This window comes from Haliotis cracherodii, unplaced genomic scaffold (genome assembly GCF_022045235.1).
Source record: "Haliotis cracherodii isolate W230 unplaced genomic scaffold, xgHalCrac1.p SCAF_5, whole genome shotgun sequence".
Lineage (NCBI taxonomy): Eukaryota > Metazoa > Mollusca > Gastropoda > Lepetellida > Haliotidae > Haliotis > Haliotis cracherodii.
Window position 1 is genome coordinate 38735308 of NW_027266308.1, and position 68257 is coordinate 38803564.

Genomic DNA, 68257 nt, shown 5'->3' on the forward strand with positions numbered 1-68257 from the left:
CCCACAATCATAGGTTTCTGGCGTGCCCAAGGGACGCAACTCTGCACAGCGAATCGCGGCGCCTTAGACGACTGGGCCACCCGTGTCCCCCATATTTTTATGAACCCCGGTATGTTGGCCCTAGTAGATAATAATATCATTTATTACCTGCGAGGGTAAACATATCGGGGCTCTCGCTCGGGAAATACCGGAATTTAGACACTCGTTGCACAAACATAGTATGACATGAACACTCATTTATCATCCATTTATCATCACTGTGGAAATCGCTGCAATGAAAGTGCATCACAATGCTTTGCAGACCATCGTGACGTCATTGGTTACCATACGTCACAATCAAATGACATCACTAATGGCTCTGCTACTGAAGCTGTTAGCAGTACTTTTTACACTTAAGACACTGCTTATTACTGTCTACACATTTAAAAAGTTGGGAAAATGATGTTGGATGATAAATAAAATCTCACCCTCTTGTCTTTTGATATCAAATATATCAACACTTGTTGATATATTTGATATCAAAAGACACTCGGGTGATATGCAATATATAATATCCTCTCTTTAATACCCACGGGGATATAAATATCATAATTCATAAAAATGCTATCTGCACTCGTGCAACTATCACTTCTCACGCCCCAATGCATTGTATCCGTCATCCGGGGGCATTGTTGGCGTCATTCGAATCTTACTGTGACGTAAGAACTGAATGACGTCACACTAGAAACGACGTCATAGCTGAAGATTTTGACGTCGTTCGACCATGTGTGGTTTTCTAGGACAGCGGTGGTGATCAGTGCATATTTTGTAAATGGGAGCTCAAAGGGATTAAGACATAATGGGTAATAAAGAAATTACGAGCATGCGTGTCATACTGATTTTACGAAGTTCGTGTAAGAATTCATGTATTACCCTCGCTCTCGTTCGGAAAATACAAGGGTCCTGGCACTCATTTCGTAAAACCAGCATGACACATCCTCGTAATATAATCTCATTAATATCATTATGTTATTATTGCTCAAGCTAATCTATATCTATGATTTTGTAGACACTTTGTGTCTAAATCATGTAGCCTCTCACCGTTCTTATGCCTATTGTACTTTGGCTCAATGGCCTCCAAGTACCGAAATAAAGCATCATGTCTCTCATGTCATGTTTCTCCGGAAACAGGTCTTCAGTTGAATAGGTCTTCAGCAACCCATGCTTGCCGTAAAAGGCGACTATGCTTGTCGTAAGAGGCGACTAACGGGATCGGGTGGTCAGGCTCGCTGACTTGGTTGATGCATGTCATCGTATCCCAATTGCGTGGATCGACGCTCATGATTTCAATCACTGGATTATCTGGTCCTGACTCTAATATTTACAGACCGCCGTCATATAGCTGGTATTAAACAACAACAACAACAACAACAACACAACAAAAAACAATCATGTCTCTCACTTTCCCTGATATGTTTTTGATGGTCATGGTTGGATGGTAAATAGTAAAACCACTTTCCTTCTCGTTGTTTATAGTCGTAGTCGGGTGGTCTACAGCTTTACAGTAAAACAGGTATTCCCTCTGTCACCGGGACAACTCACACTCACACTCACACTCACCTTTCCCCTTGAAGATTTTGTCGATGATGTAGATCCAGTTGGGTCTGTTGATGACGTAGCTGCCCTTGTTCACCAGAGTGTCGCGTACCAGACTGGGGCCGCACACCACCACCGTCGTCATCGGCCCTATCTTCAGCCTGAACACGTCGCCGTAACGTAATCGTAGCTTCATCATGAAGCGATAGACGTCCTTGATACCGGCCATCTGCGGCATGTTGCCCACGACGGGGAACGCAAAAGGCCCGGGTGGCCGTTTCTTCCCATCCCTTCTCAGGAGCAGATAGCCTAGGAGCAGGGTGGACGAGAAGACGAGGACAGTGCGGATTGAGACATCCGGGGGTAGAAACGACTGCACACGTTCCGACGCAGGGGTCAGGTACTCCCTGACCGTGGACAGTGCTGAGCCCATAATTAGTATTGAAGAGGTATTGTGTCTGTATATTTCAAATTCTCAGACCACACAGATCATGTCCTGCTGTCTGTGACAGTTCGCTGCCTGTTCGTACCACCACTGACTTGTATAACTATCTGTTGCGTTTCCTATCCAGGTTATATAGGTCCGTAGTACCACACAGTCGTGTTTACGTGGAGTGCGGGACTGTCCCAGATTCTACCGCAGGGCTGACTTCGGATTACTATTCTGCGCACAAAACCTACTGCCCTCACGCGGAGCCAGGGCGAGCGTCCTATATTTTGACCTACATGTGGTGTACCTGTAGGTCAAAATATAGGACGCTCGACCTGGCGAAGTGAAGCAACGCGAACGTTGTCTGTGAACTGTTGATCTACATTGTATACAAAGACGGGTATAAGCGCCCTGCTACAGACGTTGCCCAACTATGCAGTCATGAATCAATGCTGACTGATTTCAACTCAGCAGGATATTGTCGCTATGTCCACTTGGAGATCTTTTTCTCTATAGTCACTCACTCACTTATAATGGATAATACCTGACCTCGTCGATCGTTTGATCTTAACTAAATCAGTACTCGCCAAGGATTGGGTTGTATGGCTTGTATTGTATCACTGACGCTCCGGGGGGGAGGGGGGGGGGGGGGGGGGGGGGGGGAGAATGCAAAGGTAAATGCATCAGGATGTACATGATAATTTTATATATTTTAATATTGTGGCGTTGAATGTATTAACATGTTTGCAACGTATACATGATGTTGTACAAGTATAATTTTGTACCTCATAGAAAGAATGAATCATCATCCTTCATATTACTGGACTACTTCTGGGCACCTAAATTAACAGTGCCAGATGGTGATACGGCCTAATGCTATAATCCCTTATATTACTATATCCAAAATCAAAGGAAGGCACAGTTGGGGTGAACCACCATATACAATCAGCATCGTTGACTTGAACCTGTCTTCAAACAAAGTGACACTATAAACCACTTGTTGTGGAGAATTACATGATAAGGAGGAAGACAGACACATGACAGACAGATACATACTCTAGGTAGAGAACCAGTCATTGGTGTCATTCTCTACAGTCAATAGAAGCTGCTTGAACCAATACAGATCACAGTGAGATACCATGCCACAGTTCAACATGATACCCCACTCCAACCAATGACTCCAACCTGACCAGTCCTTGTGTTATCCCCTTAATGCTGAGCGCCAGGCAGGGTAACAACAAGCACCACCTTTAATGTCTTTTGGTGTGACCAATCTTCCGCTCTCCAGTTAGATGGTCTATCCACTACACCACAGAGGTGCTCTCAGATTGTAGGAGTAGATAAGCAAGTATATTACAATATTAATTCCGCAATCGACATAATCTTAATACAGTCGAACCTTGCTTATCCAGACAGTTGCGTTTTCTCAAATAATGTCTGGATAAACAAATTTCCTGATACCCGAATCCCTTGTCATTTACAGAATGCAAAAAAGTCTATTATATAATGCAAGATATTACTTGAATATTATGCACAGTAAAAAATATTTCGTATCCCTTCAGCGAATTCAGGTGAACGAAAGGTGATAACAAACTTGGTCAATAGAAATGTGAAATTTGAGATAAAACATCATTAGACATGAAGATTTACCTTTTAAATTGTATTTCCTGTTCTGCTGCTAGATTTTACTGCAGTCTTTTTATTATGTTTGCATATAATTCTCAGGCTACAACAAATATGACTTTTAACGAGTCAAAGTATGGCATGTATGATATATGTATCCATTGTCAGTCAACTACCTTTCGTTACAAGTTCGTGGCTGGTGTAACTAACCATGAGTTGGTGCAATCACTCACAGTTTTGCCGGAATGAATGTAAGCAATATTGAATGAAATTTGAATATATTTAATAAAATGGATTACAAACATAAGTCCAGATATACAATGAACACTTTTTATAACCAGTATGTGTAATAACAAGATTAAATTAACACTGTTATCACATACAAACCCCTTTGATGTCAGATGCCAGGTGTTGAATTGAAAAAACAAACATCATCAAGCGAATTCTAAGCATAAAAATGAGAATTTCTTGTTCTAATAACACTAATGGTAAAACTCATGAACCATCTGCTAATTATCATTTTTACACATTTTGTTTTTGATAATCCAGAAAGAACATTGTGAAGGTCACCTTAAGTTACAGGTTGAATGAAAAGGAAATATATGAAACTACACACATGATAAAGAGTTAGCACCTGACTATCAACTGATAGAGATTGGGAATCACAATTGTTTACAACTACGGAATAAAAATCTTTCATTAAATAAAATTCCAATCAAATTTTATCAATAAGGCAAAAGACCTAATATTTGATTATATAATCCCACCAACTGCTCAATGAGTGAGTGACTGAGTGAGCATAGTTTACTTCACTTTTAGCAATATTCAAGCTATATCATGTCAGGGACACCAAAAATTGACTCTCACACATCATAGCCACATGGGAATTGAACATGGGCCTTCGTTGTGATGAACGAACACTTTAACCACTGGGCTATCCAACCGCTAACTGCTCAGTGAAGCACGAGATGCATAATGAAGAGGAAGCATGCCACTCAAAGAAGTCGAAGAACACCCTTATTTTTTATATGACTATAGTTAGTCTGTCATGACAGATGCGTTCTTTAACATGTGTACATTTGACCATTTGAATGGCATTGTGTTCATATTCTTTTGTTGCTGAGTGCAGCATGAAACAACACCCAACCATCTTACTCTGTTGAGTAGTATATAAATCATCGTCCCGAGGCATGAGAGTTAACTGACTATAAAAGTCCAGTTTCCACCCTTGCCGAACTAGGCTCGTATTATGGAGTTACATTTTAGCTGGACTAACGAGTCTATGCCTAGTCCAATCAAAATCGCGCACTGAAATCAAAATCCGGTTCTTACACTGTCGTACAGATTTCGGTTGATTACAGGATTTGCAAAGCATGTTCACCGCCAACTCGTCAGCAGATATTTTCCAAATCCTTTCATGTTTTTAATCAAGGTGCTCACGTGATTTGATGCATTTCGCGATGTAAGACCCGTTTTATCAGAATATAGATCTTGATTGTAGATCAGATCTAACTGACCGGGCGCTACCATTTTGTGTGAAGCAAACGCAAGTGATACGAGAGGCGGAATCTGATTGGTGCATTGGAGAGGCTTAGAAGGGACATGACTGGTAATAGCCACTGGTGGCGCTAAGATCAAGCCCAGTAATTCCAGCCTAGTTCGGCAAGGGTGGAAACTGGACTTTTAAAGTCAGTTAACTCTCTTGCCTCCGGAAGATTGATATAAATCTATGTTGAGACCTGCATGAATAAAGGCATGCAGTGTGTACAGATTCCACCATCCCCAGGAAGACAACATTTGTTACACTTCAACATTAGGATCAGATCCGTGGCCAAATTTTCTGTTCAACCTGTCTTCATTCTTGAGTTTGGGCGTCTCAGTTCTAGTGTGCCAAACCAGCACCTGTGTTGAAAAGATACAGCATTAATATCAGCAGACTGACACTTGACAGAAGATGCTAACATCAGCATGATCAGTAGACTGACGATCATCGTCCGAAGGCAAGGTAGTTAACTGACTGTAAAAGTCCAGTTTCCACCCTTGCCAAACTAGGCTGGAATTCCAGAGTTACATTTTGGCTGGACTAATGAGTCTTATCATAGTCCAATCACAATCATGCAACAAACAAGACATCCGGTTCGTAAACAACATGGAATTCAATGTGCCGATTTCGATCGAATGCAGGATTTACAAAGCATGTGTACCATCAACTTGGCATCAACAGATATTATCCAAACCTTTTCATGTTTTTAATCAAGGTGCTCAAATGATCTGATGCACTTCGCAATGTAAGACCCATTTGTATTACAATATAGATCTTGATAGTTAATCTTGACTTGACTGGGTGCCGCCATTTTGTTAAGAGTGAGTGAGTATCGTTTTACGCCGCTTTAAGCAATATTCCAGCAATATCACGGCGGGGGACACCAGAAATGGGCTTCACACACTGTACCCATGTCGGGAATTGAACCCGGGTCTTTGGCGTGACGAGCGAACGCTTTAACCACTAGGCTACCCGACCGCCCCCATTTTGTTAAGAAGCAAATACAAGTGATATGAGAGGTAGACAGTAGAGTGACACTAGACTGAATAAATTGAGATCAGTAGTCAACAAAACTGAATATAATAACATCAATAGCTGTAACACCAGTCATAACTTTTTCAATGCCTATGACTAGATCTCAAGCAACTGAATAAAATCCATTTTTATGGCTATCAAGAAAGAGTCCTTGTGTGGCAGAAAGCAATAGTGAGTGAGGGAGTGAGTATGGTTTTACGCCGCTTTTAGCAATATTCCAGCAATATCACGGTGGGGGGCACCAGAAATGGGCTTCACACATTGTACCCATGTCGGGAATTGAACCCGGGTCTTCAGCGTGACGAGCAAACGCTTTAACCACTAGGCTACCCGACCGCCACCAGGAAGCAATAGTCTACACTAATGTTTTGTGAGGCTGCCTGGTTTAACAGTAACCCACCTTTGTGCAGTGGTCAGCGAGGGGCTCCAGGTCGTCCAGGGTTATCTTCATGCCAGAGAGGATGGTGGATTCCTGGTACCCTCTCTTCACATAGTTGGAGAACTCCACCTCAGGATACTGGAAGAAAAGTTGGAGGTTGACAGCAAACCCTGCCATGTCCATAGCAAATGGTCGATCTGGCTTCCAGTATGTGAACCAGCCAGTCACCTGCAACACACAAATTAGAAGCATCAGAGTTTGTTTGATGTAAACTCAACTATTTCCATGTACTTTACGTCTGTAATAATCCATGAAGATCCGGGTAAGAATTTGTCTTCAGAAACCCATGTTTGTCATAAGACTTAAGGGATTACTTGACAAGGTTGTCAAGAACGAAGATGCATCATTAATGGTTGATCCACTCGTGTTAGCAAACTGTGACCTGACATGGTACCTCCCTCGTGAAGATCCGGGTAAGAACTGGTCTTCAGCAACCCTTGCTTGTCGTAAGAGGCGACTTACAGGATCGGGAGGTCAGGATCACTGACTTGGTTGATGCATGTCATCGTATCCCAATTGCGTGGATCGATGCTCAAGAAATCAATCACAGTATTGTCTGGTCCCTACTCAAGATTATTTACAGACCGCCTTCATATAGCTGTAATATGTCTGAGTGCAGTGTTAAACAACAAACAAACTTCTGTAATCACCAATAAGTATCAACAGACATTGGTTATACAAGAATTGCATCCCTATGGAATCATGGTTGTCATTTACTGAGCCAAGAAAAGTGAATTGCCAGCACATTTCAACAGAGCCCTGATCCATTCAATAAATAAGAATGATCGCTGCTATGTATTGTCCATATCGGCACATCAGAATTCAGAGTAACCTCCCCTTGGTCTGTACATTATGTACTAGCCATGTTATGTTCTACATGTTCTAGGGAAGGGTGGGATTTGGGGAAAGAAAATCATTTCTTCCAGGATATAATGGAAACAAAATAAACTGCTTCATGTTTTACTTGAAAAAGTCCATCATTCACTAGATGTCTAGTAGGGCATGGACAGAAAACTCCGGTATTCGGGTAGGATGGGTCCAGAGTAGGACCCGGGTACCCACAGGACTACCCAGACCCGTGGTTAGTCACATAATATATTGTTTAATGACAAAAACTCACTGTAGCTCAGTGGTTACTAGAGAACATTGTACTATACGGCGCCCCTATGTTATCGACGGTCCCCTGTACCAGTGCACATGCGCAATCGGAACCGGAACCAGATATAATTATAAACACGCCCGTGTTTCAACCTGTTCGATACTTGTTTAGTTATTGTCATTTCATGCTGATTTTCTCAAGTAAACTGATCGAACAAATGGAACTCTGTTCTTATTTAGTTACACTACAAGTCGCTAATGTTCGCATTTCTTTCTGACGATACACACATTCCTTTTGACTTGTATATGTCTGAGTAAAGATAAAGCTTCAGTCAACTTCAGAGTACATATGATCTGATCGTTTGATACATGCATCAAAATAGTTTTAGCCAGGGCTGCGGCAAAACTATTCCCAATCAGACATTTTGTTCCCAACTCTTGAGACCTACAGCCGGTAGGTTGGACCTAAGGGGTAGGGTACTGGGGTAGTAAATTTGCCCTAATGTCCTGAGAAAATAATGACAGCCATGTTTAAAGTCATACTGAAATTCTGTTTGCAAAATATTTATACAAATTGTAAGCTTGACAATCCTTGTAGTTTCCATAGGAAGGTCCAGGGGAATAGCTGAGATCATGCAGACAAAGTTACAGCTCTGTAACTGTGTAGTTTTAGAGGAGATGTCATAAAAATATAAGTTAGCAAAAACCTGGACGACAATGTCCATAATAAGCTCTCTTGACTTTCAGTCAGGTGAGCTGAAAATGTATTGTGGGCCTAGAAAAGGTTTGGCTTTATGTCTAGAAGCAGCGACAGAGAAATATTTCTGCCTCTAACAAAGACATAAAAACAGCAACACACCATTATTCGGAAGCATGACATGCCCAAGAATCCCGTCTAAATCTAAAATGCTAAATCTGATCGACGAATGAGCAACAATCCAATCAAGTATTACCACCCTGTTGTCGTTTGAATCATGGCACCTACCTTTCCATTTTTGACAACAGGACTTTCATATCTTAGACTTCCTACAAGACCAACTGGCCACACGGAGACCTTTTGTGTCTGTCGCATCTGGAACACAAATTAACATCCATCGGTCATCGTTACACATATTGTAGGAGCATGGAAAAATTAATATGCATTTGGGGGATGTAATACATATAAACCCCAACCCACACCCCACCTCCCACCCCCACCTATAATAGATGACAAGTCCCTAACCCTGTAGACTTTGACCGTATTGACATATATAATTTTATTAACTTGTTAGACCTGCTTTCAGAGTTGATCCACAAAGCATTTTGAACAAAAACAATACTTGTTTGAAGTAACACCACTAGGATGCGAACAATGTGCAACTGTAATCTTTACTGTCCTACAACAGGATGCGAACAATGAGCAACTGTAAGCTTTACTGTCCTACAACAGGATACGAACAATGAGCAACTGTAAGCTTTACTGTCCTACAACAGGATGCGAACAATGAGCAACTGAATCTTTACTGTCCTACAACAGGATACGAACAATGAGCAACTGTAATCTTTACTGTCCTACAACAGGATGCGAACAATGTGCAACTGTAAGCTTTACTGTCCTACAACAGGATGCGAACAATGAGCAACTGTAATCTTTACTGTCCCACAACAGGATACGAACAATGAGCAACTGTAATCTTTACTGTCCTACAACAGGATGCGAACAATGAGCAACTGTAATCTTTACTGTCCTACAACAGGATGCGAACAATGTGCAACTGTAAGCTTTACTGTCCTACAACAGGATACGAACAATGTGCAACTGTAAGCTTTACTGTCCTACAACAGGATGCGAACAATGAGCAACTGTAATCTTTACTGTCCTACAACAGGATGCGAACAATGAGCAACTGTAAGCTTTACTGTCCTACAACAGGATACGAACAATGAGCAACTGTAAGCTTTACTGTCCTACAACAGGATGCGAACAATGAGCAACTGAATCTTTACTGTCCTACAACAGGATGCCAACAATAAGCAACTGTAATCTTTACTGTCCTACAACAGGATGTGAACAATAAGCAACTGTAATCTTTACTGTCCTACAACAGGATGCCAACAATGTGCAACTGTAATCTTTACTGTCCTACAACAGGATACGAACAATGTGCAACTGTAATCTTTACTGTCCTACAACAGGATGCGAACAATGAGCAACTGTAATCTTTACTGTCCTACAACAGGATGCGAACAATGAGCAACTGTAAGCTTTACTGTCCTACAACAGGATACGAACAATGAGCAACTGTAATCTTTACTGTCCTACAACAGGATGCGAACAATAAGCAACTGTAATCTTTACTGTCCTACAACAGGATACGAACAATGAGCAACTGTAAGCTTTACTGTCCTACAACAGGATGCGAACAATGAGCAACTGTAAGCTTTACTGTCCTACAACAGGATGCGAACAATGAGCAACTGTAAGCTTTACTGTCCTACAACAGGATACGAACAATGAGCAACTGTAAGCTTTACTGTCCTACAACAGGATGCGAACAATGAGCAACTGAATCTTTACTGTCCTACAACAGGATGCCAACAATAAGCAACTGTAATATTTACTGTCCTACAACAGGATGCGAACAATAAGCAACTGTAATCTTTACTGTCCTACAACAGGATGCCAACAATGTGCAACTGTAATCTTTACTGTCCTACAACAGGATACGAACAATGTGCAACTGTAATCTTTACTGTCCTACAACAGGATGCGAACAATGAGCAACTGTAATCTTTACTGTCCTACAACAGGATGCGAACAATGAGCAACTGTAAGCTTTACTGTCCTACAACAGGATACGAACAATGAGCAACTGTAAGCTTTACTGTCCTACAACAGGATGCGAACAATGAGCAACTGAATCTTTACTGTCCTACAACAGGATGCCAACAATAAGCAACTGTAATCTTTACTGTCCTACAACAGGATGCCAACAATAAGCAACTGTAATCTTTACTGTCCTACAACAGGATACGAACAATGAGCAACTGTAAGCTTTACTGTCCTACAACAGGATGCGAACAATGTGCAACTGTAATCTTTACTGTCCTACAACAGGATACGAACAATGAGCAACTGTAAGCTTTACTGTCCTACAACAGGATACGAACAATGAGCAACTGTAAGCTTTACTGTCCTACAACAGGATGCGAACAATGAGCAACTGTAAGCTTTACTGTCCTACAACAGGATGCGAACAATGTGCAACTGTAATCTTTACTGTCCTACAACAGGATGCGAACAATGAGCAACTGTAATCTTTACTGTCCTACAACAGGATGCGAACAATGAGCAACTGTAAGCTTTACTGTCCTACAACAGGATGCGAACAATGAGCAACTGTAAGCTTTACTGTCCTACAACAGGATGCGAACAATGAGCAACTGTAATCTTTACTGTCCTACAACAGGATGCGAACAATGTGCAACTGTAATCTTTACTGTCCTACAACAGGATGCCAACAATGTGCAACTGTAATCTTTACTGTCCTACAACAGGATGCCAACAATAAGCAACTGTAAGCTTTACTGTCCTACAACAGCCTGAGCATATTCACATATAGAAACCGGATCCACAAGGAGTCTAAAATCAAAGTACACAATTAATGCTGAAGGGGGCACAGGTGGACCAGTCGTCTCAGGCACCACAATTCGCTGTGCTGAGTGGCATCCTTTAAGCACGCCAGAAACCTGTGATTGTGAGATCGAATCCAGGTTCTCCCTGATAATGTTTCTAGGTTTTTCAGCACCAAACCCATGTTTGTCGCTTTCACCAAAGTGGTAAACGTCTAAGACCTGCATTACCTCGGGCTTTCCTCCAAAATTAACCTGACACGCTTTGATTTAACAGGAATGCGGTTCAAAATGGCATTAAACCCAACTCACTCATTCACACACATAATCCAGATATACATACCTCTGCAAATATCTTTAGATCATATGTATTGTCATCGTCGGCAAAATACACAACACCAGGCTGTTTTTCAGGATTCAGGTTTTTTCGTAACCATGACAACCCCATATTCCTCTGTAAAACACCTCTTGGTTTTAACCAGTTAGGATCATCCAATTTTAATTTAACTTCTTTTGGTGTGAGAATGTTTAAATGTGTGTAAGATAAGCCACACAGATTCAAGAAGTTGGTGACTAGTTTAGTTCTTAATGCTGAATCTTCTATCACTATCCAATGAAAATTTGGCAGGTGAAGAAAAGTCTGTGACAGCCTGGTCAATTCAGCTTTCTGCTCACTTCGATTGTAAGTGGGCGTAATGGCATAAATAACAGGCATTGACTGATCAAAAACTCGACTGTTCTTCCCCCGAACTTCCAGATTTAAGATGAGGTCTTGTATTTTCTTTTGTGATGTTCTCAATTTGTCACCGGCTTCACTAACTTCTTTGTCTTTTTCTTTTATTTGGTCTCTATATCTGGCCAACAAATTTTCAATTTTTTGTTCATTTTCATTCGGACACCATACACCTGAAACAAAGATGCATCAGTTTAAGACACTGCAAATGCACACAAGAGCATTGTCTGCTCAGTTATTCCCAACCTAGTTCCTTCTATGACCAACACGACCCAAGAGTATGTACGCCAGTAACAAGAAACCTTGTATTCCATGCAGGACAACAAAGATATCATAAATAGTAGGAATGGGTATTGGAGTTTAAAGTGTCTCACAATATTTAGCGATGCACAAGACCGTATTGCAATATGTATCACAATATATTGTATAATCCTAAATTTTGAATTCAGAAGCAATCTGATACATTAAGCAATGAATAATTGAAGTTCATAAACGGAACAAAACAAGATGCTGGTACAACATGATGTTTATTCAATCAATAAATACGCAGACATCTTGGGGCCCCGGATGCATGCTGCGGGGCACCGAAGGCATTTGGCAAGAAAATAACATTAAACACATGATACAAATTGCTATTTGACATCACCCAATATATCGAGCATGATAAAAGGATATTGTGATATGTACCGTGGAAAGTGAGTGAGTGAGTGAGTGAGTGAGTTGAGTTTAACGCCACTTTTAACAGTATTCCAGTTATATCATGGCGCGTCAGCTTAATGTGGGAGGAAAGCCCAAAGTGATGGAGGTCTCAGACGTTTACCACTTCGGTGAAACCCACGAGCACGGGTATGGTGCTGACAAACCTAGAAACATAATCGGGGCGAACCGGGATTCGAACCCACAATCATAGGTTTCTGGCGTGCCTCAGGGAGGCAACCCTGCACAGCGAATCGCGGCGCCTTAGACGACTGGGCCACCCGTGCCCCTACCGTGGAAAGAATGAACCTCCATTTACCAAGGTACTGATAACACAGCACATCCTCAATAAATAGATATGAGAAGTACCTATCAAGTTTTGCAAAGAAAAGATAACATCCTGAAATTTGCAGGGTACTGAGGTCTATTCTGCTTTAGAATAACATGGTTGCAGTGATCAAGTCATTGACCTTAATCAGTACTGAGTGAGTGAGTGAGTGATTGAGTTTTTACATTGCTTTTAGCAATATTCCAGCAACATTCCAGCAATATCACAGAAGGGTGCCCCAGAAATGGGCTTCACATATTGTGCCCATGTCGGAAATCAAACCTGGGTCTTCGGCATGACAAGTGAACGATTTAACCACTAGGCTACCCGACCGCCCCCATAATCAATACTGACTAAAATGATCACCTATTGACAGTGCCAGGTGTCCTCATTGATTATTAGTGAAAAGTGTTACTTTATATGCATAATTCTCATCAAATTCTCAACCAGTGAGCAAATCGATGAATAATTTAAGCCATTTAACAGTCATTTTCCATTACAAAAACACAGTATTTAAGCACTGTTAAAAACACTTCAATATGTATATGAACAAAACCTCTGTAACCAACAATGATAAGAGTATCTTCGATCATGCCGATACAGATGTGTCAACACCATCCTATTTATTCTGTCCTTCCATGTAAAATCAACTTACCAAAATTGACCATAAAACACATGAAGACCATCAGAATAACTCCAAAATAAAGGTACCAAATTCTTGCAGACCTCATGAGATACATTGCTGACTGTTGCCGCTCCACCAGTGTAGAGATCACATACAGCAATGATTGGCGTATCTGAAATAGAAGGCATCACACATAGGTCACACATGTCAAAAGATTTCACTTATAAATAATCACATGCTATACAACCGATAATTCTCTTTAACGTTTCAATATGACAACTAAGATCAATTAACCAGGGTGTCGTTGTACAAAGCGATCTTAGCGCTATAGTGATCGTAACTCCCATACCTTAACATAGACTTATGACAGTCGTAGCCCTAAGGGTGTTTTGTACAACAGCACCCAGGATCCTGACACAAGTGGAAATCTGAAAGGTCACTTAATTATTTTCTTCCAAAATACACTTGTTTGTTTTTAACCACAAGTTCAATATGAGTTGTGGACTAGTTGGATTTAACTCATGGTTTCTATCTTAGTTACAGTTATTTGGTTGAAACATTGCTAACAGTTATGAGGCAGGGTGCAATTTTGGGGGTGCTCATGTAGCGGCCATAAAATTTCCGAGTCCCGTGATGGGATTCGAACCACAGACCTTCTGACCGAGGTCGGACGCCTTGTCCACATGACCAAAGAGGTTAACCCTGTCAGCAAGCTGACAAGGTAGGATGTCATCTGTGGGACGACTCCATGCCCTGCTACATACTCCCTCGTCAACAGAGTAGGGTACTGAGGCTTATTTTTCTCAAACTTATTAATATGAACATGCTCAACCCCACGTTGTGCGCCAATGTAGCGGCCACAAAATTTCCGAGTCTGTAATGCAAGCTGACAAGGTAAGGATGTCATCTGTGGGACGACTCCACGCCCTGCTACACTTACATATGTTAAATATGTTGGCAGCTGTTTTGTTTCAAGGATCCAAAGGCTAAGGCAGAATGGGGATAATCTACACTAAACCCAAACACAACTGACCCATATCATCAAAGGGGTATACATAAAAATGTATTTACCAATACTAAATACCAAGCGCGGGTGGTGAACAGATTCCATAATCTCACCGGAAACAAACATATTATAGAAACAATAATAATCACCTAAATACATGTTTATGTCAAGAATCCCAGTTTAAATGTGTGATTGACTGCCTTGTCCGAAATAAGAACAATAATTGATGAGTAATAAATGTTTAAAATTTAAAGAATTAAAGTTATGAACATTCATTCGAAGTTTTATGAGAATCTATTTTCATTGCTGTTGGTGTATTTGGTGTTGGCTAAAATCAGTGGTCACCTAACTCGGCAGTTGTATCAGCTATATGATATGAACATGTCTCTGCATTGGTGGTGTTTGAGGAACTGATATATCCTTAGGGCCACAATGCACTGGTAAGCTACCAATCACATAAAGCTGAGCGTTTAACTAATATCAACTCTCCCGGTCTCTGTTCTTAGCCAGACAGTGGCAAATAGCAACCCGTACTTTTATTATACGTCGTTGAAATCTAATTCGGCATCTTGACGTGTTTACCTGTATTGCAGTATGGCTGACTTCCACGTCCTTACGTTTACACCCATCGTGTCCGCAGAGGCTTCGCACTTCGACATCAGGCAGCCCGATACCTGTTCTCTGAAGTTTGAAGGAAGGGAGGTAACTCTCGCGTACCTATCAGCAAGACAAGCTTTCCTCGCGGGTCGTCACCAACCACGGTCTCAGAAATATGTGTAATTGCCATTTTATTTCGTTTTGGCCCCTCCGTTTTTAAAGACGATCGTTAATTAAAAATTAAAAATAAATGATACATTCTTATATTTCAATGAAAGAGATCAGTTATATAGTTATATATCTGTAAGTACCTTTAGAGCGCAATAAGCAAATAAACTCATGCATATCATGTATGAGACCGGAATAAGCTTCTCCTTGCTAATAATAGCAGCAAAACGGGGAAAATAACTAAAATGGAAAAAATAATTCTGTATCGATTTTAACATTTGCCACAAAAAAAGTAAGAAATGTTTTATTCTTTATAAAAACCTCAATTAGGGATTTGCGAAAAATACAACTAATAGATCTAGGTACTTTAGAATAGCCTTATGCGAGAATAGTTTACAGCATACAAGCATATAAGGTACTCTCGTATACTTTTTCAAATGTTTGGATCCACAACAATTTCTAGTTTACGGGTCCTAAATGAAAGATACGCAGACTTGTGTTGAATTACAATACGTGATTATCAAACCTCAGTAGCAGGCTTGCGAATATGGGAAGAACGAAAACTTTTTCTTGTTCTATAAGTTTTTTCTTTTCTTTGTATCAACTGTACCTGTGGTTATTCCGAGTAAGAATATATCCACCCACACCCCACACACCCCTAAATGGATCGGGTGGCGAGACTCGGTTACTTGATTGACTGCAGGTGATCGTTTCCCAATTGCGTAGATCGATGGCCATGATTGTGTGTCCCTGAACGTTTACGATCCAGACTGATATTTACATACCTTTGATGTAGCGGGAATATAGCGGAGGGTGGCATTAAACAACAAATAAAAATTCAATTTATGTTGGCTAAGTTTGTGAATAAATATTATGTATATCCTTGTACATAGGTGAAAGGGGAATCGACGTTCTCATATTTTTTCTGTTATATTGTATTATCCGTATAGATCCATATATGCAGTTAAGCTTGGTAAATAAAAAATAACGAGTGTGATAATATTTTCCTTCGACCTTCAGCTTTGTTAAGTAATGCCAACATTGTTGTAACTTGTAATGTATTACATACACTGTTATTACATAATGTGACACATTGTGTTTCTGGTTATTTTCCGACAGGCCGTTGAATAAAGAATACACGCTTGTTCACTACATTTTGTAGTGCTGTTAACAAGGGGAATGGATGATCATTACATTCGTGTGTGAACCATGCTATTTTTACGAAGCTGTGTCAGATTCGGTGTTTTAATCGATATCATATATATCATTTAATTTGTTTGTTTGTTTGTTGTTTGTTGTTTAACGTCGCACTCAGCAATATTCCAGCTATATGACGGCAGTCTGTACCAGACAATCCAGTGATTTTCATCATAAGCATCGATCCACACCAACTGAGATCGATGACGTGCATCAACCAAGTCAGCGAGCCTGACCACCCGATCCCGTTAGTCGTCTCTTTGACAAGCAAATTCTCCTTTCAGGGCAGGCATGGGTTGCTGAAGACCTATTCACCCGGATCTTCGCGGGTCATATATCATATAACATAATTCAGACACGTTTCATAAAATCAGTACGACAAAGACTATTAACTAATGTAAAAATGTCTACGTTTTCGTCCATTCGATGCTTATTTAAGTTTATTAACCATGTTGCGACATTTCAGTTCAAACACATAATACTAATGCCTTAATAAAATACCCATCTGGTGAAATTGTGTTTACACTGGGATTCAATAACAATTACTTGTTTTCTATGCCAATAAAAAAAATACTATCAAATACTATCGTTGTGTTCCTCCCGACCCGTGAAGATCTTGGGTAAAATGGGTCTTCAGCAACCCATGCTTGCCATAAAAGGCGACTATGTTTGTGGTAAGAGGCGACTAACCGGATCGGGTGGTCAGGCTCCCTGACTTGGTTGATGCATGTCATCGATCCCAATTGCATGGATCAATGCTCATGATGTCAATCACTGGATTGTCTGGTCCAGACTCGATTATTTACAGACTGCCATCATTTAGCTGGAATATTGCTGAGTGCGACATTAAACAACAAACAAACTTAATGTACAACAAAGGGCAGAATTGAAGTAATCTCATTTATTTTGCACTTCTCATATGACAAGGATAAGTATTGTACACACAAATGGAAGGTAAACCATCATACATTGTCATCTAGTCAGCAGAGTTCTGAATAAAACTTACATGTTTTACTGAGCAACATGGTATGTAGTATGAAGATAATATACAGATGTACTGTCAACACATGCAGTATCTACACATGACATTCTGATGGAATCACATGGCCCATACAATACTTGAGGAAAACAACATTCTTGTATGTGTTAATCAAATGCAGTCATACTTGGGTAGTACCACTAATAAACACATTATACATCATTTACATATTTACTGTGTGAACTGACATGCTAACTGTCATAAACAATGTGTTTGTACTTTTCAAATGCTAGGAATTGTCCATGCTGCAGAACTGAAAAAGACTGTAATTGCTAATGGGGTTTCTATCATCAATCTGACCGTGAACAGTAAATAAGAAACAAATGCTTTTAGATGACTTGATAAAAAAAGGTGAACAATACAAAAATCTTTGATAAATTCCATGTACAAAAGTGATGTAAATTGTTGGTAAAATTTCAACAACAAAATAAAAGAAACAAAATATAAAATGCTACTCATAGATCTTCACAAAATAAATCCAACATAAGATAACTTTAATAACACAAGCCAATGCATAATCATAACTTTACACATTTCTTCCAGATACCTTTATGTGAATATGCAGATTTAGCAAACTATATGAATAAATTAACATCTATATGATCAAGACAAATTTAAATTACATTTGAGGTTACATAATGACCCCTGAATTAGAACTAATTATATCTCCAGAAAAGAAAAAAATACATATCTGATGAAAAAACACCAAGACAAAAAACAAACAAATTATGGTGATGAAGAACTTGAGAAAGTGAAAGAAACTGTATGTAAACATACTTATTCATGAATATTATTGGATTCGTCAGGAAACCAATTAACCAAATATATTCAGTTTAAAGTTCAGAATCTGTAAAGTTCAACTTATACAAAAATATGTTTATTCCTCTATCTGTAAAATAAAATGGTAATTTGAATATGACAAGGTGCCAGATGCAACTCTAGTAAAAATACATGAATATCTACAAAATGTTAAATATATACGTCACATCTGCCAATATCTTTTGTACAGATTGCTGAATTGAAAGATGTCATGGATTAATAGTCATTTCTTTTACAAACAGTATATACAATGCATAAGCTTACCTACCAAAGACAGCACAAGTGGAGCCTTGTAAACCTACACAACAGAACATGCAGGTAACGAGACTACCAAGTAAATACATTACTATGTAACAAGGTGTCGAGAATGACATTGTGGTTTGGAGATGGTAATTTATGATAGGGTTGGTGGATGGAGGAATCTGAGGTTCATCCAAAAAGAAGAGATGTTCTTGTAGAGTGTCATTGACATAGCAGCCCAGAAGCTACATGTGGATTCTTCACTGACTCTGTGGAAGTGTGAGTGAGTGATGGAGTACGGTTTTACGCCGCATTTAGCAATATTCCAGAAATATCACGGCGGGGGACACCAGAAATGGGCTTCACACATTGTACCCATGTCGAGAATCGAACCCGGGTCTTCAGCGTGACGAGCAAACACTTTAACCACTAGGCTACCCGACCGCCCCTACTCTGTGGAAGAAAGACTGACCTGTGTAACATCTATTTGCATTCAAATGCCTTCATTGTGTCTATAGAAACTACAGCCATAAGACACTTACTGTCTATGAAAGGCATGGGATTGATCACACAATAGGTAAAATTCAACCAAAATATCCTATGAATTACATCTAAGAGTAGTAGGGTGTAATGCTGGTTTGAAAACAAAATTTGTTATATCACAGCATGTCAGATTAATGTGGCAGGAAAGCCTGAAGTGATGTAGGTCATGGACGTGAATCTTACCACTCAGCACAGGTAAGATGCTCACTAAACAAGAACAGATAAGTAGGGACAAATCTTAGATGCAAACCAGTGACCTTGAGATTCTGGCATGACAAAGGGTAAAAAATAGAACATAGCTATTTCCCTGGTAATGAGTGAGTGTATTGGTTTTAAAGCTGCTTGAAAAGAAAGTAATTCTGTTACCTGGGGTACATCACAGCATGTGAGCTTATTGAGGGAGGAAACCACAAAGTGTCACATGTTGCAAACATTTACAACTCATGTGAAATCATGTTGCACAGGTATGGTGCAGACAACACAAGGAGTATAATCACAGCATATTTGGGATTCAGACTTATAGTGGATGCTGGCAGTGTAGACCTTGAACTGTTTCATAGGCATTACTTAGAAGTTGACGGATATTTGTGTCTACTTTTCTTTAGACCTTGTTGTTAGGAATGAAGCAAATTAGCTGTGATACAATTGAGCGCCAACAGCATCACCTTGGCAGGTACAAATAATGTTAATCCAAAGGATGGCTATTCACCATTTGTAGACAACCATGTCATAACAAGTCAAACAACCATCAATAGTGAGCGAATGAGTTGGGTTTAACGCCGCTTTTAACAGTATTCCAGTTATATCATGGCGCGTCAGCTTTTGTGGGAGGAAAGCCTGAAGTGATGCAGGTCTCAGACGTTTACCACTTTGGTGAAACCCACGAGTACGGGTATGGTGTCAACCATCAATAAACATGGACACACCCATATTGATAGCTAAAACATCTTTCAGATGAGACATACCTTTTTGAAATAAAAAGGCTGCAGTAAAATGCATCTTTTGTTTATTTTGTGTCACAAGTATACTGACAATAAAATAGAAGGTTGCAGTAAAATGGATCTTTCTCTATTTCTCTGCCACCAGTACATATTTGGACAGCTGGATCACATTGGGAGGGTACCAGAATACTCTGGGTACAGAATCTAGATCCCATCCTGTAAGAAAGTACCTGTCCCCATCACTGGTGTTGGTTACATCAATGAACAGGGTTATTCTAGGATAGATAACACTTGTATTTCACCTTTTATTCACAAGTTTTCAGAGAGCATATCACAAGTAATATTGACAGAGCAATGGGCAAACCATCCAACCAAATGTCAGACCATTGATACTCAGTGAGCTGAATGATGCGAACTTTCCGGCAGTCCGTGAAATCTGGCAAAAACATGGACACTTTTGTACCAGAGATGTGTTTTTGAAACTAGGAAATCAATTTAATGTGATCAGATTTCTTTCATATTAAAACTTACTTCTTCATGTAAATATACCATTGTGAAGCAGAGCCCCCATGTCACAAAGATATGATGAATCCTTATATAAATACAGTAACAGAATTTGAATTTATGGATCAAATGGCAAATGGCAACTCATTCACAAAATTATACTTATACTGTAAATGATATGCTTTCATTGAGATTTGTTACTTACATTGATAATGACAACTTGGACTATGAAGATAACAGAACCATTAGTCTATCAACTAACATCAACTAACCAACAAAGAGATGATCAGCATACCTGCACTGACCACAAATGTTCTTATAAGGACTTGGTCTTCACCAAAAGAGACCAAGTTGGGCAAGATGGGTGATCTCCCCTGATCTGACCAAAAGACAGCAAACACACACTCTATTTATGAATACACTGATAGATATACTACTCAAAAGAAGTTAAGGATCACCTCATTCTTTCATATTACAAAAGTTAATCTCTCATGCCATGACAGATTAACATTACCAATATGAAAGAATTGGGTGATCCTTAACTTCTTTTGAGTAGTATATATTCAGCAGCTACATTAATGCCTTCATGATTACTGTCTGGTCCCTGATCACAATTAGCAATATCAACATTCACTTAAACTAAATAAAATGCTACTCAAAAGAAGTTAAAGAACACCCAGTTTTGTCATATGACTATGGTTAATGTGTGATGGCCATGATAGATTAACTATAGTCATATGAATACAACAGGCTGTTTTTAACTTGTTTTGAGTACTATATACTAATGTTTGTTTTACACATCTGATAGAGCTGATTGCTTATTTAACATGAATCAATACGAACTAATCACTAGCAATGCTGATCCGTAACATCCTGTAATACATGTAGAAATGTTAATCAAATTATTATGCTGCAACTGACAGTTTCATTTGGTAAATCATGAACACTGCTGTGAAAGTTGCTAGGAAGTTTATTGTATTTGTAACAAAACTGTACGACATTTGTTCAAGTACCAATTGGATGACATAGATATATTTCTGTGCACCTTCAAATATGATGCAGCCATTCAGCAAAGTACACATCTTTAAAGGTTTAATTTAACTCAAAACCTAATAAGTCAGAAATCTGAGGAAAGAGCATCTACACAGATACATGACACAACAGGCAGTTCCAGGTGCAGACCACAAGTGTTTCTTCTTGCAACCAAGTGTATGCAGTTCAAGACACACATATATGTGATTATTGCCTTATTGTCCTATTAAAGTCATTAACATCCTTCGTGTATTGTACTTCTCCATGTGCAACATGCTTACATACAGTAAAAACAGTCATCAAACCAGGTCATGCTGATGCCATTGCTCTGATCGGTTCGTTGCTTGTTAATGCCATATTCAGCAATATTCCAGCAATGGCAGCAGCCCATAAAAAAATGAAAAATGGACCAGACAAACCAGTGATTGATATTATAAGCAATGACCCACACCTTCGGGGCATAATGACACATTATCAATCAAGTCACTGAGCCTGACCACCCGATCTATGAACTTGCCTATTACGGCCAGCATTGGTTGCTGGGGACCCATTCTAACCCGGAATCCTCATGGAGTCTGAACTGACATCAATCAAACCATTATTCTTTGAAGGTGATGATGCTTGACATTGTGATTTGATACAAAGATTGTCCTTTAATAACTAATGGTGCAACTCTTCAAGGCAAGAGTTTCTTATTGCATAGTTAGAATCTTCCAGTCTGATTGTATTACCACTGAATCAAATGGCTATCAATGCATCTTCCTACACACTAGTCTCTGGGTCTAGAACCTCTTCCATTTCATGGCTGACATGAGAGGCTAATTATGATGATACCAGACTGTTATAGAAAGAAGAAACTAAAACAATTCAAAAACACACATTCAACATTGTACAGGTTGTAGGGTCGCTGAGCCATGCTGCTGATCTTTGTGCAAGACACAAATTATGCCTTCAAATGTTTTAGTCATCCACAAGGACCAGAGTCCTATTACACCAAACAGTACCTGCACTATGACCTCCAATACCCATACACTTTGAAAAGAATTCTTCATGAATACTTCATGAACCTAACCATAGTGCTAAGGCCAAACTCATGTTCTTTCGGTTTACGGATTCTGCTGAGCGGACAAAAGTCACATCTAAAAACAGAAATAATGCAAGTCTGTTTCGATTTGCTCGCCAACTCCATCTTTAATGGATAAAAGGATACCCATACAAAAATCGAAAAACATATTTTCGAAACTTTTAATCTTTTAAATGATAATTGATCAAAATTCTGGGCACAATAAAGGAAAACACTTTTGAAAGGATACTTCAGATTATTTTGTTGTTCTGAATAAGTTGCTATATTTGCAGTGATAGTTAAGCTTGTCCCATTGTTGCTGTATTGTAACCTTTTGTCTTGCAGTTTAAGATATTGTAGGCACAATTTTTTCTGTGGATAACACTGAAGTTCACATTAATTAATGATTTGATTATTATTGCTTTACTTTTTATATATTTAGCATCAGCTGAATCCGTAAAAGAATCAAGAAAAAAAGCCTTGCCTTATAATTAATTAATATATATATATATATATATATATATATATATATATTTGAGGTTCAGTTTGAAGTTGATGATGGTGGAAACTCATCTCCAGGTATTTGTGTTCCTGCATTGAACTGATACTCAGTACGTGTAGAACATCACAACTATAGTGTGTATGTACACAAAAAACAACAACATTCTTTTATACAGGAAATTTTTGAATATTGACTGAACCATGTACAGTTGCTACCACTGTGTTGACAATAACATGTCTCCCCCATACATAGGCTTCTACTGTGTGAAACAATCAACAGAATAGATATAACAGACAATTAAAAGAAATATCAATCAAAAGACACAGTTGTTAGCTAAAGTGATTAAATACTTGAAGCAGCCATCAACAAATAAACAGGCTAAAAATGAATTTATACACATCACATTGATAAAAATCACAATTCCTCATAGAGACTAAAATATCCATGAGGATGATGAGGCTTGCACTAAAACCAATAACAGGTTGGTAGTAAAATCACAAACAAAGACTGGCAATATTTAAATTACGTTGATAAAACATAGAAATGACAATGTCACAAATATTGTTTCACTTTTCTCATAAATGTTAGAATAAGAAGGTAATTCTTTAGAAGTTTTGAGCAATGAGAAAGACATCCTCGATTATCCAGGGCATTATACGTCCAGTTTTTTATCCTACAAACCCTGACCCATTCGGTACCTTGACTTTGCTTTCAGCCCAATTCGAGTAGTTATCCAATCAAATTACTCTCTTGCATGAAAGAAATTCTTTGCTTAGTTAGAGATGGGAGCAATGGAGATGGTGACGTCACTTCCGAAACAAAGCTATGGTGGAGAAGAGTCCAGGACATTTATCAATATAGAATGGAGAAACTATACACTGGACAATCAAGGATGTGACATAGAATATATCTTATAAACAGTTATCTTGTTCTTCATACAATTATTTAAAAGGATATCTATGAAATCTCGGAGTATTTGCATGAGTATTATTCCTATTAGGTAGGGTACCTCAATGTGGCTTACCATAAATAATACTGATCCCTTGGGAAATTAATTTCTGATATGTGGCCTATGATCTTCCATTCTCATTTAAATCAGATCTTTTACTCTGATGATACCTTTCTCTGTGAAAATCTGAGAACACCAGCTTGTATCTGGTGAATTTCTATTCAGACAAGTATCTCCGATTTCTGCATCTTGAAAATGATTTAATATTTAACACATCTTGTCATTTGTGATTGTCATGGTGTCAACATCCGAAAGATTATTTCCAATGGCATATTTGTGTTTTTGTGACACTCTTCTTTTGCAGAGATCCAAATTTCCAAATCAAAGGGGTAAGAAAGCCGATATCTTATTGGCACAAGAACCCATGCATCCTTCATTTTGCTCAGGTAGACAAGTTAGCTCAGGATTCACCTGACACAACCTCTTATGCTGGTGTCCTCAGTTCTTTATGCAGATAGACATCATATCGAATTTATATGAAATTGGTCTTGACAGAAGGGTTGTTAAAAAAATAATCAATCTGTACATGCGCATAATCTATATTGTGTTCAGATTTAAGCATGAGAGTCAAAAGGGTTCTTCCTCATCACAACCCTGATGTAAAAACTTCATTATATAGGTGCCCCCTCCATCTGCCACATCCCCCCCCCACCCCCCCCTTCCCAAGATTCAAACACTACTGCAGTCAAATTCAGATAATAACATTTTCAAGTTATGAGATAATAAAGAGAGAATTCAAATGCAATTTTCTTAAATGTCCTTACTCAGACACGAGGAGGTTGTTATAAGCACATGAAGATTTCCCGTAATGGCAGTCTACAACAGGTAGACTGTCTCTACTACAGTGTTTCAGTGTGGACCTGATGTGTATTGTCAATGTGATTATTCATTTCAGTTGAATGATATCATGTCCATCATGACCATCAAAAACAAATTCACACACTTCTAAACAGATTGTTTCATACAATCGCAATCATAATTTCTATACAAAATTTCTATACAAACGAAAGTATTGCTGGGCCTCCAGAGTGCTTATGACTAGGTAACAGGAATGATGGGAACTCATTGTTTTGATGATGTTATTTTCTAAAAAGATTACGGTAGATGCAACAGACTCATAAAGCAAAAGAAAAATCAAGATATCAGATTCTTATGTTTCTCCTTTCTGTAAGTATCAAATATAATCAAACCCTTGGGAGGATATTGCAGAGCTTGATGTCTTTGGTGTTCACTCACAACATGGTTTAATGTCACTATAATCTCAATTCACGGGGATAAAAAGTAGATAATCATAACCCATGTACTGAAAAGCCAAAAAATACTTCAGATCACCATATGGTTATTTAAAACATACCTGATAAACATGGTGAACAAAATTCTTATTAGGATTATCAAAATATTTGGTTTTGTGAATTGAAGTCCTGCCTATAAGTTTTATGACTGATAATAAGGCCGGGTAGTGCGGTACCCAGCCCCCTACTACCCGACACCAACTGGGTACCTGCTGTAGGTCTCAAAGGATGGGTACAAAATGTCAAATTGGGAAATCCTGGTGACCTGGTCATTTCAGAAAAGAACTTCATTCTTACAGTTGAGAAAAACTAGGAATTATGAATTATCTGTCCTAAGTGAATTCATTTCGTAAGTCTTGAGTTCTGGGGCACTTTCACCATTGTTTCAGGTGTATATAACCGATAATTCCAAGTTGCAAGGAAATGGAGACATCAGGGCCCACTAGCACAAAACGATCTTAGCGCTAAGATGATCGTAACTCCCATACTTTAACATAGGCTTACGATAGTCGTAGCGCTAAGATCACTTTGTGCAAGTGGGACCAGCTCTTGTTGCAAAAACAGTATATAAAAACCTCTAGGAAACATCTTCAATTGTTTGCAATAATGTGTTTACATGTCCACATGTCGTTATGGCTGCTTTCACAAACAATAAAAACAATTGAATAATTGGTGTCGACTAGCCCATCAGCATGAAGCAAAAAATATGATCCTCAGTAAGAATCACTGAAAATAAATGCATCGATGTAACATCACGATTCCTATGTAATCTTTGACTGACTCTGAGCCCTGAAGTTGGTCGATCCTACACATATTATCAGTAGTGTTCAAGGAGGTACTACAGGTACATGTGTTTAAACAAACGTGGTGATATGTAGCAACTTAAAGCAACATTGCATGTTAAAACATGAAGTATGAGACATTCTTCACTCCTACATAAACATACGAACATTCATGGCGGAACCAGAAGCCCCATGAAAACCATAAAGTAACGTCAACATTCAATGGCGACGTTATCTTGGCATCCTGGATGACTAGGTATAATCTCAAAGCAGGAAGCAAAAGCCTATGTGCCATATACTGTGTAACATTTGACATGGTATGGATTGTCTCCCCTTACTTACGGTGAGACTGGCATCACTGAATCATACACCAGTGCCGACCATGTCAGATATGTCACAGTGATGGGGATACTTATCAAAGCATGCACATACTTTACACCTGACTACAAGCAATGTAAGTGCTTGGACTCAGCAGGAAGCAGGAAGGAAATGCTTATTGCTATGTCGGTTGAAATAGACGTCAATGGTGAAGCTAGCATAGTCTGGATAGCAGAGGCAATTCAGTACTGTGGTGCTGTGACAAGCAACTTTTGGCAAAGTGGTTGTGTTTTAATATTATCTGTGTTTTCAAATGGTAAAATATTTACATACTGTACACTTTATAGTAATGATAAGTCAAGCAGCTGGGAAGACATTGGCCAAACAACACTATGTATCTGGTACATAATACCATATTAAAGATATCTCCTCTCAGCCATACTTTTCATCAAACTTTTCAGTCACAAAAACTGTGAGCCATTTTTATGTTATCAAACGAACAAGTTTTAGAATTATAAAATAAAAACATTCAAAACTAAATTCAATGACTCATGGTAAATTAAAATCATACCATCAATCTAATTATTTCACAACAGTATGTAAACATTTACCTTTGACTCATCAAAGTTAAACTAATGATCAAAAACTGGCTTCGTAGAATAACATTTGATATTACAAGATTAATAAACTTCAATAACACTGGCACTTTAAATAAGTAACTGATCGAAATGTAACATTTAAAATCAACAGAATTTAACAGCATCCAAAAACAATACCATGTTGAAAAGGAAACAAACCTTTTGCTATAGGTAATGGATGATAATTTCAAAAGCTTCACATTAGCGTTGTGAATGCACTTGCAAAAAACAACCCCAATACAAGTATGTGACCATCACTGTACAATAATACCATTCATCAGCAACAGTCACAGTATTAAGACTGCTTTCAGCATGCTGTCCACAACCCACATTTCAACCTACCCAGATTCTTTTGACCTCTGCTTTAATGCATGTGCATGCACAAGCACCATGACAGTACCTGAAATACATTTTTTCTTGCATTGATCCCTGATGATAATACTTGATCGTGGCCTTGAGAGGCCATGTAAAGTATCTACATGCTCCGACTTGTAAATAAGGCACAGAAGGCAAATGCAGTTTCAGACCATTCTGGTAATATCAGACATGACCAGTGAGAAGCTGCCCATTTGCGTATCACCTCCGCATGGCTGAGGATTGTTGGGAGGCATTCCTTTGTTCCTCTTCAGTAGGTTCGGGTATGACAGCCTGGAGAGCTGCTGGCGTTAGCCACTCCTTTGGTATTGCTTTCTCGATGAAGGGAATACAAGAGCTCATATATGCTAGCCTGTTGACCCAACTGGGCAGTTCCTTTCCACAAATGATCTGAAACAAGCATCTCTTGATTGTATGGAACTTGACAAGTATGAAGACAGTGGGGTGAAACAAATGATCAAACTGTTGCATGATGCATTATTTTTGCCACATGTGATATGGTGATAGGAAATATAAACCATAAAAAACTTCGTACCACTAACAACCCTAGTCAGAACTTTACAAATAATGTTAATTCACAATTTACGCAATGATTAACACTATTTGAAGAGGCATACATGAATCTATGAATGTAGAAACTGTTTGTAACAAATTATAATCAGTACTCAAAACTTCAAACTCCCTACTTGCAATTTTCATATGCAGTGTTCAAATCACTGTAAACATGGTAAACTTACTAAAGAAGCAATGCTAACTTACCAAATGAAAATATTTTAGAACTACTTTGCATTGTTTGTTAGTTGTTTAATGCCGCACTCAGCAATATTCCAGCTATATGACGGCGGCCTGTAAGTAATCGAGTCTGGCCAGACAATCCAGGGATTGACATCATGAGTATCAATCCACGCAATTGGGATAGGATGACATGCTTCAACCAAGTCAGCGAGCCTGACCACCCAATGCCATTAGTCGCCTCTTATAAAATCATAGTCGCTTTTTACGGCAAGCATGGGTTGCTGAAGACCTATTCTACCCCGAATCTTCACGTGTTGCTTTTCATTAAACATGTTAACATGCTTAGTATATGGACATATTTTTATAAAAGGGTGTTTGTTTACATACAAAAACATGCATCTCCATCCCTACCATTTCATGAATGTAATTGTGAGCAGCAGCAAATGATTGAACACCTAGTAAAGCATAACAAGTACTGTCATGGCCAAATTTTAATGGCAGTTGACAGCACCAAGTAGGGCTTTCCAGATGGAATTAGGGTTATCAGCCTTAGTTGTATGAGTGAGTGAGTGAGTATGGTTTTACGCTGCTTTGAGCAATATTCCAGCAATATCACGGTGGGAGATACCAGAAATGGGCTTCACACATTGTACCCATGTCGGGAATTGAACCCGTTTCTTCAGCGTGACGAGTGAACGCTTTAACCACTAGGCTACCCGAGCGCCCCCTCAGTTGTATGAACATGGCAGGCTTGATCATTCAAGAAGTTTCTGGATGGGACAGTTTCTAGAAGGCTGTATATTTGAGTGCGGACACTTACCTGACCATTTGTATTGACTTTTTGATTGTAAACATAAAGTGGTGTGTTTAAATATACTTTACTGATTATTCATTGATCTTGTGTGGTCTTTTACTGATCTCACAGTTGTGTGTGAACTGATTTCTGGGTTAACCTCTGCCTTTCAATTTGGAAATCACCTCGTAACAGTATCAGGTGAGGTCAGGTGAGGTGAGGTGAAATGGGGTTTAACGTCGCGTCCAAGATTATTGCACTTATATATCGACGTGCATGTACGTGTGTGTGTTTGTGTGGCTGCTTGTACTAGTCCGGACTGATGCCGATTTATAGTGCTAGCACACTGAGATACCATGCCGCAGTTTAACATGAATACCCCACTCAGACACAGTATACTGACTCCGAGCCGACCAGTCCTTGTTTTAGCCCCTTCATGCCGAGCGCCAGACAGGGTAACAACAAGTACCATCTTTTAACGTCTTTTGGTATGACGCGGTCGGGGATTGAACCCCGGACCTTCCGCTCTCCGGGCGGACGCTCTACTACTAGACCATGGAGGCGGTAACAGTATCAGGAACCATTCTGAGTTTACACCATCAGTTGTCATCACACATGCCCAATGAAGTACAACTTTGAAACGACTCTGGCTATGTTAACAACAGATTCTGGTTCAATAACATCACTTCAACTTTGAAGAGAAGGTCCCATGCCTCCAGCTACTTAAATAACAATGTTATAAGCACTTCTGGTTCAATAACATCACTTCTGGTTAGGGAGTACAAGTTTAAAATGGAATGTCTCAATGCCTCTAGAAAAGAAAGTCACAAGCACTTTGGGTTTTAATGACCATGACCTTTAATGTCAGCCATGTATAAAAAGTTTCATAAATGCTGATAATTAGAGCAGAGGACTACACAGAAAAGATAGTTAGGGTGGATTCCAATACAAACCTGTGTAAGAGACTGAGTAAAATGATTGCAGTTTTTATTGAGTAAGTGATACTGGTCCCCACGGAACTCCTTCCCCAGCTGTTCTACTAACTTCCTGATTTCATCAGCTGTGAAGTCAGTATATCCTAAAACAATGGATTCCCTGCAAATAAAATTGAAAATTTTATTGTAAATTGTATATTTATACCTACTTATAAAATCTCAAAATATGCATCTCTGCTTTCTTCTTCGATCCAATGTGGAAATGTGCTTGTGGTCACGCATTGTACTCCCATGAGAAGGGACTTTTACGACCTAAACACGTGATTAACCCTGCCATATCATTCTGTTTTATCAGAGCTAACAGTAGCTTATGCAGGGATGGTTGGGAGGGCATATAACGTGTGAGATAGTATATAAATATACAATTTTCAATAAAATCCTATCTCACACTATGCATTTATCCCATGATTGTATGGTGGGGCACAGATACCCTAATCAATAATAGACTACAACCATGAGATGTCAACAAGGAAGCTGGTGCTAAGCAGTGAACTTAATAACATATCTAAAACACTGCCTGGTGTCTTCAAGGCAACAACTCATGAGCAGGAAAAAACACCAAGGCTGGTGATATGATCCTGATATATTAGTCGGATGAAACAGCATGAAATCAGGTATATCTTGCGGAACATGTTTTTACGTATGACATCATTACTTGAAGGAGTGAGTATCTGTAAAGAACGAGCGAGACAGTGTATGACTTTTAATCAACCGCAGAGGGGTCAGGCACTATATTAGATTTGTTAGGTTTCTTTATAGCAGACAGTTTGGCCTTGTCAGAATCCCGCGAATTTGATCGCCTGTCAGTTTCATGTCTGTGGCATTTCTGTCTGTGAATTTGTGAAGGATTCCTCCATCATGAAGTCACACTCAGAACATCGCATGGAAAGACTGACTTGTACCCGGCAGTTACACCAAATCCCAAAAGGGTCAGAGGCAGAAAAAAGTTGTACTGCACTCCTGACAGACAGGGTGAGGAGTACGGTCTTTGCTCATTATCCTAAAATTGTTGTATATTCAGGGTGATTTAGAGGAAAACTTGTTAAAAAAAATGCAAATCACTGTATTCTCTAAATATTTACATACACGTCTCCACTGAGTGGCGATGAGAAAGAGAATGATATGGCAGAGTTAATCAGGGTACAGTTACGTTATCTATAATAGGTTGTGTAGGTCCCTATGTACGGGAGTACAGTGCTTTACCTAATTGTTATGGTAGTTACCATGGTGATACTGGGATGTGTTTGTGTGAATTGTTTTTAAGAAGCTGGAAACTCTGTTCAAGCATGTTTCCACATAGGATTGAAGAAGAAAGTAAAGATGCCTAGTGTGAGATAGGATTAAAAAATATTCAATATCATTAATAAAGCTTGACTAGTGTTGACATTGATCTGAATACAGTGTGGTCAATTGCTACAGGATTTGAAACTAACATAGGGTCGCAAGTCAAGTAGAATTCATGAAGGATTTCCTATTATCCCCTGCTTCACTTTGTGGGGGGAGATAATCTAGCATCAGGCACTTATTATGCTTATAAATCGGAAACTCATCTTAACTTCATCAATATACCGGCCCAAAAAATACTTTAGGCAGAAAAGGGTGATTATGAGAGCCAAATGTATGTAAAATAACATCAGTTTGGTTTGTTTGATGTAATGTGCCACAATCAGCAATATTCAAGCAATATCACAACACTTACAAACATCTGGAAGATATAATCCAGGGATTGATATCATGAGCAAAGTTCAATCTCATTAAAATCAGATCTTAGTTCTCTAAACAAAGATCTGAGGACATCCAATTATGGGTCACGTCAGAACGACCTTTCATCCGACCAATCAGACCGTCGCTTACCAGATTATGAAAGTGACAGTCGGAATGTGATTTCTGATCATGCAATCTCGAAAACTTTAACACGGGGTATTCTGAACGATAGTTACGGGCTTAACGACTGAATCCATACAATCTAGACCACCCATTAGCCATTCCAGAATGTTCTTTTGTTCAGGTTTCAAATTTTTAATTGAGAATTTGTCAAAATATGTTTCGAAGCGTTGTCGCCAATTTGAAATTAGTGCCATAAAACACAAGAAAGCTGCCTTCTGATTGGCTAATGTCGACTTCTTGTCAGTCATTCCATTGGTCGGTCAAAGTTAGGGCAAGGTCGATCTGACGTGATCCGTAATGGGTTGTCCTCAGATCTTTGTTTAGCGGTAGCGAGAACTAAGATCTGATTTTAATGAGATTGGAGCAAAGTCCCACACCGTAAGAGTATGATGACATACAAATAACCAAGTCAGTGATCCTCTTACCCTCAATCTGAACAGAGTCATGTCACATATACAGAATTCTTACATCAGGAAAACCTTTAAATGTTTCAGACTGCAGTGGAAATAATTACCATAATTACTAGGATTACCAGTGATTACAGACCCATTTTTATCATGATTATGAACCTATCAAATCATATCTACGTTTTGACAAATTAAGCAACATAAGCCAGTTTTATAATGTCCAAAATAAATTATACATAGGGCTAAAAAAAATAATAGTCTTTGTTCTCAGGCACCGCCTGCATCATCATATAGCCTGTCGCACGTTTTGTTTTTATTTCCATTTTTAAAAAAATATAAAAATTTTAATACTTAAACACAATGCACCAAAATAAATTGAAAATGGAACCAAAAACGAAACGTGCAATGAACTTTATGATGATGTGGACAGTGCCTGAGAACCAAGACTGTTATTTCTTTTAGCTTAGGTTTCTCCAAATTTATGAACTCTCTATTCATGTTCACATAGTTAACCAATATCACAATAACAGTTACTTTGAGGAACAAAAAGGATAATGTAAGGAGTGTAAAAGTCTAATAACAAAATATATATCTCACTTGAACTTGAACTGTTCCCCCAGGTCATCAGCATCCTTTGGAGCGATTTCAAACACACCAGAAAATGGAAACGGATGTCCTCCATATGCATATTCTGAAATAAGGAAAAAATATTCAGCACAGCATCAAACGTACTGTTACAAAAACACCACAGTTGCTATGTAAAACAGAACATGTAGAATGCTGATCTGAATCAGGGATGTAGCAGTCTGATACATCCTGATATGGAAACATGACTCTGAATGGTTTCACTTTCTCTTTCCGCAGAAGTGTCACTGCACTCTCCTACCCTGAGTTCCTTGCGGCCGGCAGCCAGCCAGCATAGTAACTCTGCCACAGGCCAGCGCCATGTGACGATTCGTCACATCTTTCACAGTCCATTCAAGATATTGCATATGCTATTTATCCGTTTCATTTTTGACAATCTTTAACATTGTGATAAACAAATGTCAAAGAATGGTTACGGTTCATTTAGAAAGTATCCTAAAACGTGAAAATCTACCTGCTTTTGCGTATTTATCGTTTGTTTACATCGGTTGTACGGCTCCACGTGCTGTCATCGAAGCCCTACGGAGAGCTAGCGATACGGCCACTTTGTATAAATATATTGTCATGCAACTCACTGTCGCAGTTGTGGTAGCATATCTATATAATTATGCAAAACAATATGTAAAGCATATACCAAATACTTGCATTAGTCCCTTCTATACCGATTTCTGAAAAAGCGTGTTTGTTTACAAACAAGAGAAAAGTCTGGTCACGTGATATGCAAATTAGCCTGTGGCAGTGGTGTTATGCTGAGTCACCCCTGCGACGGAGTGTGGTGTGTCACTGATGTCAGAAGAAAAGAATAGTCATACAACTAAGAATTTGAGTAAGCAAGTGAGTGTTTAACGCCGGTGTGAAAATGTTGCGCAGTATTTCATTCATATCATGACATGTCAGTTGAAACATGAACATTGTTGAAGTGATGCACTTCTTAGGCAATTACCATTTTGGTGAAACTCAAGAGCATAGGTATGGAGCGCACAAACCAAGAATCAGGATGAATCTGACTTGAACCCATTATCAAAGGTTTCCGGCTTGTCTTAGGAATGCAATTCTGCGACTCCATCTATTAGCTATCCAAGAGTTTTATTTTGTTTAGTTTTCAAAATATTTTTTAAAGCGTTGTCTGGAATGAAAGTCGTCAGTTTCAAACTAGTGCCGTAAAGCTCGAGAAAGCTGCTCTATGACTGGGTAATATCAACATCTTGTTAGTCACTGGTTGGTCAAAGTTTGCAAAAGGTCATTCTGATGTGACCTGTAATGGGATATCCTCAGATCTTTGTGCAATGGTAGGGGGCACTAAGATATATATATACTGAGACTGATATAAGTGGAGAGTTCTGAATGCTGTGGATATATTATACAATGTGTCTTTTCTGAATGCAATTGCATCTGCACCCAAAAGGGCATACAAGGAAGGGTATGTTGGGGGTTATGTTTTGCGTTTGATCTGCTAATAACAAAATTTCCGAATTGAGGTGCTTAAAAAATGAAGCCAAATCGTTTAAGAAAGTGGATTGATTTGATTGTGGCTCAAGAACCCACACACACTTCATTAAGATTGGGAGGTCAAAGTTCATGGAACCTTCAATGGAGGTGTTGCAGATGTTGATGCAGTGAGGAATCATATCAGAATATAAGATCTCATTTAAATGAGATGAACAATTTTACAAGGAAATTGTTCACCGGATTCTAAATCTTCAAATTTATTTAAAATCTCCAAATACATCAATATGTACTATGTGCCATGGTAATGCTCAAATCCACATCTCACAACTACATGGTTACTTGGTGCACTAAAACACTTTATATCTAAATACATCTCTGTCTGTTCATTTGTTTAACACTGCAATCAGCAATGGTTCCAGCTTTATCACTGCTGCCTGTGGACAATCTAGTCTGGACCAGTGGTTGGGGTGAGAGCATGATCAACTCCCAATCGCTATGGTACAATGACACAGGTCACAGAGCCTGACAACGCAATTCCCATTTTAGTCGGCTCTTACTACAAGCATAAGTTCCCTGAGACTTGGAATCACCACAGAGTGAATCACCTCCTGAATATTCTCACCTGTCCCATATACCTCTATGCCTGAATGGAAGACGCCGATGCCTAGTGATGATGTGTACTCATTGATCCAGTACTGCAAATGAAATTGAAAGGAACTGAAATAAGTAAGTCATATGCTGGTAGGGTTAATAGACATTAGGGCTAGGACGGGTAACTCGGGTACCCAGGTCGGATGGGTACTGAGTAGGACCCGGGTACCCACATGACTACCCGGACCCGTGGTTAGCATGGTTAGTCACGTGATATATTGTTTAATGACAAAAATTATCTGAAACTCTATGGCTACACTTAGAGTCACTAATGTTCACATTTCTTTCTGACTATGCACCCATTCTTTCTGATTTTTCATATGGTTGAATAAAGATATAACTTAATTCAACGTCAGTGTATGAATGACCAGATTGTTTAATACGTTATCTAAATACGTTTTGCCAGGGCTATGCTAAAAATGTTCCCAATCGGACATTTTGAGACATCTCCTGAGACCTAGGGTGGGTACCCGGGTAGGGTCGGATATTAGGGGGGGGGTACCCGGTTAGTAAATTATGACTCGTCCCAGCCCTAATAGACATCCATGTCATGACAGCTTAACGCTGCAGTCAGCAATATTCAAGCTGTATCACGCACCCACTATTGCAACAGCCATTAAATAATGAGGCCCAGGCCGGACAAACCCAGGGATAGAAACTAACTGTTAAAGTCTACTAGTTCTTATAAAATATAGCAAACCCTTAAAAATGGCAAATTTCTTCTACTCCTTTGATACCTTAACTATTAGTGCAAGGACTATAGAACTAGTGCCAATTACTAATATTGCAAACAAGTTGTTGATATTATGTGCAAATAGTTACTTGATAAATCACAGAGAACAATGAAGACTGAAGGGTGGTTTAGTTCACGATAAAACATTGTCCTATCATGACGTCATTTCTGGTGATTCGAACAAGCGCTCAGAACGTGATGACGTTGGAAATGGGACAACGTTATTTTTGAGAGGGAAAGTGTCAAGTGAAGTGTTCCCCATAGATGTAGCTGAACAACATAGATAACGCAATGGCCGAATGATCGCTTCCAAAATTGAGAGAGATATGACAATCGGGATGGGGAGAAAAGTTTCAGATAATCAACGTGAAAATTGTGAAGAACTGTTCATAAAATGGACTTTTCAGACATTGAAACAGTCAGATACTATTCAGGTAGTTATCATTATTTAAATAGGGGTAAATATATTTAAAGCTTGTCTTTTTTACTAACATCCTTAAAGAGGCTGTGAATAATGTTGATATCTCATGTATGGGAGTTGTTTATCATACAATAAAACACTGAAGGGAGAATAAACCATCAACTATTAACAACTCCGACTCGTCATTTATTTCTTAAATAACATTAGCCATGTTAACATTTTATGACCATTCATGTATTTCTAAAACCTTATTTCCTGTTTTGAACAAGAATCTGTTGTAGAAATTAACATGAAAAGCTACTCAAGCTAATAACTGAGATAATAAATCAAGGTTACGAAAGTCATGTATGAAAGTACCTACCAGACCCAATCAACATGATCAAGGGGGCAGGATTCAAAAATAATCCTCTTGGTAAGTTGATTCATAATGTATCAGTAATTCTGTTCAATGATTTTAAATAAAAGCACAATTAGACAAGCAATCAAGTTGTACTTCAACTATAACTTGTAGTTGTAGGTATGTGTGTGCTAAGGTATTCTGATTTTGGCTAGGGTACATTTCTGTATACATGAACGTACCTGGTATACATATCTGTAGTACCCATGCTGACAATGACCCCTTCAGCCATATTAAAGGTGGCAGTTCATATAATAATATTTGGGGTCATTTTCTCTACAATCTTATCAAAATTTTAGAACCTATGTATGCATAATACAATATAAGGTAACTTATATACATGTATCAGGATACGTATGCGAAAACATGATTGCTCCCCTCACCATTGCTTTCATGTCGAATTGCAATGCTTCTATGAATGAATGTAATTCCATGAAATATGAGGTTTCAAATGGGAGAATTTATATAACATATATATTCTGAAATGAACACATCTATTCATGCAGAAATATTTCATTACAGAGAAATAATACTTACCATATCATACACATTCACAACAACTGGCTCTTGCGCCATAGCAGTACACACAACTGTTGGTTGGAAAGCCAGTTAGACGCTTTTGCATTTAATCAATTGGAAGAAACGTGTGGTAAGGTCACACACAAAGCCTAGGTGTGTACATAAACTGCAAAAGTTCATGCACATACAGTTGGTCAAATGGTCCCGGCCAAGTGAGGTCACACCAATGAAGCTGGAGATGATCTGTCAAAACCAGACGGCACCTCCGATATCCTTTCCCAGTTTCAATCAGCTGATTGGGTTATCAGCATAACTATATCCTTCTTGACAATAATATACCCTAAAAATGATACATATCTGTCAAAACGTCAAAAATAAGAGTGACATGGATGAGTAATATTGGTGAACAATAAAAAAGTGAGAAATGTTCTACTGTGGGAGTTGTACAGGAAAGTGTATTACGTCATTTCCAGCAACTGAGTAATCATACTATTTTCCCAACAACTATTTCCAAAGTCGTAGATTAATGTTCAATAAATATGCCTTATGTTTTACAATCTATTTAAATTATATTTGAGAAAATCGAGTAAGCATGTAAATAAATAGTTCTGTTCTGTTTGTACAATATTCACACCATGACTACAACCAATACGCTTTCCAAAAGCTTTTACGGATTATGATTTACTTCAACGAGAATACTTTCGTGCACCTATGTGATGACGTATTTCACATCCACCGTCAGTCATGGCATTTTCCAGATCTCTGCGAATATTACCATTTCTAAAGAATATCAACAGAGAACAACTGTATTCTTTTGCACGGACCTTTCATACACAAAGCGTATGTTATGTCGTTTAGTGATTAAGCATAGATATTCTGATGACACTGCATCTATGCAAATGCACCCTCGCTCTTGAATGTCAATACGAGAATTCTGCCTCTTCGGGGCCCAAGTTGGTCAGTACAAGCAACTTGCCAGAGCGAAAGACTTCCGTCCGTACCCCCCTCTAAAAGTTATATATGTATGCATTGTCGCTCAATGTTATTGTTACTTGTCCCACCAGGGTGAACAATGCAGTTTTACCGGGCACAGCTTCGCCCTCTACCAAAAGCTCAGTTACGGTGCTATACCGCTACCGTGGTGACGCTTGAATGCACTCGTCTCCGGAGCGGAGACACCTTTCTGATCCAACAACCCCTTTCGATCCCTAGGGTTAGTCTGTTAAGGGCTAGGCTTAAGCATAAATTCTAACCTTTTTACAGTCATTCCGATAATCCAATAAGGGTAATAGTATGAGAGTATAGTCCGTTTTAGTATGTTTCATCACTTGATTAGTTACTCATTTTGATGGACAGTAGCAGGCATGGCTTCCTCAAAATGGTGAATGGAGAGGGTGTGATGTCAGTAACATGCATGCGCAATTCATTGTTTACTTATATGTGCATGTGTGTTAATGAGGTGCAAATGACCCGTTTAACAAGCATTAATTACATGTGATGGCGTTCTTGGTCCAGTGGTAGAGCATCAGCTAATTAATGCACTAATTAGCCAAGGCGGTAAGACAGTGAAGCATGTTCGAGCCCCCACACTAAATGGATCAGAATAAGTGCTCCCGGTAAAGTGTACCACCCCCCAGTGGGGAAACAGAAACCTAATTACCGTATGTCAGTCCAAGATCTTTTAGGTGTAGATTAGAATTTCATGGTTAAAATGTGTGGCATGACAAATAGATCATGATGCATATGCTGTAAGACAATAATTTATCTTTGCATACCCTATTTTTGAACAGTTAAGACATTTGTGTTCATACCAGTGGATGATGTCTTCATTAATAGAATTCAGCTATGTCCTGACACAGATATGATTCTCGATGAAAGTTGTAACTTGTAACCTCTATTGCATCTGTAAACTTCCATGGTACTCAAGCGATGTCACCTGTTTTCATTTGGTTCAGTACTTCAGCATGGTTTCCATGAATAAACAGCTGTGTAGGGTGCACCAGTTCTCAACATAATTCTTGCAGGCAGCAAAACTCCAAAATTGATTGAAAGTTTGAGACACATATTCACAAAATATGAATTCTTGTGAAATTACAGTGTTCACACATAACATGGGCACCAAATTCTAAATTATAATTGACTGTTCTGACAGGTGTACATTACTTCACATGAACCCAATGTTGACAGTCCATATGTGTACACTGTTAAATCAGCTTCAATGATAGTCACACCTCTCGTTATAACACAACAAATCATGATCAATGTCTTTTCAAAAACAGGGTACTTGAAGATATATATTTTAATTCTCTCTCACTACATTTTTTTAAATTATTTTAGAAAATAAGAATATTGGTAATATACAGAATAACCTACTCAAAATAACAGATTATCTGTTCTTCATGAACTTCCTTTGAAAGTTCCTCGTCAAGCTGGGGAATTCCAAAATTAATTCACTTGGTGACAGAAAATAACATTGGCATATACTATTCCTCATTTTCAGATCACCCCACTGGAAATTTGTTGTGACTTTCATTAAGCTGTTCTGACATATCCATGTTATCTCTAAGTGTTGTCAAAGGTAAATGACTTGCAGAATGTGAAAGGATTTTTTAACCTTGACATGACCTGTTGCAGGTTCTGTCATCTCAGAATATTACATTTGAAGAGAAACCCGAGTTTCCTGGTTCAAAGTCCCACTATGTCCATAAACTGGAGTACATACAGCCTGAGTTGCTGGAGGGTATTCCTGTCTACAGAGTCATGGGAAGAGATGGGAAGATTGTGGATGAAACACAAGATCCAAAGGTACAGTTTGGTTACAGTTTCAGATGAATGCTTTAGAAACTTCCATTCATTTCACTGAACATTGTTGAAAGTTTTATTGTATAGAGTGTTTAAATCAGTGATGTGTACTTTTCTGGATATTTAAGTGTTTTTGTTAACAGTTCCAAGCTTGAAAAGACATGCTATTGGGCTTGGTGCAGGGATGCCACATTAATTATATGTTCAGAGATTCAGTTGATCAGTATTCATCAGAATATTTCCACATGTTCAAGTTAGTAGTTGTTCTCCCCATTCTGTCAACCAGCTAAGAAGAATGTTCAACTATTTAAAAGGTTTATGTATTCTATACCATGTATACACAAAATCAAACATGAGTACACAATAACACTCATCATTAATATGCAACCAATTTATGTTTGTGAATTTAGATGTTCAAAATTCCAAAACATAATTATCATAGTAAACATCATTACGGCATGTAAATGACATCGAGCATCTGAAAAATACACAACATAAATGTGACTGATCGTAATTGATTCATAAGTATAAACTAGTTTAAACAATCAAGTTTAAACCCTATGTGATCTCTGTATGTCTGGGGGCACAGTCATCAAAGGGGCCACACGTGGCACAGTCGTCAACATGGTCAAAGGTGCCACAATTGGCTGTGCAAATTTGCATCCCTTGGGCACGCCAGAAACTTGTGATTGTGGGTTCGAATCCCTGTTTTCCCAATTATGTTTCAAGGTTTGTCAGCACCATACCTGTGCTCGTGGGTTTCACCAAAATGGCAAACATCTGAGACCTGCATCACTTTGGGCTTTCCTTCCACGTTAATCTGACACTTTGTGATCATAGTGATATAGCTTGAAAACTGTTCAAAGTGGTGTGAAAATTCACTCACTCACTCTACATGACAGCCTGTGTGATATGTTGCAGCTGGACAAAGACACTGTGATAAAGATGTACAAGGACATGACTCTTCTCAACACCATGGACCGTGTACTGTATGAGTCTCAAAGACAGGGCCGAATCTCCTTCTACATGACCAACTATGGCGAGGAAGGAACTCACATAGGATCAGCCGCTGCTCTCGACCCCAGAGATCTTGTGTTTGGTCAATACAGAGAGGCAGGCAAGTTGCTTTCAGCTGAATCAGGATTTTAATGCAAAGATTGTCCCTCAACTGTTTCCAGTTGCACTTGCAGTCTCAACAAAGTCTGATCTTTTAGTAAAAGTTTTACTGATACAATACCTCTCTGTGTCAAGATATAACCACGCTTCCATAACAGGTTGCGTCAGGTGAACCCTGAGAAAGCTTTGACCGCCCTATCTAAATGAAGGCTGTGGGGGTTCTTGAGCAAATCGGATGTAACCTGTTTAAAACAATTTGGGTTCATTTCTTTACCATCTCGATTCAGAAATTGTATAATTATGCCTTCGATCATCGATGTTCCTATTTGGCTGTAGATTCCATGTCGCTCAGAAACAACAGGGTGTATGACATATCCACAACAATTATGCCGCAACTTCAGTTCTTGGCAGTTGAAAGTTCCTGGTCATATTCATTTTTCGGGATACAGAAATCAGAAATTGATGGTCTGAATGCTTCTTTTGCTCACTCGTACCAAGAATTTGGAAGCCTTAATGCTGATAATTAAGTTCGCCTGACATGAACTCCTATGGAGGGTTTCTCAGATCTTCATGCAGAAAGGATTGCATCAAAGTAAAAGATATGTTAAGTCGCCTCTTTTGACAAGCCTGGGACATATTTTCTTACCCAGAATCCACACAGGTTTGTTATTGCTAGTGAGGTTGTACATTTCTGATTCGAGTTAGATAATAAGCCACACATTACACTGATTAGAGCCCCACCAACCTCACTAGAGCTACAAAAAATTGAAAATGAGACGAGTTGAAATTTTTCTATAATAGGTTTCAAATCAATTAAGGTGATCCTCTCTTAGACTCAAAATGCTAAATAATCATGTCTTATGAGTGTTTTGCTATTTGTGTTTGTGTTTGTCAACAGGTGTGCTGATGTGGCGGGGTTTCACCCTGGACCAATTCATGAACCAGTGCTATGGCAATGCTGGCGATGTGGGGAAGGGGAGACAGATGCCAGTTCACTACGGCTCTCGGGACCTCAACTTCATCACCATCTCATCACCTCTAGCCACACAGATGCCTCAAGGTCAGCAGTCAAAATGAAGATAATCAAAAAACATTATTATCATCACCATATGACTTTTAATATGCAAGGTTTGGTTAGTTTTCCAATTCGAAATGGGGCTACGGGTGGTCCAGTTGTATACTTAGTCACAATTTGCTGTGCATCTTTGACTTTCATGAAACCATGATCGTGGGTTTGAATCCCAGTATCACCCTGGTGTTGTTTCTAGGTTTATCAGCACCATACCTCTGCTTGTGGGTTTCACCAAAGTGGTAAAGGTCCAAAAACTGCATCACGTCAGGCTTTTAGTCCCACATCTAGCTGACACACTGTGATGTGACTGAACACTTCAAAGTGAAGTGATCCATACTCACCCATTCCCATACCAACATGGAATGATTGATCAGATAGATTTTGAAATGTCAAACGGTTATCTCTGTAATTTCACATTGATAAACACTGTATATGTGGATAATAAATAACAAGGTATGAAAGTACCTTCCATGTTGTTATTAGATCAGTATTGTTTAAAACAGGTAATTGAATCATCTTCATGCTATGATATTCGTAAGTCTTACCCAAAGACGTTAAAAGATGGTACTTGTTGTTACCCTGCCTGGCACATGTCATTAAGGGACAACAAGGACTGGTCGGCTCAGAATAAGTATACTGTGTCTGAGTGGGGTATATTCATGTTAAACTGCAGCATGGTATCTCATCGGGCTAGCACTATAAAATTGGCATTAGTCCAGACTAGTACAAGAAGCCACTCATACACAATCACAAACATGTGCATGCATGTCGCCATATGAGTGCAATGATCTTGGTTGCAATGTTAAACCCCATTTCACCTCACCTCACCTCATGCCAAGACACAACTATTCACAGTATATAGCGGGATGTGGTGTTAAACACTAAACATACATCCCTTCCTCCTTACAGCGGCAGGGGCTGCCTACGCCTTCAAGCTGAAGAAGAATGACCTGTGTGTGATGTGCTACTTCGGGGAGGGGGCAGCGTCCGAGGGGGATGCTCACGCTGCGTTCAACTTTGCTGCTGTGCTAGACTGTCCCATCATCTTCTTCTGGTGGGTCTTCCTGATAACATCAAGCTTACTCAATCAATGGGGCATTCTTGGGTAGAATTGGTCGACAGCAGCCTGTGCTGGTCATGTGAGGCAACTTGGGTTGGACTGGCTTGGTGACTTGAATGATTGCGTGTTGTGTCACCCCAATGATGTTGATCATTGCTTGTAATATCTATTACTGGTTGCTTTGTCTGGTCCGGACAGCCTGCTTTCACATAGCTGGTATATTTAGACCAGCATTAAACAACAAGAGCCATAATTATTTTATACAAGAACCGTGTACATAAGAACCAACTATGGATCAGGTGGTTCAAATTTTTTATCTGTTTAGTTATGCACCAACTAAATGGATGCTCATGCTATCAACCACTGGTTTGCCTGACCCAGTCTTATTTATTTACAGCCTGCTGTGATATAACTGGAATATTGTTGACCGACAAAGAACAAGTATCTCTTACTCTCTGATACTTTAGAAATCTAGAAAAATGAAACTACTTAAACATGTTAAATAGATTATGAAAGCAAATATCCTTGTCATTCCATTGATCATAATGAAGGCATTATACCGCTGCATCAGCAAATATGTCACCATTTCTCTCTGGGATATTAAGATGTTATTGGTAGGGATATAGAGATTACAACACGAGTGTCTATCAGATACCATTTGTCTTACAATAAGATGTTACAAAAGGTACCTCAACGGATGAAAGCGAGTGTTAACAGTTAAATCAGTGTTAACACTCTAAAACCATAAAGTTTAAACACAGACGTAGGTGAATTCAACTGAAGCATGAATAACTTATCAATGAATTACAATCAGGAAAGTAGTCTGTCATTATTTGACCTTAGTTCATCACCATGGAGTAGCCAATCACAGACCTGGAATTCAAGGTCACACATGTTTGATACCAGTTATCTCAAATGTGTTTCTCACTCACAGGTATATAAGAATAGGACATCCCAACTTTTCAGTTCTATATTTCCAAACATGTTATTCTGTCATATTTTCTTTGTAGTTTCTTTGTTATTTAATCTTCTTCTCTTGTTTCAGCCGAAACAATGGTTATGCTATATCTACACCTACAAAGGATCAGTACAAAGGAGATGGTATTGGTATGTGTTACCTTAGAAGCAAATATACTGAGTATTCAACTGTTACAGGTGTCATGTTATATGTGTTTTAGGTCACAGTAGTCATGTCATGTGTTGTACGACATTCTCTGTGTAAAAACATACTCTCTCTCCTTTGAACCAATTTGGGGAGAAGATGACTACAAGGCTATGGTACATGTTATTGCCGATGTTATTGAGCATTCTTTGGTCAGCGTACATGCTGGTTTTCTCTCACTGGCACCAGACCGTGGCTTGAATAGTTGGTCATGTATTCATGGGTGATGGCTTGAATAGTTGGTTATGTATTCATGTGTGATGACTTGAATAGTTGGTCATGTATTCATGGGTGATGGCTTGAATAGTTGGTCATGTATTCATGTGTGATGACTTGAATAGTTGGTCATGTATTCATGGGTGATGACTTGAATAGTTGGTCATGTATTCATGGGTGATGACTTGAATAGTTGGTCATGTATTCATGGGTGATGGAGACCTGTGAAGATCCGGGATAGAATAGGTCTTCAGCAACCCATCCTTGCCGTAAAAGGTGACTATGCTTGTCGTAAGATGGTCAGGCTCCCTGACTTGGTTGATGCCTGTCATCGTATCCCAATTGTGTAAATTGATGGTCATGATATCAATCACTGGATTGTCTGGTCCAGACTCAATTATTTACAGGCCGCTCTCATATAGCTGGAATATATGACTTGAATAGTTGGTCATGTATTCATGGGTGATGACTTGAATAGTTGGTCATGTATTCATGGGTGATGGCTTGAATAGTTGGTCATGTATTCATGTGTGATGACTTGAATAGTTGGTCATGTATTCATGTGTGATGACTTGAATAGTTGGTCATGTATTCATGTGTGATGACTTGAATAGTTGGTCATGTATTCATGTGTGATGACTTGAATAGTTGGTCATGTATTCATGTGTGATGACTTGAATAGTTTGTCATTTATTCATGGGTGATGACTTGAATAGTTGGTCATGTATTCATGGGTGATGACTTGAATAGTTGGTTATGTATTCATGTGTGATGACTTGAATAGTTGGTCATGTATTCATGTGTGATGACTTGAATAGTTTGTCATTTATTCATGGGTGATGACTTGAATAGTTGGTCATGTATTCATGGGTGATGACTGGAATAGTTGGTCATGTATTCATGGGTAATGACTTGAATAGCTGGTCATGTATTCATGGGTGATGACTTGAATAGTTGGTCATGTATTCATGGGTGATGACTTGAATAGTTGGTCATGTATTCATGGGTGATGGAGACCTGTGAAGATCCGGGATAGAATAGGTCTTCAGCAACCCATGCTTGCCGTAAAAGGTGACTATGCTTGTCGTAAGATGGTCAGGCTCCCTGACTTGGTTGATGCCTGTCATCGTATCCCAATTGTGTAAATTGATGGTCATGATATCAATCACTGGATTGTCTGGTCCAGACTCAATTATTTACAGGCCGCTCTCATATAGCTGGAATATTGCTGAGTGCGGCATTAAACAACAAACAACAATAAATACTTGGGTGATGGAGGAAGGGAAATACACTGGCTATGGTGTTATTGGGCACTGTGTGAATAGAATGAAGAATGTAACTTTTTCCATATCAGCTTCCCGGGGAGCAGGGTACGGCATGCTGACAGTTCGCGTGGATGGCAATGATGCCTTTGCTGTGTACAATGCCACAAAGACAGCAAGGGAAATGGCCATCAGTCAAAGCAGACCTGTCCTCATCGAGGCGATGACATACAGGTATGCACATTTCTTATCCCCCAGTTTGAAAAACAGGGATATTTACTGCTCACCATGTCCGTCCGTCCGTCCGTCCGTCAGCCATCCATTTTCCGTTTCCGGAGCAAAACTCTGAAACTATTATATATATTTTTTGTTGAGACTTTCTGTATAGTCTGGTGGGGAACTGGTGCATTTTGATGATTTGGGAATTTTATTCTTTATATTTTGTATTTTCATAATTTTCCATGATGTAAACAAGTAGTTTTCTGTTTCTGGAGCAGAACTCCAAAACCGTTAAATATTTCTTGTTGAAACTTGCTATGTAGATCAACTGCTATATAGTGGTGAACTTGTGTCTTTTGATGATTTGAGATTTAAAAAAATAATAATTTAATGACGACAAGTTGGGACTTTAAAATTAGTGTAGTGCTCATTTCCGGACCACAACTTAACACTCGTTGAATGTTTCTTGGTGAAACATGCTATACCAGTCTACTGGTTAACTGGTGCCTTTTGATGATTTGGGATTTTGAAAAATACTAAACATGATTAACAGCGTTGAACAGCATTACTTTTTTCTTCACTGAACTGAAGGTATCCAGTTGCAATGAACCAAAAGTGGGGTACAAGTAGCCAAACTCCATTTCCGAATTGCACCAAACCAGGGGATATGTCATGTCCTAATGACATCCTCCTCCTAGTGATCTGCACTTCATATGACTTCTGAGTTATCTCCCTTTGTAAAAGTTTATATGCCCTGAGATCACTGGATCCATTCTGCTTTTTCAACTACCTACATGATACCTTGGACAGGAATGGAGTAGGGATATTGCATGAAGTTGCTGTAAACGCCAGATCCACCACCATATAGTTTATATTACATGACAGTCATTTATGAAGATAGGTTATTCTGTAGGTATTCAAAGTACAAAAACCAAGCGGAAACAATCTTTTAGTATCACAGCTGTTGCCAGGTTGTGTTATGTCATAAGTCACATGCACACAACTAAATCCTATATTGGTTCCCACAAATGGTGGCTCTAACACAGGACGGTTCACCACCCTTGTATTTGCCACTAAAAAAGTAGATTTTTTAACTTATCCTGCATTACTCCGTATTGCATTTACTGCTGTCTTTGACAGAGTGACGAACTGTGTGAGATCCAGCTGCTGAAGAAAGTTGTCCCAACCAGCTCAGGAGGCAGCGCCCTCTCACAGTCGGCACGTGACCCGGAAGTCATGACGTCACACAAAAACACATAACTGCTTTGTCACCTCCACGGACGGACGTACTGTGTATCCCTTGTGGAAATTAAAGCTTATTATTTGTTTTTTATATTTTGCGTGTTTCTACATTCATTATATGCTGCTACATTGTTACCTGTTATGGGCCGTGACCTTAGGGTCTTCCCATTCGTAAATTGTAACGTTTATCGCTCGTCTGTGGCTCACGTCACAGTAATTTACGGGCGCAATGTTGTTCCCGCCATTTTGTTTTCTTTCCCGCCATTTTGGCCATTCACCACGTGGCCACGTAATGTCGTGTTCTGCGTTTTGAATTCTCTCTTTGGCTTGGGTAATACATTACATTTATGTATGTTGTTTTGGTGTGCTTAAAGCCTTGCCTTTTCGCTACCTCTCAGCGTAATTGTTTCTTCTCATAAACTTCAATATAATACGAAGTTTTTGAGTTACATTATGTCTCCCGTACTCTGTGGTTTTGCCACATGGTTACGTGTTTGCACATGGTTATGTGTTTGCTTAAAGCTATGCTTTTTCGCTACCTTTTAGCGTCATTGTTTGATCTCATAAACTTCATTGAAATACAAAGTTTCTGAATCCATTATGCTTCCCATACTTTGTGATTGGCCACATGGTTATGTGTTTGCTTAAAGCTATGCTTTTTCGCTACCTTTTAGCGTCATTGTTTGATCTCATAAACTTCATTGAAATACAAAGTTTCTGAATCACATTATGCTTCCCGCACTTTGTGGCTTTGCCACATAGTTATGTTTTGCTTAAATTCCAGATTTTCTGCCTCGCTGCACTTGTTGCCGCGGGAACAAATCTGGTCGGGGCCGCCCCTTTCTGCCGTGATTGTACGACGCCCTGTACTTTCACAAGGCAGTGCCGATGTTGCAGTCATTCGTCGCTGTGATCCTTCAGCTCATGCGAGTATCCAGGACACACCTCGCTCAACGTGCTCGTCGACCCCCACCTACGTTGACGGCAGCAGCGCTCAGCGGAGCTTCGCAGTGCTCCCAGCACCAACGGCGGCTCCCAACGTAGAGTCTGCCTCCCATGGCACGACATACGACCGTTCACGGTCTCCTACTCCACCGGCGGCTCCAGCGCTCCCAACGTAGAGTCTGCCTCCCCTGGCACGACATACGACCGTTCACGGTCTCCAACACATCCGATGCCTCCGGCGCTCCCGGCGCTCCCGGCGCCTCCGGCGCCTCTGATGTCTCGGCGCCTCGTGCGCTCCCGGCGCCTCCGATGTCTCGGCGCTCCCGGCGCCTCTGATGTCTCGGCGCCTCGTGCGCTCCCGGCGCCTCCGGCGCTCCCGGCGCCTCCGATGTCTCGGCGCTCCCGGCGCCTCTGATGTCTCGGCGCCTCGTGCGCTCCCGGCGCCTCCGGCGCTCCCGGCGCTACCGGCGCCTCCGATGTCTCGGCGCTCCCGGCGCCTCCGGCGCCTCTGATGTCTCGGCGCCTCCGATGTCTCGGCGCCTCTGATGTCCCGGCGCTCCCGGCGCCTCCGGCGCCTCAGATGTCTCGGCGCCTCGTGCGCTCCCGGCGCTCCCGGCGCTCCCGGCGCTCCCGGCGCTCCCGGCGCTCCCGGCGCCTCTGATGTCTCGGCGCCTCGTGCGCTCCCGGCGCCTCCGATGTCTCGGCGCCTCCGGCGCCTCTGATGTCCCGGCGCTCCCGGCGCCTCCGGCGCCTCAGATGTCTCGGTGCCTCGTGCGCTCCCGGCGCCTCTGATGTCTCGGCGCCTCTGATGTCTCGGCGCCTCGTGAATTCCCGGCGCCTCTGATGTCTCCGCGCTCCGGCGCCTCCGCATCCTCTGATGTCTTCGGCGCTCCCGGCGCCTCTAAGGTCTTTGATCTCATGATCTTCGACGCCTCTAATGTCTCTGGCGCCTCTGACTACTCCGGCGCCTCAAGAGTTACGGAAGAAGCGCCTATGATATATCCGGCGCCTAAGATGACCTCCGGCGCACAGATCAACAAGCTTTATCAAGCTCAGATCAACGAGCCGACTATCCGATCTTCTACTGCGGCTTAAGGGGCACCATCGGCAATCGCCTCCCCGGCGCCACTGCCCTCTTCTCTTGCTGCCCTCTTCTCTTGCTGCCGTCTCATAACTCGTCACACGGAGAAGCATGGTGAAACAACTGTCGCCGCTCCTGTCGCTACTCTCCCGTCGGTCTTCGGGATCGTGACTATCGTTCTACTTCCTGGGTGGAATCTTTTCAACCAATAGACAGTTGGTCTGATTCAACTTGCCCACTGAGACGTTATCCATAATCCCGTCGTTTAAAGCGCTATGATTCCGGAGAGATGACCTGCGGGTTTCCATCGAAACAGAGCGTCATGTGAACAGCGTCTGTATCAGATTCGACGACGACATCCACTTACAAAGAGTTTACTTCGTCGACATCGCCGACACAAACGCTGTTCTACCCTACCCTAGCGCCAGCGCTCCTGAAAGAGACTCTTCCTCGGCGCTCACCGGGTTTTCCACGACGCCCATGGGGTTCCGTGTTTTATCGCAAAACTCGGGTACACCACTTGATCGCCTCTCACGCAGTTCATTGAGGATTGTCTGTGTGTGGAGTTTGCACCTCAGTTCCGACTCCAAGGCGGTTTTCTCGGCTACTGCGCAGTGTGATTTACATGTCACGTGTCAAGTACTCGGACTGTCAACAACTCCGACCGGAATTAGGTCAACTTACCATGGCAAGGGGTGCCATGTATTTCTACAGATTGGTTTCCATGTCTAACTGTACGCTTGGTGCTACCACTCAACCAGGCGCCTGTCGCAGTCCATCCATGTACGGATGTTGGAAACAATAGACCTCCTCTACCAACACGGCTGTCACGAGGAACCTTGTTTCATCAACCCTTCGCTGTAAGAACGATAGCGCCTATAGGCGTTCAAGGGATGGAAAAGATCGCCTTCCTTCGTCCGGTTTGATCTTTTCGACTACGACACCTTCCTATCTTCCGCCTTGACTACCGGACACAGTGTCGATTTGATACTTAAAGTCCCTCGGCCGTCCCACTGACCCCTGTTGCATACCTGCCTCGTATCGTGTTGTCGTCCTCCATCGTCACCTCGATATAAGAACAGGAGTACTTATACGCCGCTTCAGGGATGAAAACGATCTCATTACTTCGTGCAATGGCCATATTGCCTCGACTTCCTACTACCCGGTTACGTCGATGCCCCGGCGGTCGATTGTGAAGCTGGTTTACTTCGTCTACTTGAGGTTGGCTCGCAGGCTATCACACCTTTTTCCGAATCGTACCGACGGTACGCAATCGCAGACCCCTGTTGCTGACTACCTCCCCTGCCACCTTGTCAGTGGCTAGTGGCCCACACCAGCCCACATTGTGACCACCTGTGATCCAGAGATCAACACCATTGGCACAGCAACAGCCTCGAGATAAAGGCTTATCCAGGACGTCGCTTGCTGACAGTGCTTTCTCGGTCACGCCCTGTTGATCGTGTCCACTGACGACGTCACCGTAGTGTGGTGTTTGCGGACCCAGAGTACTCGCCCCTCTCCCGGCGCTACAAACTCGACCGGCGCCCCCGAGAATCACCATCTTCGGCGTTCCAGGCGCCTCAAGCTCTCCGACGCCTCACGCTCTCCGGCGCCTCGGGCCAGAATATGTCAAACGGTCGACACCCCAACCCTAGATCTGTTTGCCTCATATCTGAATGTGGCCAGCTGTCGTCTTCCATTCCACCTGTGCCGGATACGACCGCTGTGGCAGTCGAAGCCTTCCATCGTTCCTGAGAAGGATTACGCGTGTACGCTTTTCCGACTCCGGTTCTCCCTCCCATGGTTCTTCAGAGATCCAGGCCACTCGACCCCTGCCATTGACTTTGGTCTCGCCTTATTGGTCAGCCAGAAGTTGGGTTATCGACCTCCGAAACATACCCAGAGACAACCCCTGGAACTTCCGGTGTGGTCCAACCTTCTGCTCCATCCACACGGTCTGTTGCCACACCCTCATACCCGCATGTTATCGTCTGCACGCCTGACACACCTGCAGAAAGCCAAGGGCTATTCGGCTATAGCGACCAAGGCTATTGCTTCAGCCCACCGTCCATCTACAGGGGGACTGTATGCTGATAAATGATGCTTGTTCCAGGCATTTTGTTCTGACAAACACCAGGATCCGATGACAGCGTCACCGCAGATCCTGGATCAGTTCCTTCTGTACTTGCGTAGCACCCGTCGGTTGAAGGGCTTACCACCCCCACACACCTGGTCGCCATCTACTCCGTTCTGGCCATCTCGGACGATCGGAGAAAGACGAAAATTCCCGACCTACGGGCCTGGCTGCGCTCGTTCAGTCTTGAAGACCTGAAGGCCAAGTTCGGACCGCCTGCGTTGGATCTGAATGTGGTCTTCAACGCCCTTCGAACCACTCCCCTCGTCTTCCTTCTACGACCTTAAGTAGAAGACGGGTATTTCTACTGGTTTTGACTACTGCCGCTCGAGTCCATGTACAGCACGCCCTCGACGTCTCCCGTGCCCGGTTCGAATGCGGTACCCAGGGCGCCGTTCATCATGGACCGTACTGGGACGTCAGCGTAAAGACTCAACTCCCAGGACAGCCTGATAGATCATTCCTTGTCCCCTCCCCCCTCGTCCAGTGTGGGTGCCGAGGATGAGGATGAGCGTCATTATGCCCAGTAAGGGCACTGAAGGTTATTCTACGATCTAAAGACTGCCGCAAGTCTAGGAAACACCTTTTTCTGCCGGTCTCCCCTTCGTCGCAGTCGTTGGTCAGCCGGAATACTTTTCCCTGTGGCTCCGGACGGTCATCCTTAAAGCTTATGAGCCGCCGGATTGGACCCTCCCCCCAAAGGCTATCACCTGAAATAAAATGAGATCAGGGCGATCGTATTTACACTGGTTCTTCACGGTATACTGTTCCATCCAGTCGTTCAGGGAAGCCTGTTCGTGGCGATCGGACACCGCCTTCACCAACCACTACTTCCGTGATGTAGCCTTGAAAGTTGTCGCCGGCGTTCACAGTTTTGGTCCCTGGTTGTAGCCCAACAGGTCATCTATCTCCGACGCCACTGATTCTCCGATACCCTGAGCGGGGCCCGTCGACCTCTCTGGTGTTTATCACCCCAGACGAGACGGATCTCTTGCGTTCCGCATTCGCTCTTAGGTCAGTTTTAGTTTTGGGTTACCCGACTCATTCTATTGCTGTCACCTATCCGGGTTTTACTTTTTGCATCAACTCTCGTTTCCTGACGACAGGAATGGTAGTAGATGTGGACACCGGCGCCGACGCCAACGCTTCTCTGATACCTGAGCGGTGCCCGTCGACCTCACCGGTGTTCCTTGCCTCCAGCCTAGAGGGCTCTCCTGCGTTTCGCATTCGCTCTTGGGATTGGTCGTAAATTTTGCCGCCGACGCCGCTGATTCTTCGATTCCCCGAGCGGGGCCCGTCGAACTCTCTGGTGTTTATCGCCTCAGATTAGAGGGCTCTACTGCGTTTCGCTTTCGCTCTTCGGTAAGTTATATATTTTGGCAACACGCCTCATTGTATTTCGGTTACCTATTCGGGCGTTTCGTTTTTGCATCGACTCTTGTTTCCTGAAGACAGGAATGGTCGTAGATGTTCCGGTCATCACTTGTATGCGGTGCGGATTCATCGGACCTAGACGAGGGTTTAATATGGTTCACATCTGCAGGTATGCCCACCGGCCATGCCGTCTGATAAAGATGCAATACGGAGTAATGCAGGATAAGTTAAAAAATTTAGTAAAATCTAAATATTTTTTACATTTGTATACTTATCCTGCATTACGAAGTCTAAGTGCCCTCCCTTTCGCTACGCTACCTCCCCACGAAGTTTCAGATGTTATGTTTAAAGCAGTTATGTGTTTTTGTGTGACGTCATGACTTCCGGGTCACGTGCCGACTGTGAGAGGGCGCTGCCTCCTGAGCTGGTTGGGACAACTTTCTTCAGCAGCTGGATCTCACACAGTTCGTCACTCTGTCAAAGACAGCAGTAAATGCAATACGGAGTAATGCAGGATAAGTATACAAATGTAAAAAATATTTAGATTTTACTAATTTTGTGTTTGCAAAATCTTAAAAAAATATAAACAAAAGTAACAAAAATTATTTAGGGGTACGAATTCTGTATCATACATATAGATATGATTATATACAAAATCCACTTTAGCAAAAAAAATAATTTGAAAACTACCAAACCACTGTTGGAAGCAAAAGAATACATGCTGGACAAGTAACAAAAATGGCACTTTGCAAAACGAACAGTCTCGATTGACGAGTTAAGTGAGAAGTTTACAGTGTATAACAAACATTTTCAAGAGAAGCAATATTAACTCCATAAATGGCCATCTGTCATTATTTTGCCTTGTCAATGTGGAACTAACTTAAAAAGGAAGTCAACAGTTTGTGTACGGGCTAGACACTTGCAATACAGGGAGACAATTTGAGGGGAGGTCAGTCTTGTATGACCATAGTTCTGTCAAAGTGTTACTTTCACAGCAGTGAAATATTAATTATGATTCACTGCAATGAAAATATCACTTTGGAAAACTCAGTCTTTCACACTTAAGTATATAATAAATTGAATTCTGAATGCTGAAAATCAATATGTGTTGTCCAGAATTGGCCATCACAGTACCTCCGATGACAGTTCAGCGTACCGGTCAGTGGACGAGGTAAGCTACTGGGACAAGCAGGACAATCCAATCTCGCGCCTACGCAACTACATGGTGAGCCAGGGCTACTGGAACGACGACATCGAAAAGGAGTGGAAGCTGGAGTCTAGGAAGAAGGTAGAGTGTTAGCTGTTGCATGTAACAAAGGTGGCTACATCAGAGGAAGTTAGGAGAGTTAGCTGAAGAGCTGCAGATGAAGTAATTAAGAAACACATCTTAAGTAATGGTAGGAAAGTCGACTGTCACATGTTACGAAATTTTGGGGGCAAAACATTTCAGTGACGTGTTAATGAAGGGAGATCCTCATCTGGTCACATAGACTAACATTTAGACTCTGAAATCTTATACATGCATTACACAATATCCTTCTTGACTCTAAAAATATAAAAAAATTCCCTATGCTGATTTCATATAGAGCTGGCTCGACTTGCTTTTGTAGGCGTTTCTAGATTGATTTTATTTTCATAAAATAAATATATATTCCACAGTCATGGTGCAGGGCTACTGGTCACAGTCTCAGCTCGGATAGTATTTGGTAGCCAAATTGGTGTTTTATTAATGTTTTATTCTTTTTGCAGGTACATTTGTATATGGTATACATATGTCACATTATTGTTCTCACATGAACTTACAAATAGGGGGTTCACCTCCAGGGTACAGATATACATATTACACTTTACATGTTACTTGTAGTTTGTACATTGTAGTAACGCTAATTTAGTGGGCCTTCTTAATGAGTCTGGTTTAACACAGACAGACTTTATTGGAAGAGCAGTTGGCAGATGAAGATGAAGAATTTGGTTTTGTTACCTGTTGTACAGGTTATATGTTCCGTGGGGATTCCGGGTTAGGATTGGTCTCCATGCTTGTCATAAGACGTGACCAAATAGATCTGGTGGGTCAGGCTGTGCGACTTGGTTAATGGTGTGCCATCATACCCCCATGGCGTTGATCATTGTTCACAATATAATTGTCTGGTCCAGATGTGATTATTTACAGGCTGCCATCATACAGCTGGAGTATTGCTGAGTGCGTTGTTAAATAACAAACAGCCTGTGTATTTTTCACAGGCTGTGTATTGTGACCCACAAGTGTTGATCGTAGTTCATAGGCCAAAACTGGTTCGTCTGACCCAGACACTTTGTTACAGGCCATCGCATGTTGCTGGAATATTGTATGTGATGTAGTCATTTATTCACTCACCCAATATATCTGTTTGGTGTTAGGCTTAAAAAAGTAAAAGAATTGGTCCTCCCTACATGAACAAGCATACAAACTCCTATGGCCACCATAACCAGAACACAAGATGCACAGTAAAACGGCATGCATTTAAAGGGAGGTAACTGCGTGCTATATTGGAGAGCATTGTTTTTAAGTATTAGGATTTTGTTTGATTTTTTTTAAAATGGAAATAAAAACGAAACTTGCAGTGGACTTTATGATTATGCGGATGATGCCTGAGAACTAAGACTATTAAATTTTTGTAGCCTTATGTTAAGTGTTTTATCAATAGAACCTGTTTTTTTGTGTTTTAGGTGATGAATTCATTTGCAGCAGCAGAAAACCGCAAGAAGCCTAACCCAGAGGAACTGTTTCATGACGTGTACGAGGAAATGGTGCCACACATACGGCGCCAGATGCAGGAGATGAAACATCACGTTCTTCAATACAAGGAACACTACCCGCTGGAACACCACGAGAAGATGTCCTAACTCACACACAGAATCTCTCCGCTTCAAGCACTCTTCGTCACTCCGTCTCAGGTTCAAGTTCCCAGCAGATATTTATCGATTGATTCAATCAAATCCTTTTAGTGTTGAAATATATAGAACTAGACTTACATTTTAATTGTCAAGGTTTTGTTCCTCAATGTTCCTCAAAGTATTAATCGCAGAAGAATGGTGCTTAACAAAATTTGCCACACAGACAAAATATTTTTATTTGCATTGTGTTTTGGGTTTTTCTTGGATTTTTTTGGTAATTGAAGTATATGATAGTTAATAAATGTAATATGTGTTCCATGTGATTCCAGTTTTCAAACATTTATGTAGGCCAAGAGCTATGTCAATGTGTTTATTGTTTGTCTGAAATTATGCACAGATTTGAAGGAGATGGCAATCTTAAGTATTAAACAGTCATTTGCCATATAAACATGCCTGTTCATTTTTCTCGTATTTAGACACTTTAAGGCAGTCATCCTGTTCCAACAGAGCAATAGGAATTGACTTGTGTTTGTGTTCACTGATGTTACTTGATTTAATGTAAACTTGGCACAGGTTAAGATCTGTAGGTTACATATCTGTAGATACTGTAAATTGTGTATATACAGGCTTGACAACTTGTTAAAGGAAGTGAAACATTCACTTACATTCATGAGGGGTATAGTTCCTTACGTGGTTGTTTGGGTTGCAAATTTACTTATTGAGCTTCTATAATGGCTTCAGATTCTGATACTGAATGATTATTATTAGTTTTAAAGAACAAATATGCCACATGAATAAAATACTCATCACAAATTTGTCTTTTTGGTCACCAGGATTTTATGATAAGCCATGATAGTTCCAAGTCAAAATCCTGTATAATTTAGAAACCAAAATTATTCACTTCTGATCGTTCAGGGTTGTATGCTTTATCATTGTTGGCAGCTAACGTATTCTTTTGTTCTTTGTTCTCACCTGTTCAGAAAATAGCTACTCGTGAACACTGATCATGTGGTAGAATTAGAAGACACACGCTTGTCAGATATATTGACAAATGGTTCCTGTAACTGTCGCTGATATCTTGAGTATTAGAGTGTAATATGTCACATGTTTAGTTCTTTGACAGAACAGACTGACGATGAAAATGTTATGTTTGAGAGAGTGATTGTTCTATGTATATAGTGTGTAGTGTGGAAAGGAGTATCTAACTTTATTGTGGATGGATATGAATAAATATTGGATAAACTCATTTCTTTTGATCTTTTATTATTGATGCTTATTAAACTGATGTTTGTTAAGATGACAGTAGTGTTAAACCGCTGACGTTCTCTTGATCACATTTTCTCTGCAATCATTCTTAACCTGTTTTATTATTGAATGGTGTAAATCAACTAAACACCAGTCCAAAAGACTATTCTTCCTCCAAACTTGCTTTGGAAGATCTTTTCACACAGATGAATATATTCATACTTAAGAAGCATGTAACAGAGGTAACTACAACACCATTGTGATTCAAAGATTAATACCCAGTAAACTGACTTGGTTGATGGCATGTGGTGAGGTCAAATCGGTTTTACATCATGTCCAAGATTATTGCATTTACAAAGCAACGTGTGTGTGGCTGCTTGTACTAGTCCGAACTGATGCCGATTTATAGTGCTAGCAGACTGAGATACCATGCCGCAGTTTAACATGAATACTCCACTCAGACACAGTATACTGACTTGGAGCCGACCAGTCCTTGTTTTAGCCCCTTAATGCCGAGCGCCAGATAGGGTAACAACAAGTACCATCTTTTAACGTCTTTTGGTATTACGTGGCTGGGGATCGAACCCAAGACCTTCGCTCTCCAGGTGAATGCAGTACTACTAGACCAGGAAGGCGGTCTTTGATGGCATGTATTGTAAAGTGTTTGCTGCATATTATTCACTCCATGCAGTACGTACGTGTGGGGTGTCTTTGTAGCCTACCACTTTTCCTTTCACATTAGGCTGTCATGCTGTGAGGGGGGGGGGGGGGGGGGGGGGGGTCACGGGTGGCCCAGTCGAAGGCTGCGCGATTCGCTGTGTAGAGTTGCGTCCCTGGGGCATGCCAGAGCCCTATGATTGTGGGTTCGAATCCCGGTTCACCCTGATTATGTTTCTAGGTTTGTCAGCACCATACCCGTGCTCGTGGGTTTCACCGAAGTGGTAGACGTCTGAGACCTGCATCATTTCAGGCTTTCCTCCCACATTAAGCTGACACGTCGTGATATAACTGGAATACTGTTAAAAGCGGCGTTAAACCCAACTCAGTCACTCACACTCATTGTATATTTTGGTAGACTCTTACACAAATGTTGGATAACCCGTACCCACCCTACATAATCAACTGGATGACTCGTACTCAAAAGAAGCGTATTCGTACACAATGAAAATATATATCGTGGCTTCTATTGCAAAAGCTCGTTTATAAAGCAAAATGCATCGTAAGTTTTTTTATTTATCGATACCATATTAAACTGCTAATCATCAAGTACAAGAATACAGATTTTATCTATACTTTGCTTCATTTTGACTCATTGTTAAGAAGGTAATAGTCCGGTAATTAAAGGTTTATTTTTCATGAAGGTTCAACAAAATTGACGGAAAAGGTTTTTTAACACATTTCACTGCCTTGATAGGTCTACTTTAAAAAAAAAAATAGTTTACCAAAATTTGACTTGGGGAAACACCCAATATAGGTCAAATCCAAGATGGCCGCCATCAATACAAACGAAAATCGAAAAAGTAAAAAAAAAGAATCAATCAAAATCTAAAAATGGATGATGACTCTATTTATAATCAACTTCATAAGATTAAGACAGGGGAATATATATTTAACAATTTTAAAGTGAAATCTTACACAGAAATAAATTACGGCTGCCCGAAATGTGAAAAAAATGCAATTGTTCCATATCGGACTACAAAATACTTAACACAGGCTTATAAAGAGGGAATAACCCTGCAATACTACAGTTTACAAGTCAAACTTACTATCAATTTAAATGTCTAAAGTTCAAGACAGTCGCACTCATATATTGGACATGAAGAGACGATTATTCAGTAATGTCAGAGAAGTCATGACTTGGTCCATTTGATAATGTCATCCCTTTGCATTGTCCACATGCTGAGGTACATTGTAGACAAAATAATTCTGCATGAGCATGTGTTTTCATCACACTTTCCAGTGCAATTGTATCTGATTATTTTCAACAGAAATTTAGGAGTGACAGCTTGGTGCCTTGTGATTGGTTTCAATATAGTGCCCTTGTTGCTCTTGTGAAACGTCCAGCCCCATTCTGTCGCATCCATATTGTTGCCTAGCCAGGTCTGCACTTTGAGTCAGACTCGTTGGCTGGGCAATCTGGCAGCATCTGATGTCGGTGGAAGGTGTCGAAGGGGTAGGTAATTTGAGCTTGATACATACCTTCTCAGTGAATTTTGTCACACGTTCAGAATTCAAATCCAAGCCAGGCATACAGCCGCAGAGGATTGCAAGTGCCTGATTACCAGCCTGCTCGATTTCTGCATGGTTTCCACCTGTCACCATGAAAACCTTTCAATATTCCTGAGACCATCCCTATGCCATATGGCCTCAATGTTGTGTCGGTCCCTGACAATGCATGTACAAAGAGCAAAGAATGGCTGAGATTAGGATCAAGGATCATCTGTAGGATGAAGATGTCAGTGATCTTTGTACTTGTCTGAAGAAAGATGGCCTCCAGTTATTCTCTGATGGGTCTCATCCTTGGTAAAAAAAACACCACAATAACCATCAACACGATAAGAGCATTGCAGAAGTGGTTCCTCAAGAAATGAGCCCGCACAGCTTGTGACACAGATTTGCCGGACAACATCTGATCTGTACTACCCTCTGAATATACTTGAGTGATGATCTCCTTTAACACAGATCCAGCCATCAGATTCCCAACTGTACCCACAAAACTCATCTAAGTATGGAATCCCCCCAAGACCAGGGCTATTCGATGCAAGGGGCTCTCAGCTGGCCGTGATTCGATGATCATGTATGCAATTCACCAAAGTTGCTGGTCGATTGTAATAACCGGTGTGATTCCATGTCGTCTGGCATATTTTGAAATATACTCCAGCGTTGATCTGACACAGGATTCGTCACATGGTGTCAAGTTGATAATCAACAATATCTCAGAGCTCTTCCTGGGGTATGGAATGTCAGAATGGAGCAATTGCGTGCAACCGGAACACAGTGGTCAACACACATAGAAGTGGCGCACTCCACAAACTATCTAGTTTGCTATTCTTTTCATCAAGACAGAAGTCACCAATTGGTGAATAGATAATGTTCGCCAGCACTGCCTTTGGATTTCTTTGTGAGAATGGTTTGACACTGTTGATTTTTTTAACATCATCCAAGTCCACCTTAACTCTTGGTACCCTCCGTCTCACCATCTCGCTCATAGTATGGATTGAGCCAGTCCCATCAAACTTTTTGCTGGCATGATCTATATAACCAGCCTGGTATTGCACGAATGTATCTGCAATGTCTCTAATTAGGTGAACACCATGAGTGGTCACCGAGAATTTTCTAAATTTACGAGGAGCTGAAACCGAGTTGGCTTATCATATCCACTAAATTACGATGACCATATATGTGTTATAGTGTGATACTTTGTCAAACTTGTCGAGGAGGCAGAAATGATGGGGACATTTCGAATGCATTATTGCCTGACCCAATGACGCAGCTCAGCTCTTGATGATAGTTTGAAGGAGGATGAGTAATGCATGTGGGAGGTAATCAAGATTGGTGTCAATCAATGCCATCTGCTCATTGTCGAGATACACATCAACATGTTTCGACATGCTCTCTACCTGCGTATGAATGTATCCTCCTCCAACTTTAATCAAACTGTCCATGTCAGATTTGTCCACCTTTGCAACATTTTCATATGCCGTAAGAGATGCAATGTTAGGTTGTTGCCTGATTTGTTATGAATACCTTGTTCCCATAGTGATTCATGAATTCCCTTTTCAGCTGAGAAGTAGTGTGTAGTTGATCATCACTCAGTGCACTCATTGACTTCATAATGTGATGCAAATTGTCCAAAGGAATCGTTTCATCATCATTCTCTTCCAAGTAATAAATGGCAATCTCAAATGCTGTCATCTAGGACATACACTTCGGTCGACCAAGTCTCCGTTTCTTTGGTGGAGCCTCCCCATGTTCAATACAAGCTGCAGGTATACTTGTCCCTCTCCGAAAATTCTTATCACAAGCATGGTGATGGATAGCTTCTTCAGCTGGTAGATTGTATATGGGCACAATACTTGACTGTACCATCTTGGTCCAATCATCTTGCCTGTTGACACAGTATGTTGCAGACATATGTTGAGTAACTGAAGAGCCATCGCAGGGCTGAAGTACACTTCTATATGGATGTTTGTACAAGTACCACATAGAAAACAGTGAGTTTTAAAATTTAAGGCTTTAACATATGATCAAAAGGTTTCAGCTACTTTGATTGCCTTTGGATTTTTATGCATACTTCGACACTGTCTGTGTACCAACAGGCTACAGTTGTATATGATGTCTGGTGCATCGAATTTACAGCAGCATTTTGCAATCAACTTCACATAATCCTGGGGTTTGTCCAGGTTAACTGGTTCCATACATAGCAAACAAGTCGCCATCTGTGATCTACATAGGACACCTTCAGTTGAGAATAGTCACCTGCGAATAGTAACAGTTGATAGAAATATGGTTGACATGTGTCCAGATACAAATGTTGCTTTTCCGATTATAGCAAATGATTTTTGTGCTAAACGTCTTGATTATATCTTCTGAATTAACTTTTAATAAAGTTTCTGAGAAGCTAATACCATTTGAGAAAAATAACTGCTTCCCGGAGTTTGGATTATCTCCCTTGATTTTCCTTTAAACAAATGTTGATGTTAATTTTAAGGCTCTGTTTCAAATTTTATATTTATATTTGTTCATATTTTCATCAGTTATTCCTCTCTAGAGCCAATCAACTATATATTATACAAGTTTTCATTTTAGCTATAAAAGAAAAATAGCTTATACATACCTTTATGTTCTTGAGGTCTATCTTTAAGATATTGTATGCTCGGCCGCCATTTTGAAGAAGGGAATACTTTGGGTTTTTTCAATTATATTTGTTTCTAACTTGATTATTTACGTGAAGACAATAAACTGCATGATTTTATATGCAAAACGTCAACATTATAATAAATCGGTTCATGTTCTGCAAGAATTACTGATATTAACAAATTTATGTACTTTTTCGTCATTTTGAAGCATTATTTTAAATTTCTATGTGAATTTTCCTTTCAAAATTGTTAAATATACATTCTTTTGCATTTATCCTGGCAAGCTAATATAGATACACTCATCATAAATGTTTTTTTTGTTATTGGTTCCACGTTTATGACTATTATTACTTTTGTTGGCGGCCATCTTGGATTTGACCTATTTTCGGATGGTTCCCCATGTCCGATTTTGGTAAACTATTTTTTATTTTAATGTATAGGTGCCAAGGCACCAAGATCCAGCAATAAACCTTTTCCGTCAATTTTGTTGAACCTGGTCCTTTTAATTACTGGACTATAAGAGCAGATACGAGGTTTAGCAATAGAAGCGACGATATGATTTCAAACATTATTCACTTCTTTTGTTATCTGCATCGAGCAGCAATGACCCGGAAATGACATTGGACACTGTTGATGGTATGGTTACCAGGGTAATGTCATGAAACAATAGCTCGCATATTCCGGTCCGTCTAGTACTTTTGTCATTTGGGATGTCATTTGTCTAAGCTCCACTTCGGGACAGCTTATAACCACGCTCCTCACATCTTAAATGGCGACAATGCTTGTCGTAAAAGGCGACTAACGGGATCGGGTGGTTTGGCTCGTTGACTTGGTTGATACATGTCATTGATCCCAATTGCGTGGATCGATGCTCATGATCCCAATCACTGGATTGTCTGGTCCAGACTCGATTATTTACAGACCGCCGTCATATAGCTGGAATATTGCCGAGTGCGGCGTAAAACACAAACCAACAAAACCAACCATCTTCCCGAGGCAAGGGCGTTAACCCGACTATACAACTGGACCTTTATAGTCAGTTATAACTCCCTTGTCTCGGGAAGATGCGCTCCTCACGGATAGATATACAAATTTCTGCACCTTGGTGGTAAGAAAAATAGCACGCGACTGGAGTTGTGTAGTTTTGACGGAAGGGAGAAGACACATATATTGCGAAGTGCAGGCACGTGTCTGTGTGGTTGCTTGTACAAGTCCTGACCTGTGCCAGTTTTATAGCCTTGCGACCCGTGAAGGTCCGTGGTAGAATAGGTCTTCAGCAACCCATGCTTGCCGCAAAAGGCCACTATGCTTGTCGCAAGTGGCGACTAACGTGATCGGGTGGTAAGACTCGCTGACTTGGTTGATGGATGTCATCATATTCCAATTGCATGGATCGTTGCTCATGATGTCAATCACTGGATTGTCTGGTCCAGACTCGATTATTTACAGAGTGTCGTCATCTAGCTGGAATATTGCTGCGTGCGGCGTTAAACAACAAACAAACAAACAAACAAAGAATATAGCGCTTGCCCACAAAGATACAATGTTATAGCTTAACATGGATACCTCACTCAGTCCTTGGTTTATCCCCTTAATGCCGAGCGTCATTCAGGGTTACAAGTACCGTCTTTTAACGTCTTTTGGTATGACGTGGCTCAGGTATCGAACAAGCTACCTTCCACTCTCCGGGCAGACGCTCTGTCCATAAAACCATGGAGATAACTTGAGAGTGAGTGAGTGAGATGGGTTTAACGCCGCTTTTAACAGAATTCCAGTTATATCACGGCGTTTCAGCTTAATGTGGGAGGAAAGCCCGAAATGATACAGGTCTCAGACGTTTGTAAACCATTTCGGTAAAACCCATGAGCATGGGTATGGTGCTGACAAACCTGGAAACATAATTGGGATGAACCAGGATTCGAACGCACAATCACAGGTTTCTGGTGTGCCCAAGGGGCGCAACTCTGCACATCGAGTGAGTGAGTTGGGTTTAACGGCGCTTTTAACAGTATTCCAGTTATATCGCGGCGTGTAAGCTTAATGTGGGAGGAAAGCCCAAAGTGATGCAGGTCTCAGACGTTTACCACTTCGGTGAAACCCACGAGCACGGGTATGGTGCTGACAAACCTAGAAACATAATCGGGGCGAACCAGGATTCGAACCCACAATCATAGGTTTCTGGCGTGCCCAAGGGACGCAACTCTGCACATCGAATCGCGGCGCCTCAGACGATTGGGCCACCCGGCCCCTAGATAACCTGAGAAGAAATGATGATGTGAAAGAGCAGTAAGAAAGTATAGGTGGCATTTGAAGAATCAACAGCCGTGTGTAACTTAGTCTTTTTTCAGACAATGTCTTACCATTGATATTGCAGTTGACGATATATTAGTTGATCAGTACAGAAAAAATACTACACTCTTTATCCTTCGAAAATGCTTTCACTTAATGTCCTCACTTGATTAAATGAATAATTATTATCAGAGACAAAGCCATCTTTGATACAGCATTATATCACTTATAGATGTATGTTCCTACGTACCAGTCATCCAATGAATTACTTTATATTCAACCGTGAAGATCCGAGTTAGAATAGGTCTTCCGCAACCCATGTTTGTAAGAGGCGACTAACAAGATCGGGTAGTCAGACTCGCTAACTTGGTTGATGCATGATGTCCATCACTGGATTGCTTGGTCCAGACTCGATTATTTACAGATCGCCGCCATATAGCCGGAATAATGCTGAGTGCGGCGTTAAACAAACAAGCAAACATTTTGACATGGAGGTATGATAAGTGTAAATGTATGATGTAATTGCATGAATGCAGATGCACACGGGCGCCAAGACGAAGACCAAAGGACATACATTCATATGTCATAATTGCCACTGAGCTACCAAAAGTCAACAAACCCGAGCTCTTGGACAGATTTTGTAAACATTTCCCGGGTCGAACCCGGGTCCTCGGCGTGACGAGCGAACACTTTAACCACTAGGCTACCCGACCGCCCGACATGCTGTTAGAATGTAGTGCGGAATAAATATTACAATTTGTGAGCACCATCCTCGTGCTCGTGGTGAACGGCTAAGACCTGCATCACTTCGGGTTTTCCTCCCACATAAGCTAATACGCCGTGATATAACTGGACTTAAGTTCAAAGCGGCGTGCAGCCTAACTCACCCCATTTCTGTAAATTTTCATAAAATATTTCTGACATATCTATGTAGTTTACACATTCTGATTCAATATAATATTCCATATGTTTTACTGAATGACACATAACTTGTTACGAGCGTGACTAAACAATGGGTTCACTAACATTTCATCTTGCCGAGGCAAGGGAGTTAACTGACTGTTAAAGTCCTGTTTGGACTTTTATAGTCAGTTAACTCCCTTGCCCCGGGAAGATGTCAACATTCATGAACTTGAAACAAACATAAACATGTTTGAATGCTTGATAAAAGAACTCTTCAAATATTGTTTGTTATAACTGAACATTTTTTTGAAAACAGTGTGATATCGAGGAAGCTCAGAGTGTCGTCTGCTGCTGGGAGGCAGACGGACATCCTCTCCCCGTCGTCCTCGGCCTGGTCCTCTAAGCCTTCCCCTGAACGTGGTGCTCGAAACCAGCACACAAAGAAAAACAGAAAATACGCAGCCACACAAAGATACGACAAGGAAACAGCGTTATCACAATCCCCCGTCATGGGACACATAAGAATGTGGTTTGCTCAAACAGATTGAATAACACAAAGTTAATGTTGAGTATGAAGTAAAGGCTTTGACTCTGTAAATATACATGTAATTGCAAGGGACGTAACTCTGGAAAAAATATTATTTATGGCACCAATTTTCGAACTCTGTCTTGATAAGTATCTATCAGACAAGCTTGCAGAGTTTCATTTGTGTACCTTCAGGAGTTTCTGAGAAAACTTGTCCCCAATGCAGACACTATGCACTAAGTACAACAAGGTAATACACACACATTATTTGTTTAGAAGTCCAGTTTGTTGCCAAGAAAACACAGAAAATATTTATTTTAGAAATACCGAAACATCAAAACGTACGTACCAGTTATATCAGACAATCAATCGTGTTTTCAATAAAACTGCTCACAGCGCCCCATGGCAAACTACAGAAACATGTTCGGTTAGAGTGCTGCATATTATAGATACATAATTTTATAACATACATCAGTTACGGGCTTATCATTTTTTTTAAATAAGAGAAAATGTGAATTTCCACAATAAAATAGAGCACACACATGTACACACGCACACACGCACACACGCACACGCACACGCACACGTACACCTACGCATGTATACGCAGACGCCCTCTGATGGGCATTCAGAAGTCGGAAGTAAAAATAAAGTTTCTACGCATAATAAGCGTCCTGTTTTCAGAAATATTTACTTCCTGACAGATGTATGTACCCTGCTTACCCACATGAGTCCCAAAGAAGCACAGGTCAGCCGAAATTGCTGAGGCAGAAGGCGACTTCTTAAACACATAAAGCAACAACAACACCCGATCCCGTTAGTCGCCTCTTACAAGCACAGTCGCCCTTTACGACAAGCACATGTTGCTGAAGACCTATTCTAGCCCGGATCTTCACGGATCGACAAAATGAGTTCCTGGGAGATCTTAAAGCAAAACACATCACAGATCTCCCCAGGAACACATTTTCTCGATCCGTGAAGATCCGGTCTTCAGCAACCCATGCTTGTCGTACCGACTTTGCTTGTCGTAAGAGGCGACTAACGGGACCGGGTGGTCAGGCTCGATGACTTGGTTGATGCATGTCATCAAATCCCAATTGCGTTGATCGATGCTCATGATGTCAATCACTGGATTGTCAGGTCCAGACTCGATTATTTACAGACCACCGTCATATAGCTGGAATATTGCTGAGTGCGGCCTTTAACAACAAACAAACAAATCTCATGCACTCCTTGCTGAGCAAACTTCAGAAAAGTCCCTACCTGACAAACTAACCCGCTGATCTGCATAATCCGTGCAGTCAATAACAATAGTAGGGGTGGAGGGTTTGCTCGTAGGACAGTCGATTATACGCTTGCTTCCTGGCGACCAACTGTACCAACAAGAATTCCACGTTTGTTTAACAGTGCTATATTTAAATCAGCAGTAAAACGTGCATGAGCTTAATTGTCGTGATGTCATTACGAAGCATATTTAGATCCCGTTGTATTAGCGGAAATGCGTCACTTCCGCTTCTCTCGCATTGTCATGCAAACAAAGGATACAGCGCGTAAACAACACACTTCATATGAAACATTGCATTGTAGTTACACCATCTCTTCCACATTGTGATTTAAGGGTATTCTCTCTGCTAACCATCCATGTGCAGATATCACGCAATATGATTTTCCCTTGGAATAATATAATCTTTTCGTTTATCTCATCTCTTATCTTATCTTTCTCATACACTGTTTGGGCAACCCTTTTACATACTCTCTCCTGGCATGTATTGGTATGTTGTTTGTTTGTTTGTTTGTTTATTTCTTTGCCCTACCATATTCATTAAATCGCCTGTAAGTGAGTTAGTGAGTATGGCTTTACGCCGCTTTTAGCAATATTCCAGCAATATCACGACGGGGGATACCATAAATGGGCTTCACACAAAATCATAGGTTGCTGGGAACAATTGTAGCCCAGTATTCACAGATAGAGATACATTGATGATTTAATCCTAATTAAAGAAATATTATAAAATTTATGTTTGTTTCATTTTTCTTCCTAGTTGTGTCAGTCATATTAAAGGTTATACGAATAATAGACTTGTGTCGCAATACTCGAGGTTATTACGTGTCCGATGATGCACACGTGCGTTTGTTTACATTCAATGAAACGGCTCTATAATTGCGACTTTGATTAAAACACTTTCTTGGCGTTCCAAAACAATTATTTTTATCATATACCAATTTAAATTGTATTTAAGTAATTAAAATAATAACCAATTTCAAAACAAGAAATATTTTATACTCTCATTGTGAAATTCATTCGATATTTACGAATTTGTTCCTAACCAACCAAAATTGCTAATGTTTCATTACAGACAATAAAACATGTTATTTTCATACCTGATAGTTAGACAAATTATTACATTTACTAATTATATCTGTATTTTCATGCCATGACCT

At 40.5% G+C, this 68257-nt stretch overlaps 4 protein-coding genes across 4 annotated transcripts in view; 1 reads left to right on the plus strand and 3 right to left on the minus strand.

Annotated features, from left to right (window-relative positions):
• Nucleotides 1-2254, minus strand: part of LOC139444378 (cytochrome P450 2J4-like) — a 10453-nt gene extending 8199 nt beyond the window's left edge. The window contains exon 1 of the mRNA XM_071225344.1: nt 1600-2254. Within this exon, the coding sequence (XP_071081445.1) occupies nt 1600-2008 (409 nt within the window). The 5' untranslated portion in view covers nt 2009-2254. The remainder of the gene's footprint in view (nt 1-1599) is intronic.
• Nucleotides 2255-3942: 1688 nt separating this feature from the next.
• On the minus strand, nt 3943-15661 carry LOC139442342 (galactosylgalactosylxylosylprotein 3-beta-glucuronosyltransferase I-like). Its single transcript, XM_071223141.1, has 7 exons — nt 15652-15661; nt 15326-15424; nt 13768-13909; nt 11699-12261; nt 8729-8815; nt 6607-6813; nt 3943-5530 (listed from the first exon to the last, which is right to left on the minus strand). Exons 3-7 carry the CDS (start codon nt 13850-13852, stop codon nt 5429-5431), a joined length of 1044 nt encoding a protein of 347 aa, XP_071079242.1. The 5' UTR covers nt 13853-13909; nt 15326-15424; nt 15652-15661; the 3' UTR covers nt 3943-5428.
• A 9405-nt stretch (nt 15662-25066) lies between these two features.
• Nucleotides 25067-37869, minus strand: LOC139443422 (deubiquitinase DESI2-like). Its single transcript, XM_071224411.1, has 5 exons — nt 37453-37869; nt 35336-35408; nt 33217-33310; nt 30284-30425; nt 25067-28192 (listed from the first exon to the last, which is right to left on the minus strand). The coding sequence occupies exons 1-5, from the start codon at nt 37489-37491 to the stop codon at nt 28004-28006; spliced, it is 537 nt and encodes a 178-aa protein (XP_071080512.1). The 5' UTR covers nt 37492-37869; the 3' UTR covers nt 25067-28003.
• Nucleotides 37870-38160: 291 nt separating this feature from the next.
• Nucleotides 38161-57239, plus strand: LOC139443296 (2-oxoisovalerate dehydrogenase subunit alpha, mitochondrial-like). The gene is made up of 9 exons (XM_071224270.1): nt 38161-38274; nt 40069-40239; nt 41158-41353; nt 42251-42412; nt 43334-43478; nt 44530-44591; nt 46217-46358; nt 54236-54407; nt 55826-57239. Exons 1-9 carry the CDS (start codon nt 38179-38181, stop codon nt 56000-56002), a joined length of 1323 nt encoding a protein of 440 aa, XP_071080371.1. The 5' UTR covers nt 38161-38178; the 3' UTR covers nt 56003-57239.
• The last annotated feature ends 11018 nt before the right edge of the window (nt 57240-68257 follow it).

Bases quoted from the DNA above. Each gene is read 5' to 3' on its own strand.
- LOC139442342 (XM_071223141.1), bottom strand. From the start codon at position 13,852: ATGTATCTCATGAGGTCTGCAAGAATTTGGTACCTTTATTTTGGAGTT. The intron at 12,262-13,767 runs GTAAGTTGATTT...TCTTTGTTTCAG, and splicing joins GTGTTTTATGGTCAATTTTG to GTGTATGGTGTCCGAATGAA. The intron at 8,816-11,698 runs GTATGTATATCT...TTTGTGTTCCAG, and splicing joins ATCTAAAGATATTTGCAGAG to ATGCGACAGACACAAAAGGT.
- LOC139443422 (XM_071224411.1), bottom strand. From the start codon at position 37,491: ATGGCGCAAGAGCCAGTTGTTGTGAATGTGTATGATATG. The intron at 35,409-37,452 runs GTAAGTATTATT...TTTCATTTGCAG, and splicing joins TTGTGAATGTGTATGATATG to TACTGGATCAATGAGTACAC. The intron at 28,193-30,283 runs GTTTGTATTGGA...TGCTTGTTTCAG, and splicing joins TTACTCAGTCTCTTACACAG to ATCATTTGTGGAAAGGAACT.
- LOC139443296 (XM_071224270.1), top strand. From the start codon at position 38,179: ATGGCATTTTCCAGATCTCTGCGAATATTACCATTTCTAAAGAATATC. The intron at 40,240-41,157 runs GTACAGTTTGGT...GATATGTTGCAG, and splicing joins ATGAAACACAAGATCCAAAG to CTGGACAAAGACACTGTGAT. The intron at 46,359-54,235 runs GTATGCACATTT...TGTGTTGTCCAG, and splicing joins ATCGAGGCGATGACATACAG to AATTGGCCATCACAGTACCT.